This window comes from Rhamphochromis longiceps, linkage group LG8 (assembly GCF_057381845.1).
Source record: "Rhamphochromis longiceps isolate RC_006_pf linkage group LG8, R_longiceps_female_GT1.1, whole genome shotgun sequence".
NCBI classification, from domain to species: Eukaryota; Metazoa; Chordata; class Actinopteri; order Cichliformes; family Cichlidae; genus Rhamphochromis; species Rhamphochromis longiceps.
Window position 1 is genome coordinate 32,648,782 of NC_140564.1, and position 70,547 is coordinate 32,719,328.

At 41.4% G+C, this 70,547-nt stretch overlaps 6 protein-coding genes and 1 long non-coding RNA gene across 11 annotated transcripts in view; 3 read left to right on the plus strand and 4 right to left on the minus strand.

Moving 5' to 3' along the window:
- Positions 1-10,733: 10,733 nt before the first annotated feature.
- oxld1 (oxidoreductase-like domain containing 1) lies at positions 10,734-14,267 on the plus strand. 2 transcript variants are annotated; one of them, XM_085417117.1, is made up of 3 exons: positions 10,734-10,847; positions 11,001-11,370; positions 12,150-14,267. In XM_085417117.1, exons 2-3 carry the CDS (start codon positions 11,320-11,322, stop codon positions 12,495-12,497), a joined length of 399 nt encoding a protein of 132 aa, XP_085273243.1. In that variant the 5' UTR covers positions 10,734-10,847; positions 11,001-11,319; the 3' UTR covers positions 12,498-14,267. The 2 variants fall into 2 exon arrangements, with proteins under 2 accessions (XP_085273243.1, XP_085273245.1); XM_085417119.1 differs by having other exon boundaries at positions 10,739-10,847; positions 12,153-14,265.
- A 2,280-nt stretch (positions 14,268-16,547) lies between these two features.
- On the plus strand, positions 16,548-17,879 carry LOC146664097 (uncharacterized). The gene is made up of 2 exons (XR_014912935.1): positions 16,548-16,729; positions 17,361-17,879. It is a non-coding gene; the product is annotated as an uncharacterized LOC146664097 (long non-coding RNA).
- Positions 17,880-22,733: 4,854 nt separating this feature from the next.
- pde6gb (phosphodiesterase 6G, cGMP-specific, rod, gamma, paralog b) lies at positions 22,734-26,088 on the plus strand. Its single transcript, XM_085417178.1, has 4 exons — positions 22,734-22,814; positions 24,234-24,455; positions 24,551-24,591; positions 24,677-26,088. The coding sequence occupies exons 2-4, from the start codon at positions 24,310-24,312 to the stop codon at positions 24,751-24,753; spliced, it is 264 nt and encodes an 87-aa protein (XP_085273304.1). The 5' UTR covers positions 22,734-22,814; positions 24,234-24,309; the 3' UTR covers positions 24,754-26,088.
- A 2,355-nt stretch (positions 26,089-28,443) lies between these two features.
- LOC146664099 (uncharacterized) lies at positions 28,444-36,883 on the minus strand. Its single transcript, XM_085417160.1, has 2 exons — positions 36,495-36,883; positions 28,444-31,911 (listed from the first exon to the last, which is right to left on the minus strand). The coding sequence occupies exons 1-2, from the start codon at positions 36,652-36,654 to the stop codon at positions 30,449-30,451; spliced, it is 1,623 nt and encodes a 540-aa protein (XP_085273286.1). The 5' UTR covers positions 36,655-36,883; the 3' UTR covers positions 28,444-30,448.
- Positions 36,884-38,963: 2,080 nt separating this feature from the next.
- On the minus strand, positions 38,964-42,230 carry LOC146664100 (uncharacterized). Of its 2 annotated transcripts, none has more exons than XM_085417172.1 (2): positions 42,043-42,230; positions 38,964-40,817 (listed from the first exon to the last, which is right to left on the minus strand). In XM_085417172.1, exons 1-2 carry the CDS (start codon positions 42,161-42,163, stop codon positions 39,661-39,663), a joined length of 1,278 nt encoding a protein of 425 aa, XP_085273298.1. In that variant the 5' UTR covers positions 42,164-42,230; the 3' UTR covers positions 38,964-39,660. The 2 variants fall into 2 exon arrangements, with proteins under 2 accessions (XP_085273298.1, XP_085273297.1); XM_085417171.1 differs by having other exon boundaries at positions 38,964-40,820; positions 42,043-42,224.
- A 10,796-nt stretch (positions 42,231-53,026) lies between these two features.
- The window catches only part of LOC146664101 (uncharacterized), a 20,311-nt gene continuing 2,790 nt past the window's right edge, over positions 53,027-70,547 (minus strand). The window contains exons 2-5 of one of the 2 annotated variants that reach the window (XM_085417166.1): positions 70,373-70,547; positions 54,693-54,805; positions 54,496-54,607; positions 53,027-54,415 (exon numbers count right to left, since the gene is read on the minus strand). The exon at positions 70,373-70,547 is cut by the window's right edge and continues 404 nt beyond it. In XM_085417166.1, coding sequence (XP_085273292.1) covers positions 54,033-54,415; positions 54,496-54,607; positions 54,693-54,805; positions 70,373-70,547 — 783 coding nt within the window. In that variant the 3' untranslated portion in view covers positions 53,027-54,032. Of the gene's footprint in view, positions 54,416-54,495; positions 54,608-54,692; positions 54,806-66,996 lie in introns of those variants that run through there. The other variant, XM_085417165.1, reaches the window with a different exon arrangement.
- On the minus strand, positions 55,905-59,196 carry LOC146664102 (uncharacterized). 2 transcript variants are annotated; one of them, XM_085417146.1, is made up of 3 exons: positions 56,887-59,196; positions 56,686-56,771; positions 55,905-56,481 (listed from the first exon to the last, which is right to left on the minus strand). In XM_085417146.1, the coding sequence occupies exon 1, from the start codon at positions 58,975-58,977 to the stop codon at positions 57,175-57,177; it is 1,803 nt and encodes a 600-aa protein (XP_085273272.1). In that variant the 5' UTR covers positions 58,978-59,196; the 3' UTR covers positions 55,905-56,481; positions 56,686-56,771; positions 56,887-57,174. The 2 variants fall into 2 exon arrangements, with proteins under 2 accessions (XP_085273272.1, XP_085273271.1); XM_085417145.1 differs by having other exon boundaries at positions 56,686-59,196.

The window sequence follows — 70,547 nt, forward strand, 5'->3', positions numbered from 1 at the left end:
ACATGCAATTCAGACAGAGCATAAATACCACTTAAGGACTGGTTAAGAGCTAGTTCTTAACACCTGTGGAGCATCCAGGGGTGAGACCTGTTTTCAAGGATTACTTAAAGAGTAATGGAATCATTTACCCTCTCTCAACTCGACATGTTTGGTCTTTCCTTCTTTTATTAAAAAGTGGTGCATAAAACATAACAATATTCGACAATGTGAGAACATCTACGGCAGGAGTGAAACAGACTGTGAGCTACTGGCAGACCAGGGGCCCGTTCTTCGTACCTCGCTAAGTAAGTTAGCTGGATTAGATTGTTGACGATTTCGCGTGATCTTGGATCGTTCGGTTCCCCGAAGCTCATCCGGGACTTGCTGTCATAGCAACAGAGCCGTAAGCGTAAACCTGCTCGGGAGCAGGTTTACTTTATGTAAACAGGATTAGATCGCGGGCACGCAGGTATGTCCGCTTCATTTATACGAAAGCAACAGCGATATTCCACCACTGTTTCACCATAAATAAATAATATCAATGTAACTGAAGATAATGCAGCACTTGATCCTTTTATTGATTTCACACAGATACATACAGGTCATTTCCTAAAAAAGGGAAATGTACTATTAACATTCTATTACATGTATGTGATTATTACAGATGTAATTCATATTTCAGAGTAGTAATTGTAAATTACTTCGTGTAATCAAGATGAGAGACCACGGCTATAAAAGCGAAGGTGGATTTGGGAAGCCTGTCGCAGCCATGTCCTGTCCGTTTACGCGAGCAGCCCATTGCGGAAGGTGCAAGATTGATAAGGAGAGTCCTCAGAATTCAGCGTATATTGCGGGACAGACAGGATCCTTTAGCTCAGCGCGACAGTGTGCTCATAGAGAGATATCGATTTTCCCGTGAGGGTATTATTTAGGCCTACTTAACCAACTTGTTGACGAGGGGGTGCAGGACCACCACCTGTCTTTTTTTGCTCTGCCCTTTTCTTGGTTGCTGTTATAAACAAACAAACAGATTATTCCAGGGTCTCTTTCCAAGAGACGAAAAGCAATATAAGTGATAAATATTACCATTCTGTAGAATATTCTTATATTTCCCTTTTACTTGTTCCCATGTTCTAGTGGGTCCTGTTGTGGCGCTAATGTGAAAGGGGATATAATATAACATAATGTAATATAATATTGGATAATATAGTGTGATATGATAAATCTACCCTACCACCTACTGGTGTTGGCCAGAGGGGCCGATGGCGCGATATGGCAGCCTGGCTTCTGTCCCAGGGCAGCTGTGACAGCTACCAGTGTGTGAATGTGAGAGTGACTGAATAGTGGCATTGTAAAACGCTTTGGGTGCCTTGAAGAGCGCTATATAGATCCACTCCATTATTATTGTTATTATTAAATTACTTACGAGTTTAATTTGTCAGCAACTTTCTGCCAGCCCTCTCTCCTTGCTTTTGCAGCCTTTGCAGTGTTCCCTTGCGTTTTAATTAGACTCTGAAACTCCTAAAATCCCTCACTCAAGAGTTCTTGCTCTGCTGCCGAAAAATACCGAGCGCGCTCCTTCGACATTTTCGCCGACCAATCAAAGGGTTGCCGATCAATGTTTCTACTATCGATGCGTAGCCCCTGTTGGGCCACCCAGTGATCTCACATTACTTCATCCAGCTATACTAATCGTCAACAACAGGTGTGTTCGGGGAACCGGAATAGCGAGCTCAGAGTTAGCGCGATGATTTGATCTTGGATGTAGTAAGCGACGTACGAAGAACGGGCCCCAGGTATGTGAGAGACGGAGCAGTCTGTCCAATCAGTCAAACACAAACACAGCTTGTTACTGAGCCTGGAAATAAACTGAGGCAAACAAGAAACGACGCTGCAGCTGAGCCTTTATTATCCATAAATGCCACTTTATGGCATGGATGTGACGTACAGTAATGGACTGTGTACACAGTGTGAAAGGCAGCGTCATGAGGTGAGGCACACTTTCCAAGGGGTGCATTAGCAGATAACCAATTCAAACACCCTAACAAGCATTTACCAAAATTCAGTTTACCAGAGCTGATACTCGCACACAGGCAAAAGTTGCAGCACTAAGCATCTTTGGGATTTGTTTGAGTGAGCGTATTATTAAAAATGACAAACACGTATTTTAAAGGGAACTTATTCCACCTGGAGCAGGCCTGAAACATAAAGGCTTTTTTTACCAACCTTTGTAGACACAAAAGTTAATTAACAACTTCAAATACATAAAACTAAATTTAAAAAAAAAAATTAGACTGCAATAAAAGTTAAAGTTAATACATTTAAAAGGACAGCTTGATCAGAGTCTCCAGAGTCCATTATATGTAATATTAAGATGATGAAAATCAGTTTTAGGTGCAGTCTGATAAATTGCGTCAGCTAAACTGTCACTGGTAATAAAAGCAATGAGGCAATTCTCTGTCAACATTAAATAATGTCTGTAATGATGCAAAACACCAACCCTAAGGTCAGCTTCCTTCCAGACATAGTCAATATGTAACATAAAAGTAATTTTGACTTTGTCCTTCATTTGTTCCAGGAATGACTGATAGACTCGGCTCGGTGTACTTGGCAGCCAGACCCATACTCTGCCACTTCACAGCTCCAGTCAAAGCACCTCTGTCCCTTCAAAATATCTCCCACCGCTCTGCTGCCTTCCAGCCCCTCTCACTAAACCAAACCGAGCAGGACATCACCTGGTGGCCTCACGTCAGCGTTCAAATACACTGTTATGTTAACACTATAATAAAAAAAGATTAAACCAAGCCTGTCTTTCATGAGCATTTTCACTGCTGTTCCTATCGAGATAGTTACAAGAAAGGCATCTCTACCAGCTGAAACGTGCAGAGCTAATAGCCGTCTCCTTTAGCGACAGTGAACTGTGCTGGTGGCCCAAGTGTTAATATTTAAGGCACCTGGTTGGTCGGTGTTCCTGTGCTTCCCTGACAAACACTAAAAGAATTCAGTTTGCTTTTGCTCAACCATCACTGACCTTCATGTGACCTCAGCGGCAGCGAATGATTTACCAGCTGGCGCACCTGAGGTGAAAACAGAGTTATACCACAGTCTGGTTGGAAGTTCAGTCCAATCTGTCAGATTCAAAGAATGAGCATCGACACTATTTAAGTTCACCTGGGAAAGAAAACTACAGACTTTTCAAAGAAGCTTTTTTAGCATTTATATTGTGCTACAGTGGTGTATGTTCATATTAAACATGTATAACCCTGGTTACAAATGTTACAATAACACGATAGAAAAATAGAACAATAAAAAACAAAAAATTGGAGGTCATAATGAGTAAAATTCTTCTTCTAACTAATTCATAAAAGGCAGGATTCTGGATTTCCCTGATCAGACTGGCACTGAACTGACTGTGTGATGCTCTGGACCAGGACATGATGTCATGTCCTGATGTTAATTTCTTGTTTTACTAATGGATTTTGACTGTGATTTATAGGAAATCTAACTTAAAGGGTCAATGCACCAAAACAGTGATTTCTGATAACATTTGATTGCTCATAATAGAAAAATTAACTCACACCACTAATGTGGCTCTATTGGCTTTCACAGAACACACCAGTCTTATATTCTCTTAAAAGAAATAGATTGTAAAATACCGAAAGCTTTAAAAGGATTACGTATACATTTGTTTTACAGTGGCATAACTGCTACAAATGGTCAAAGTTTAAAATATTGAGGTCAGAGTATGAGCCAAAAGCCAAAATCTAAAGTTGGATACAGGGGATGAATGAAAGGGCTACACAAAGGCCCAGAATAAGATTAATAAGGTTTGGGGTTTTTTTACTTTTAGCTGCTGCAATTGTCCAAAAAGCATACAGTAAACACACTTTAAAGCACAGCAGTGTAATAAAATTAATGTGACCACGGCAGCTGACTCTTTTTGGAAAAAGCACTTGTTATATTGTAATACACAGTGTGCACAACCCTCTACCACACATATAAACTCCTCTTCCTCATGTATGCACTGCACATGTTCAAAGTTTTCAATAATGAAATTATACGATCACCCGGGTTGATGCAGCTGATGTGCACCTGCTGAAACTGTAGCAGCAAAAACAGCTCATTATGCTTGAGGTTTATCTTCTGACTGCATTTCTGAAAAGCTCTTTTCACCTGGAGGAGCTCCTTCCTCATTTGGGCTTAATTAGACACTTCCTCCGCCGCCTCGCTCTTGTTTACTTTGTTACTGCCTCGTCCTCTGAGGGAAAAACCCCTCATTGTGCTACAAAGTTCAGACAACATAAGTGCAGTGTGGTGTGTGTTTGTGTGGTGTGAGGGGATAAACAATATAAGCAAATGTGATTGTTTCAGCTGATTTACAGATTTCAAAGACAGTTTTTACAATCATATTTTCCATAGATCACCTTTTTTAAGTTACTGCCTAACATAACACACAGACACCTGATAGATGAGGTGTTTCAGGCATGTTCTACTGCAAGGAGTGCCCAGGGTAGATCCACAAGGCACTGGAGAAATGATGTCTCTGCCCTGTTGCCCTCATGGGATGAAGAGCAGCAGGAGGATGGATGGACTTGTCAACGCTAGTTTAGGTCTTTGAAACTCTAATATTTGGGAAAATGTTAAGCTTACATGCTTTTCTGATCTGCACAGAAGTAACCTCTAAAATAACTTAGAAACAATAATGTTGCCATGGATACAAGCTACCCAAGAAAAGACACTGGACTGGACTGTGTGCTGCAAACTAAGCCTTGCTTACATTTCAGATAACAGATGACCCTAAACTGCCTGTTACATGTTAGTAGTCATGACTGCAATTTGTACACTTCCATTCTGGATCCTGATTATCAGACATTTTCAGATAGTTTTGTCATAAATGAAAGATAATGTGCAATAAAGATGATGTAATCGGATTAGGTCAACAACCAGTTTGTGCTGTGATGTAGTTTTTTCCATCACCAACAGCAATAATTTACACTGATTTCTTATTCAAAAATACGCTTAAATGCAATTCAACACTTTATTTGTTTTCCTGGTAAACTGACTCGCACACACAAATATTTTTCTGCCACTTCTGGCCATTCACTGTTCACTTCCTTGTGATTTTATGGAAGCAGCGGCTCCACGAGTGAGTGAACAGTGTGGTCTTTGTGCGCTCAGGACAAAGCTGGTGCTGTGAGTCAGCCATCAGGACCTTGAGGAAGGACACCTGAGCACCAAAACACCTCCATGCTACCTGTTAGACTGAGCTCATCGTCGCGGACTCACAAAACAGCGGGAGTTATCAGTGCCACTCTTCCCTGTTTGCCCAGACTGTTAACACACCAGCAGCAAGAAACTGTTTCCTCAGTCATGCAGTGCTGCCCTATTAGAGGTGCATTACCAAATAAACCTATTCTGCACCACCAACCCGTAGGAGAGGAAAATATGCATGCCTCATATCTGAGGTCAGACAGCATGACAGAAATGATAATCAACACTTTGCTGCCAGTCTGAGTTTCAGAATCCAGAATCCAGCAGATGACAAAATCCAGGAGGAACCATAGAAGCAGGAACACAGAACAACCAGAAACATTACAGGCAGTGTTAACTAATGCACTGGCAAAGAAATGGGAAAACTTAAGCTTGTTATTCACACGGAGCTACAAAAGAAAGTGATCGCAGCTGTGGGGAACAACAGAGACGCCGAAGAAAACCAAACACAAGGCACAAAAGACAACTGACAAAATAATACAGGAAGTGAAACGTGATAACTCAACAGGAAAACACAGACACAAAAGAACCCAAAACAAAGGAGCTGGCATGGGAGAATGGAAGTGAACCGTAAACAAAAAGAAAAATACATAAAGATAAATATATCAAAAACTATGACCAGGAATGGAGGAAAAGAAAAACATGGAGCTAAAGACAGCGTAATCTAAGAAGATACCAGAAGATAATTACAGAAAACCAAACTAAAAGTTCATAAACTCAAGACATGTGCTTGTTTTGATCCCTTTACCTTCGTTTTGAGTCTCTTAGTTCTTGTTCTGAGACTCAACTTGTGCTGATTTTATTCTTCTTTGTGGGTTTTTGTGCTTTTTTATGGCTATTTTACGTCTCCTTGCTATCACTTAGAAGTTAGTCTGTGGTTGTTTTATGTCTTATCACATTTCTCGCACTTTTATCGTTGTTGTTGTGTGCCTGGAAAATATTTCCCACCGCGCGGGTGAATGTGCAACAAGTTGTTAGAAATACTCCCAGACCTTTTGTGCACCCAGGCTTTCACTGGGATTATCTGTGATAAAGCTAATCCTGCAGAAAGCCTGCAGCCACTGCAAAGCTGCGTGTTGTTTGTGTCAAAGCAGTTTCTAAAAAGTCAAAACGATGTCTAAAGTTTGAGGCTTTTATCCTTTAACCCTATTTAATTTCACTGAACACTTGTCAGCTGTTAAATTAAGAAACTCCCAATAAAATAAACCCAAACAAAAAATGTGCACACCAGTTTTACTGCTGGTTTGTTTTTTGGTCCTTTGGGCTCCTAATCCAAAAACTGAACGCACATTTTGCTTCTGTTTGGATATTAAACATCGAATCCCTGCTAATGAAAACGTCCTACACACAGAGAAACTTTGTTGTAGTAAAATAACTCAAGACTCATCTTTGCAGCACCTCAGGGAATTCCCAGAAAGCCCAGAGGAGTGCTGAGACTGCACTTTGGGGCCATGTGAAACTTTTCCTAAATCAAAAATAGGGGTGAGGCTGCTCCTGAGGAAAGAAGCTGGTGGAGCTCTTGGAGAAAACCGACCCCATGGCCTCCACTGCACTCAAATGCCTGGCATACTTGAAAGGTTCTCAAAGCTCCCTGATCATCTTAACCATGACTTTGCATTCCACAAATGAATCAAACTTTTGTTTAAGTTCATGTAAAAGCAACATTTTGTGTAATATTTATTAGTATTTGTTATCGTGTGTATACTCCTGTGCACAGACTGCATTCAGTCAACACAGTTTAAAAGGCTTTTGTGTTTAGTTTTGTGGCAGCACGTGTAGTGATTAGCAACCTGTGTGTGTCCCCCTGTTTCACCCCACAGTCCAAAGACATGCACGTTTAAACGGTGATGCTAATACAGCTGTGGGTGTGGATGTGTGGGTGTCTGACTCTGTGCACTGGCCCTGTAATTGACTGGTGACTGGATCTATTTTCAGTTGTTTTCCATGTCTTGGTGATTGTGTCTCTTTGTTTGTTTTGTATCGTTAATTTGTAACCTCTATTTTTATATATGTTGTCATTAAGGGATTGTTTTGTTTCTTTGTGGTTACTTTGTGTCACTATGGTGAGTCTGATAGTTTCAGATAGTTTCAATTTCAACAGTTTGAGTGTTTTACTTGTGTTTTTATATCACTGTGGGAACTGTGTCTGTCATTCTTTTGAGATTGTGTTTGTTTGTGGTCATTTGGGGTCTTTTTGTGATTGTTTTACACTTTTTGTCACCTTTTATGCCACTGTGGCCATAGTAACCGTCGCTGTTACTTTTTTGTGTCTTGGTGTTTCATTTGTCTCTTTTTGGTTGTTGTGTATCACTGTGGTAATCACGTGTGTCACTGTCTTTGTGATCGTTTTTGCCTCTTTGCTTATCTTTCTGCATTTCTATATTACAGTAGCAGCTGATCAGATGACCCCGTGTAATGTAAAAGGCATATTTCTATGTGCATTATGATGTGACTGCATTAATTAGTATCTTCTTTTATTTTGGGAAGATCACAAACTGTCGGGCACACTTCCTGATAACAAAACCTTTGTGGGGTGGACTCTTTTTATGAAAACCATAAAACCATTATGATAAAACTGAACCATTGAGCCTCTCCTCAGGATAAGTCACAGAGGGGACTTCTGCTGAGATAACATGCCCCACCACACACCTGGTATCTCATGCCAGGCTGAGCAGCTGCTGTGTTTCCACACACGTTACCATGGATGTGGACTGCAAACACTGAAGTCTGTGGGGACCTCACTCACACTACACACACACACACACAGACATGTCCTCCATGCATCAGGGAACTGATCAAACAGTTAAACCACGACCATGCAGAGAACAACGACATCAGAAGGTTTGTCTTCACGTGTGGAGACGTTTCACCGACCAAATCTGCTTTACTGTGGCTGTAAAGCTCTTTCAGGCCACTGAGCCATAATTCACCTAAATCTGGGTCACTGAAAATACTTTGTGGAGAAAGCATTTGAGCCTTTTAGTACAGTAACAAAAAAAGTCAGTCAGTAAGGCCAATAATCCAAACAAGAGGCAGGCGAAGGGCAGTGTCCATAAACGGGTCACTTCCACGCATGAGAAAATCTAACAGGAACTAAAAATGAGCAACAAACAGGAAAATCTTACAGAAGAATTGTGCTGGAAAACACAAAAACAGTTTAAAAGCTTGATATTTGCAGAGTGCCGCTCAGGTGGAATAAATACTGGAATGACAAATGAGCTAATGCTACAAAGGTGTGACACAAAAGGGCAGAGCACAGCACAAAGGCTGTAAGAGAGCTGAATGAAGTGTTTGACAAACAGAGATTTCAAAATATCGCCCTGGAAAGCAACCGAGGTGCTTAGTCTGTGTAGATTCTCAGTCATCCAGGTCATGGAAGTCTTAAGAGCTTGAGAAAAGAAAGCAACTGGACTTCGTTGAGCTTGTAAAGATGTTTTGCCTCGCATCCACAGTTCAATTCAAAACAAAAGGTGGAGAGTCCCAGGTAGTCCCCTAGTGAGGGTTGTCCCCTTTGAAGGTTGTCCTGAGGGTCACCTTGCCCCAGATGAGCCAATAGGTCACATGATAGGGTGTGGTAAAGTCCCACGGTGGTTTCACCCTTAACCCCCTGTGATGAAAATAACCCATCCCTTTTTTACACCTTGGCTCATATGAGTCATGTGATCAGCAGTAGGTCAGCGACCCCTCAGGACCACCGAGTCCAGGTGTTCTCTTTTTTCAAGCTCTTAAGACAACCGAGACACTTTGCTCCTGTCTTCAAGTAAAAGGATCATTTGACTTTATTCTTAAAGCATTTTGTTAAAAACAAATCAGTGTGGATCATCTCCACTTCATTCAGAATGAAAAATATACAATCAGTCTGAATCAAATACCAGACAAATCACCAACAGCTGTGACATAATGCAAAATGTAAGGATACATTTCAGAGGACTAGAGGTCCCACTACACGGTCCCAAAAAGGGTTTTACATCAAGAAAAATCTCATGTTTATCCATTTAAACATAAATGAAAATCTTTTTATCTACACATGAATCCCCTGGAGAAATTTTGGATACTGCATTGTTTTATGTCTTCCAGTATAGCCTAGCAGTTAACAGACGGCCAGCTACTGAGATCATTTTGTCTGTCTCAGGAGCAACTGAGGCAAAAATTTTTAGACTCCAGTTTCCAGTTACACACTTCTTATTTTTAGGAGTTTCTTCTTAATCAAATTTCTGTTTTTAGCCTGAGGATCTCAACCTCCTGATCCTTGATCTTAAACTCCACTAAAACACAAGGCCAAACGGAGATGTGAAGTTAAATGGAAAATCTCCCCCTCCTTTGTTTGTTTAAATGGGCCCGCTCTTAATCCATAGAAGGAAAGAGATAACTGTGTGTGGGTAAAGTGCACAGTGCATTGAATAGAAGCTGTCTGGCCTGATTGGCCACATGCTTTCTGGTCAGTTGGTTCAGTGTGTTTACCTTTGTATGTAAAAGTGGTGCACGGCAGTAAAAGCCAGTAAAGATGAACCAGTGTTACAGTGACTACTTCTAAACCTAATCTAAATCTAATCTCTTCTTATTGTCAGAAACAGCTGATTTGTTTTTTAAATAAAGGTAAGTATACCTGAAGTACTCATCGCAGAAACAAGCTCCTCTGTGACTGATTATTTTAATATATGTGACATTAATGTGTGTGATTTCACCACTGTAGCTGTTGAAGACAGTAACTTTTACTAGTTTTATTTCAGTGCATGTCCATAATAATGTTCCACCACTAAGGATAAATATATATATTAAAAATAATTATGTTCTGCAGCATTCAGAATTTCACCAAGATAAGAACTTTATTCATCCAAAAAGGAAACGCTATGTGTATCCACTATCCCTCCTCTGCTGATGTCGACCATCTCAGCCTCGCCTCTCTAGCTTTGTTTCCAAACTGCTCAACCTGACCTGTCCCTTTGATGTATCCATGTCTAATCTTATCCATTCTGGTCATCTTCAGCTCTGCTGCCCCCAGCTGTTGTTTGGTCAGTGCCACAAACCGTACACCATAGCAAGCCTCACTACTATCTTGTAAACCTTCACTTTCACTTTTGTTGCTATTGTTCTGTCATAACTCAATCACTCCATCCTGCCTGTACTGTCTTCTTCACCTCTCTTGCACACTGTTCACTCATCCACTTCCACCTGTCTCCTTCTCATTCACACATATGTATTCTGGCTTCTCTTTTCAAAGTATACCTCCACCTCTCCAGGCTCTCTTCCACCTGGTCCCTTCTCTCACTATAGATCACAGTGTCATCTACAAGTATCACAGTCCACGGAAATTCCTGCCTGATGTCATTTCTCAACCTGTCACCAATGCAAACAAGAAGAGACTCATAGCCAATCACTGATGTAATCTCACCCCCACCTTGAACCCATCTGTCATTCCTACCACACATCTTACCACTGTCCCTCTATATGTCCTGCCCCACCCTCACATACTTTTCTGCCACTCTTGAGTTGCTGTACCACGGCTTTCTCTGATTCACCAAAATGCAGTGAAGCTCCTGACCTTCTTTATACTTCTCCATCAACACTCTCAAGGCAAATATGGCATTTCTAGTGCGGTAAGTGATCAAACACTATAACTATAAAATGAATACTGTAGTATTAATAGTAATCATTCCGTCTAGTGAAGACAAATATTATTTTTGACTTTTAATGTGTGTCTTTAATATTTGTCTGGCTTTACTGCCGTTTCTGCTTTGTTTGTATTGTAGAATACTGACACCTGCTGGCCAGATGAGGGAAATATTTTTATGTCCCGCCCAAAAACCTAATCAATGCTTTCAATTGGTTTAAATTTTACAAAGCCCCCATTTAATTGGGTGATATGCTTTATATTGGCCAATCACCGCTGTTGTTTACAACCAGCCTCAAAAGGTCAGAGTTGAAAAATGGGAAGCAATGCAGCTTTAGCTGTCACAGCAGCTAACATGGTGGAAGTTGTAAACTCCAGGAAGGAACAGCTTAATTAAACATTCACTCTAGAAAATGAACCACACAGACGCATAACCGCCCGTCCTGCCCGACTCTGCGATGCTGTGTGCGGGTGTTAAAGCCGTGAGGTCGTCGGCGTCATTACGAAAGGTTGGTGGCTAAGCTAACGGTTCGTTTAACAGCTGATGATGTCCGTTGTGTTTTTAACACTGGAGTAACTTTACACGGTCACTCGTTTGGGTTGGGAAAGCCCCGGTGTCCCTCCCAGGAGAGCTGAAGGACGTTACTTGAGAAAGGGAGCTCTCCTTAGACTGCCGAACCGAGATAAGCGACACAAACTGGAGGGAGGCTGGAGAGAGGAATTCAGAGAGGCTGGAGGGATTTACAGACCAGGATCAAACCTTTGAACCCTGTAAAGAGCAGATAGGAAATGGAGAGCCTTGAGAATTCAGTCTACTATTATTATTATCATCATCCTTATTATTATTATTATATTATTATTATTGCATTATTATTGAGACCATACTAGGATCAAGAAGTTACAGCCCCGGGAACAAATGTTTGGTCCTGCTTGCATCGTCAGGCTTTTTTCCCTTTCTTCAGTAATTATACTCATATATGAAAGTGTACTTACTGTACATGTACACAGAATAGCTTGATTTTAACTTACTGAATCCACCACCATGCACAGTTTCACTAAAATCTTTACAGTGTCTTATAGAAAATGGACGATGGGGCTTTTATAACCCTATTTCTAATTTAAGTATCTTTACATACACACACCTGAAATATGAAGAGATTATTAATGCTTAATATTTATAGTATTATTATTATTATCATTAGTATTTAAGAGACTAAAATGTAAAGACAGATTGATGTGTCCTCACCATGTTTCACATGATTTTCACTGGTCCTCTCACTGTCCTCAGCAGTTATGGACGAGTCATCTTCACAGCGGGATTGTTCACCACCTCCCTGCAGGACCAGATTCGCCTGCTGCTCCTCCTGTTCTGACGGACTGTTCTGAGCCCGCCGACACAGAGCAAAAGCGTGACTCCATCTCCACTTGGACCCCCGCCCAGGGTCCCCCGCCGCCTCCTACGCACTGCTGCATGAGTGGCTGTCATAACTGCGTGTGGATCGAACACGCAGAGCAGCTGCTGGAGTACTACAACGATGGAAGCGAGCGGGCGCTCGCTGCTATTGAGGAGAACGTCCTCGATGAGAACCTTAAAACTTACCTGAAGATGGAGATCAGACTCTTAAAAAAGACGTGACCGTCGCAGCCAGTGGCATTGACCGCAGTGCTGCCAGAAACCCTTCACAGGCTGAGATTTTACAGCACACAGTGTACCTCCACATTTTCACCCCTCCTTCATCCTGTGGGGCCCACAGTATATGTCTCATTTTAGAAAGCTGGCAGACGTTAACAGATAAGACTTTGGGTCTTTGGTGGTCATTGTTATGTTGCACTTATCTAATATTTGCTTCTAAAAAGCAAGGGGGGAAGAGTCGCCATCTGGCAGGTTGCTGGAAATCATAAATATTCAGAATAAAAATACTCTTTGATTTTTACTGGAATCTGTTCAGACCTGCTTTGGCCTTTATTTCATTTAGACAGTGCAGATCTGTCAGGATGTCAAGAAATCTCAACCATGAAAGAAAAAACACAAACACTTACATTTGCAGAAGCTTATTAGGATTATCAAACTACTTCATTTGAAAATGAAAGCAACTCATTGTAAAAGAGTTGAGTCAGGAAGTCTTTCTCCAAACTTCGAGTGTTTTTAAGTTATCTAAGGTTACAGCTTCCTCTGAGGCTCCACAGTGTGCAGAGAACAGATGCCAGTCGGACCCTTTTAGATCTTGACATGTTTGTTTTTTTCTTAAGGAAGTAGTTCATGAAAGTCACAGTGTGAAATGTTCTTTTTCTGTTAGAACCTTGTTTGTTGGTCCAGTTCAGATGTTACTGATGGGGGCGTTCTGTTGCAAAACTACAGAATCATGAACCTGGACTACAAACAGGTCCTCTTAGATTTCTTTGCTGGTCGTGCAGGCTGACCAAAGACAATCCAGTGAAAATAGCACTTTATTACCAAATATTTGTAATAGGAAATGTTATTCTCTCTGCTGTCTACTCATACTCAGCGCAAGATTTTCTTATGTGGGTCATATGAGTTGTTGGAAGGTATTATTTCTTTTAATAAAGTGTGTCTTCTGTTAAAGGAGGTGATGAAGTATTAAAGCACATTTCCTTAGTATTTGGAGAATTCAGTGAGGTCTGATTATTGAGGTCTCACTCAGATAAAAAGCTGCCACAACTTTAGTTTCCAACAGTTAAAGTTGTGCACAGACACAGCCAGTGGTCTGCTTATAAAGCATAACATTGCATCATAACACAGTCCAACGATTCTCTACATGAAAGACCATCGTTACTGTGAATAAACATAAAACAAACTAGTCCAGTGAAGAAATAAATAGCTCGAGCTTTCAGGGTCTGGAACTGCAGCTTTTTGAAGGTGTGATGAGTTTTTGTCCCTTTCTAGTGGATGTTTGCAAGTAATAGTTATAATGTGCACAGCATCATGAGCTGACAAGAGGAGCAATGCTTTAAACTTGAGGGATGTCTGAATTGTTGTCACGTGCTGTTTGGCGTTTGATTGGTTTGCATTGTGTCTTTGCAGCATTTGCACATTTGAAGCATCCGAACAACACTTTGCCTCTCTGTATTTGACTTTATTTAAATCATATTAGAAATTAGTTTTAATCCAATGCTTGTTAAATAAATATTTTTTATTTACTGTCAGATTCAGAGTGCTTTATTTTTATGCCGAGAATTGGTGCACACAAGCACACGTGCAAGTTCAAGCCTGAAAAACTTTAATAGCCTCTGTAGCCACTAGGAGGAGCTACATATGCATAAAACTGTCTGCTGTACTGCAAAAATGATATGTATGACGACCTAACTTGTTTATTTCATCATCATATATTTTTATCCAACCAGCTCCAAGTGTTGTTTATATTCTGATGTGATTATAGTCCGAATATTTAATAAACACAAAATCTTTGTGGCTTCAGGAAATTAAACTTTGTTCTTAATTGATATTTACAGTAAGTATGTAAAACACTGCATTGTTCTCATGATGTTAATGAGATTTAGATCCCTTCTTAGGTAATAATGACTGGTTGTGTCAGAGAAGAAGCCGATCACGTTCGGTCCTGCCACCTTGATGACGTCTTTAGTTAGCCTTCTCCCAGTCCCTCTGGACCAGTATCTGAGGTGACCCTGATCTGACTGAGTCAGCATTAGTCCTGATTACTCAAGGTTCAGTGCTGCAGCCAGCCATACAGCGTGCAGAGTTATGCTTTGATCTAGGTTATGCAGCGGATTAAGAATGAGACGTTTCACTGATCATATGTAGAGCAATGACTCTGACGTGATGGAAAACGTTCAAGACAGATTATTGGCTGATGCCAAGGCTGCAACATGCCACTTTGCATCATCGCAGTGGGGAACGTTCTGTGAACAGTAAGCTGCGAGAAGTCACGAGTTAGCGCTAAACAGTTTTCTTGTTTCAGTTTCTTTCAAACTGGCATAAAATTGGACCTTTCTGTAGTTTAATAAACGCAGACTGCCTGTAGCTCAAGAACTCATCGAGAATGATTTACGCACCAAACGTAGTCAGATTCACGGGTGTGGGTGGAAAACATTCTAGTTAAACTTGTCAGTCATAAAACTGATAACTTGAAAGAATTAAATGTTAACTGCAGATGACTTCAAATCAATGTTCCCTCTAAGCTGCGCGCGCGCGCAATTGCGCATTGCTGGCACAGTCTCTGCGCACAGAAAATCTGCGCTGCGCACAAAAAAGTCTAACCTGAATTGAAATTAAAATTAAAACTTTAACAATTCTGTTTTGCAGTGTGAGTCAGTAAGTGACTGGCTGCTCCCGTATGGGATTAGAACGATGCCACCTTATCCCATAGTCCAGCCAATGATGCGATTCACATTCATATATAATCAACGTGGTTGCCAGGCTATGACAGCGTCCTTATGTGCCGACATCGGTGTTTTAGCTAGCAAAGCGGCTGATGTGGAGTGAAGCCACGTTAATGACAACGTGTACAAACACTGGAGATGTGAGCAGGACAGACGGAACAACTGACGGGAAAAGTGTGGACTTTATACCAGTTTTTAAATTGTGTTGATCGGCCACGTAAAACCAGAGTTATGATAAAAATATCTGCAATGTTTGGTTTTCTTCCTGAATACTGTCGTTGTTCATATTTACTGTGCGAAGAAACGGTAAAAACGGCGATTAATAGGGCTTCGGAGTTGACGTCACGCCGCAATGCATTGTGGGAGCGCGGCGGCATTTTCGGGGTCTACGAATCAAATCAAACACACTGTGTTGGAACGACGATTACAAGATGCTTAAAAGCAGCTTAAAAGAGAATGGACTGTATCCGGTTGTTCAGTGATGACGCGACGAATCCTACTTCCGGGTCTAAAGTAGTCTGCGTTTAATATGGCTTTTATGTTGTTAACATGTTTAATGCTATGTCTTTTCTTCTATTTGATCTCAAAAAGCTCCTAAAACAGTCAGTGATCCCTGTTGACCTCCCTCGGCTTTTATTACCGCTAATCATTTATTTAAGCTCAGTTTTTAAAACCTTAGGATGTAACTACAGCCCAGCCCATGCAGCAGTATATGAATGACTAACTTTGTATTGTAGATGAATTATCTCAGTTGTTCTCCTGGCTGAAGTTTGGTCCTTTTACAGCATCCTGCCATGCGATTACATTTGTTTCTGACCACCGAGAAAACTCACGTTAACTTTTATCGAGTGGAAAAAAAGTTAGCTTGTTTATATTATGCTAACATAGCTATGTCGCTAGCGGTCACGTAGCACATCATTATATACCAGCTAGCCAAACTTCAGTAACCCTACAAACGTCACTGCTGTTTAGTTTTCTGTCTTCATTTATGCTGGAAGTGATAAGAAAGCTATATGTTTTAATTTGTTTCCAAAACCCCGCAGTCAGGACATGCTATATTGTATTTAGATAGAAGCTAGCGAGCTAACTCCCTGCTAACTTCTAACTCCGTTAAATGTCATAAATTCCGTTTTCATGGATGCCTGGATGTTAAACTCAATTGTTACACCTGGTAGAGCAGAACGCTGATCATTTTATTAAAGATGAAAGACTTTAGACAGTTTTTCAACTCTCAGTAATGCCACAGTGATCGTTTGATATATGGACCTGCAGCGGAGTTTAGACCCAGACACGGCTAGTGACGTCAGACTGAACAACCGGATAGAGACCGATTGCGTCCAGAGGCGAAGCGGCGGTACTTGCAGAAAATAGCGTGCATTGGAAATGTGGACCCGTATGAAATACGGCCGTGGAGTAGAAACCCTGAAGACCAACCGCTATTGACGTAGCCTGATATATTTCATACCTTATCTGTGGAGTCAGCGCGTACAAGTCGTCATTCAATCAAAGGTAAGTCAGCTCGAGTACAGCGAGTGAAATGCGTTTGATTTCCCTGCAAACATTCAGATTACTGCAGCATAAATTCATTCATGAGGGGAAATTACAGTGAGAACATGTGGAGACTGTTAGGTGGATAACATAGTGAGTTCAGTGCATTGATGAGACACTGTCCTGAAGGATTTAGTTATTCTCTATGGTTAAAGAAATTGCAATGATTTATTAATGTTTATTATAAATAATTCTAATTATACATCTTGCTTCCATATTTGTATCTTGTGTCACTAAAAATACATTTTATTTTAGTTTTATACTTTGATTAATGACCTGCAGAATCTCCTTAACATATTAAGTGATTCATAATTGTCACTTTATGCTTTCTCCATCTCTAAAGTGATGACATCCTTGCATTACATACTTTAGGTTCATTTTCTGCAGGCAGGTTTCTGACAGAGAACAGACAGATTTAGACTATAACATGCAGCGTTCTATAGATGGACACATAAAGAAATGAAAAATCACATGTATGTGCTAACTTTCTTGACACTTTGTTACATTTATGATAAAGTAGATTAAACACATTTGTGTCGGCCTTGGCTCATAGTTCTTGTCTTTAAATGAACTTTGTCTGTGTGTGTTTCAGGTGCTGCACTCTAAGACTGAATGAACCAGCATTGCAGCCATGGGTCACTGTGAGCATCACAGGGAAGGTTGAAGCCGCCCGCTGCACCTGTATGGCCGGAGTCGCAGAGACCTGCACCCACGTCGCTGCTCTTCTGTCTAAAGTAGACGGAACAGTGTTGATCCGTGGCACAAGGACTGTTACAGATGAACCTGCATACTGGGTTTTGCCTGGTAATAATACCAAGATACACCCAGAGGTTGGCCATAAGATAGACGACTTCTCTTCAGCTGCCCAAAAAAATGCTCTTGATCAAAACATACACAGACCATCTGTAGTGACAGGTAAAAGGAGCCGTCCTCAAAAAAGAAAAACCCCACCTGCTACTGTGGAGGAGTTGTCACTGCTATAATGCCATCATGTTTTATCTAGGGGTCTAGATGTATGCCTGTAGTGCACTGCTGTGTAAATAATTTGCATTTACTGAATATGTACTGACTGAGTCCCACTGTTCAAAAGTTGAATAAAGAAACTAAATTATTTTGCCTTTTTTTTTTTATTAAAACCACTTTATAGAACATCACATCAGTAACAGTGTAGAATCCATGTCATTTACAGTTTACAAATGACAAAATGTTTACACCAAATCATGAGTGTTTACATGATATCACCCACTACTAACATTACTTTATTTACTGTATCTTTTGAAAAAATAACAGCACAAGACTTAAGAACATTTAACAGGAGCAGGTTTCATTCTTCTCTGGTTTTATTATCACACTGTTCACCAAACGCAGCAAACCTTCACCATCTTATCCAGAAGGGTCACCTCTTCACCCTCACATGGAAGAAGTAATCTGATTGGCATGGTGGTTTGTTTGAAGCAGGTCCCTCGTGTAGCGCTGGAACCCAGTCATGATGTTTCATCCATTTCATCGGCTGGTTTGCTGCAATAATGCCAAATAATTAGCAACTCTATAAATAGACGGTAGTTCTGCAAAATCACTCAGTAGGATGTTTGTTCTAATTTGCTATGAGCTCAGAGCGCATCGAAAATGAAACTAATAGGCTATAAAGAGAGATATGAACATATTTAGAACTTACCGGAATGAAAATGTCCGGAGCACCAACAGATATTTGGAGATGGAAGAGAACTGCACGTCAGCTCATCTCACAGCTGCTATCCAGGCTAGACGCCTTCGTTTGGTAACATCGATACACGAGCTGCCTCATGTCGCTTCCAGGTTGGGAAAGCATAAAAAGACAATCCAACCTTATTCCCGTGCCGGTCGTAAGATCGAACATTGCAGCCGAGCACACAGCAAGTACGAACCATGGCTATGCTATCGCTCCTAGCTTAGACCCCCAAAATGGTGAATCGGGCCAAAATCCTTTCCACGCCCACCCCCGTGACATCACGCTCCGAAGCCCTATAAGGAAAACCTCTCCGCCTGTGAGCAAACCCCCCCCCCCCCCCCCCCAGCCTGCTTTTCTATTGGTGGAAAAATGTACCATGTCGACCAATCAAAAATTGATATGGCAACATGGCATTTAGGTAGGGGGAAGTTTTAGGAGTGACGGACATGTGAGAGATTCGCAACGTTTAGCGCAAATAGTGTGTAGTTAGTGTGTAGTGTAGTCAGTAGTGTTGTTGTGTGTCAGAACAATGAGGCGACTGCTGAGTGTTACAGGTGTTACAGCAGTGACACATCTGCTGCTGTCAGGCCTGCAGGTATCAGGCTGTTGTTCTCCTTCATCTCATAGTGGACAGAAATTATTTTTTGGAGCGGCACAAATAATTTGTGTGGCATCAAATTTGATGCTGAACAGCTGATTGTTCTGTAAATAGTTTGAAATGTTTATTTAAAAAACGCCTTGGCTTTGCAAAACTCAGTTACTTTTTTGAAGAAGTAACTATATAATTAATTGCCCAACATTGGTCATTATATACTGTATTTTCCAGACAGAGAGTTACAGACTCTCTCCCAGACCACAGACAGTCTGTGGTCTGGGAGAGAGTATTATAATACAAGTCAGAGCTTTATTAAGAAAGAAAGAAAGTTGTGTTTTCAAAATTGGAGTTGAAGTTATTTTTCCTTCCAATAGTGTTAACATGCTACACAGGTCATGAACAAGGTTTTTAAAATTTTTCATTGTAAGTGGGCTAAAGCAGTTAATTAAAAGTCGTCTAACATAAATGTAAATGCTGTAATGTAACTTGGATGGATTGGATGCTGGCGTGACCACAGTGCACACGTCTGCTGTCGCTCACAGTGGTCCAAGGGACGCTCAGGGAGTTTGTGTGTTCGCTCAGACACATGAAAAATTAGAGGGAACATTGTTTTAAATGTATAAAACTGTGTCGTCTACAAAGAAAAGAAAGAAATGTGCCAAGAACAGGGCCCCGCCGAACTCCATCAACAATCACTTTTCTTAAAGGATCCTAAAATCAAGCTAATATTGAAACAAAGAGGAAGGATTATCTGAGTCATTGTGATTCTTTTTTCATTAATTTTTACATTTAGATTTGTTTTTTCTTTAAAGCCACAAAAAGATATGAATCAAGGAGTTTGAGACCAGAACAGGGTCTAGAGAACGTGGCCAGTACTTCTTCCACATTAGTGTCTTCAAATCTAGAGTTGAAGTAAAATCCTTCTCCTCACATGCAACATCTGATCCCATCACATGTTAAAAATCGTATAGCCCTTTTATCCCAACAGAGCACTTCCCTCTCAGAGTGCAGGATTACTTGTGGCTCCAGGTGTTTTTAAAAGTAGAACAGGAGGCAGAGCTTTCAGCTTTCAGGCTCCACTTCTTTGGAACCAGCTCCCAGTTTGGGTTCAGTCAGACACCCTCTTTACTTTTAAGATTAGGGTTTAAACTTTCCTTTTTGATAAAACTTCTAGGGCTGGACCATTTGACCCTGAACCATCCTTTAGCTTAGGCTGCTGAGGGATTTCCCATGATGTACTTCTGAATCTGTTTCTTCTCAATTTGCCTCTTTTCACTCCAGATATACATGTATATACCCTGACTCCACGTATTAACATTTGTCTTCTCTCTCTTGTAGTTTGTTATTTGTCCTGTTTACTTGCTCTCATTTTTTCTTTTGTCTTTTTCTTATTGTTTATTAAATTTTCACTTAAACTTACATGCAATGTTTTGCAGGTTTTGTTTAAAGCTGAAGGTCAAATGAGTGAAGAATTTCTCTAACAGTGCTTTGTGATGGATGGTTCCAGTTCAATTATTTAAAAGAAAACCGAGCTGCTGTTTGGGATGTCTCCACATGTTCAGTGTGTCTCTAGCATGTAGATAGGAGCTGCTGATGTTGGCTTAGTCCCCTGTTTAATGGAGAGTACTCCCACTGCAGGGTGTTACAGTGATACACACAGACAATGTAAAATATTTCTGTGGGTTGGAGGATTGGAGGGTTTCACCTTAAGCAGATGGAGAGATTGCATAACAAAGATGGAGTGGGACTGTGGGGCTTTCAGGAAGCTTCCAGCTTCATCTATAATCTGTTTGAACATATTATAAGCTGTGTGATCTCATCCTGCATCCTACTGACTCAAATCACTAATTTAATCAGCATTAGGATTTCTAAAGACATTTCTGGAAAACTTCATTACAAATACTATAAAATACATAAAGATAATGTTTATATGGCAAACTGCATTTATCACAGAGCATCTTTCTTCCATAATCTATCATTTCCAAAGTGATTCTGGAAGAAATCCTCAGATCCTACTGATGCTTAGAGCGCAGCATCAACCATTTATTTACAGATGAAATGTGTTTAATTAGCTCATTAAACAAAACTGTGAGGCTGTTAGACAAACGCTGCTCTAAAAATAACTTCAACTAAGAAACTATGCAAATAATACATTTAAGTTGAAACTAGTTTTTAAAAATCCTAGTATTAATTTACAAGAAAAGAAAATTAAGTAATTTACTCTAATGATACAAATGCCTTTATCATTTTAAGCCATTTAGTGAGGTGCAAGCAAAAATCCTGCATCGGGACTGCAACAATTTTCCTAATTTGATCAATTTGCTGATATTCTGTCCTATTAACTGCTATTTTTCTCCAGCTATATAAGGGACACTTTTCTTATTTAACCTAATCCAAAATCCCAAACAGCATCCATCGTTGCACACTGTTTGGCTCTGGTGGAAAAGGGAAAGCAGCTGGTTTTCACTCATTACTTGATCAGGTTTAAGCAACGAAAGTTTAGGAGGTGCAGGAGGAGACTGTGGCCTGGGTTTAAATCATGGACGTAGCCACAGTAACGTGACCCATCGCCAGCTTTAATAGCATCACAGGGTTTTGGGAACCAGGTGTTACTATAGAGGGACATGCTAAGTTGTCAGCTACATTTGCCTGCTGTCTTAAAATATACAGGAGCAGTACACTGTTCCTAAGTAACAGGCTAATAAAATACTAGAAAATCACTGACCAAAACTGAAGGACGAACTTCAAAACATATTATTTATTAGATAATGACCACAGAAATGCTCAGAAAGAGAAAGGCCATAGCTGACTGCTACCACCGAATGTGTTAATCAACGTGGCCTCATGTATGAGTTTAAGGCTTAACAAAATCAATCAGGTGAGTTACAAAAAGAGAGAAACTATTCATAGAGGCCAAAGCTTTGTAGCAGGCTGTAAACATGTTTACTTCTGCTTTAAATTTGCAAATGGAAACTAAAGGAACTACATTTCTGTATTATCTTCATTTTTCTAACATGATCCTTAAAGGAAAGCATTAAAACGCTAACAGCGATGTTTTTTACAACAGGCAGTCTTATGCATGTCTTTCTGAAAGCATCAGTATTTATGTCCCGGGGGTGGCACAGGGCTGATTTACACATATTGTGAAAAAGAACTTGGCGAGTGTAGATCAGAGGTCATCAATAATTTTAGTTCGTTTATGTTGTGTACAAGAATATCAGCTTTAGAAACCGCAGCTGCAGATAAATATAGTGCATTGAAAAAGTGCAAAATATCAATAAAATCAATAAAAAACAGATCATTTTTCCCAGTATGTTATCTTTTTTAAAATATTTCTGTAGTGTAGTTTCTGTAAAATACTCAAATTCAATGTATGGTTACAAAATATGAGAAAACATCTGTAAGACAATAATAATATCAACAATTGTATAATTTCACAGTGAAATTTCTCACTGAAATGTTGGAAGTTGACTGTAAATGTACACAGTTATGCTCCACCACTGTTCACAATGTGCACGTTTGCACCTATGTACACATTACAGTTTAACCTAAACCTCAAACATGTGAACTGTTGACAGTCAAGAAGGGAGGCGGTGCCTCTGTAATCTGTGTCGGCTATAAGAGGGACCACAAACCCCAACTGGCCCTCACAGCAAGCCTAGCATAGAAGTCCACTCATCTGCTAAACGGATCGGCGCTGCGCTCACACCCACTCGTCTGGCTGTTCTTCACCCAAGCAGCCGGTGAGTAGACCATCATCACCGATCAGTGCTGATATTCAGACACCGTCGGTGGGAAACTTTGTTGCTCTTCTGCAGCTCTGTGTGTCTCAGTGAAGAACATGGGTGTTAACATTTTTTCCTTTATTAGGAGAAAATAATCCAGATAAAAGAGTTTAGAGCTCCAGAAATCGTCCCGCTTGGATATAAAAAGTAAACAGCGATTTATGGTGTCGTTTGTAATGTGATTAAACATGACAGAGTAAATTAGTGCAGATGTTTCTGACCTCTGTTAATCAACAATTCTGCAATCTATAGACCGACGCTGTTTAACACTCAGTTATCAGTTATTTTTATAGTGTATCTAAAAACTGCCTACAGTGCAAACTTACTCCAAACCTGGATATAACAACTTGTTGTTTCATGTACAAGTTCTTGCTTCATTTATTTATCTGACAGATACATTTATCAGCAACCTGGACAGAAAAAATATTTTAAAATGATCTCACAACAAGCACGTTCACTTCGGTTTGGCCTGTTTAAAGCTGTCAAAAAAGTTTCATTTTAAAACTGTGGCTCAAACAAAAGCAGATCTCTGAGTGTGTATATGTGAGTATATTTAACCCACACATACTCTTTTCTTTGCTTTCTTTCTTTAATTTACTTTCTATATCTTAATATTTTTTTTTAATTGTCTAAAAATATTTACTTTTTTTTTGGTTTAGTTTTTTTGTTTGTTTTGCCAGTTTTATTGTTTAAATACACAGGGTGTTTCTCCGGGCAAAATTCAGAATAGAAATTACAGTTGAAACACAAACATTTCCATTAAAGCCTCCTCAGACAGGCTGTGATGGCAACTTTGACCAAACTGGCAAAAACTAAAACTCAGGACGTTTGTTTGTTTGTTTGTTTTTGTTTTAGTTAGCATCGTGCGTTAGCTGTAATAACCTTGGTATAACCACATTAATGGTTAAGACCTGTTCAGGCTTGTCTGTGTCATTGGGACATGGTGAGCGGATTTAATGGTTTAGACCTTCAGTGCACAGCTCAGCGTTTCTGCAGTGGTGTCCTTGCTTTAACAAGATTACAAGTTCACAATCAGCTCAAAACAGAGAAGGAGAGCGCACTTATTAACTTGAGCCAGGGATTATGGGTAATTGGGTCATCCCAGCAGGACAAGCTGCAATGTGGTCCACCACATTCAGGTGCTGGGAAAAATGAGAGTGTAAGTCCTGGCAGGTGCTCATCAGATCAGTAATAGGATTATAGATGGTAATGTCAAACAGAGGTGACAGGAGCTGCCTGCTATCTGAGACAGGGTTAGAGAGTTTCAGATCATTCGCTGCTTGACACTAAAAGGATTTGCAGATAATAACCTAGTGAGAGTTTCTCTTTATTTCTGTGCTTTTAATTGCTTTTTTCCCTTTGTTTCCAAAAATAAAGACTTCACCACCAAGACTTCAGAGAGGTGTCTAACGCTAACAGCCTGCACGCACATCCTCATACATAACTGCTCAAAATGAATCTTGAGCCACCCAAAGCTGAGATCAAGTCGGCCACCCGTGTCAGCGGAGGCCCCGCCACCCCACGCAAGGGACCCCCCAAGTTCAAGCAGAGGCAGACTCGTCAGTTCAAGAGCAAGCCTCCAAAGAAGGGAATCCAGGGGTATGCTGTGAATACTTTTCTTCTTCGGGGTCTTGTTAAAAACCAAATAAATCAAATTAAGTGATTTGTAATTATTGCAATGTTCTTCTTTGCAGATTTGGAGATGATATCCCTGGGATGGAGGGCTTAGGCACAGGTAAGTGTATGCTACGGCTGAAACCATTGGCTTCAGTGCTCTGCAGGGACCTAAACAAGTTCACATCTGTGCTGTCTTTTTGCAGACATCACTGTCATTTGCCCATGGGAGGCCTTCAATCACCTGGAGCTGCATGAGCTGGCCCAGTATGGTATCATCTGAGCCTTCCCACATCTCCCTGCAATCCCCTGAGGATTACAGACCACCTTCATGCACTTCAAACCATCTGCCTCAGGATCCATCTCCTATCTTTATGTGGAACTACTGAACCATTATGAACTGTAACCAACACAAAAAAATGGAAAAAGAGAAAAAAAGCCACACAAAAAAACCTCTTTCTCTTTTCTAACTCTGGATTCTTTCTGTGATTCTGCAGCTCACACACATCTGCTTATGTTTAGGATCTGTTCGTTTTAAATTCTCACCACTTCTCGCAGTAGACCTGCACCGTCGCCCGGCCGCTCTCCTCCTATCTTTCACTATCTCTGTCTCTCTCCTTCCTTTTTCTTCTTTCCTGTTGTCCTCGCGGACAAAAAACAAAACGAAACTTATGCAAGCAAGGCAGCCTCAATTTGAGTTTAAGTGACAGACCCGTGAAGTGGGTGGGTTCCCATTTCATGTGCTTCGGCGCCTCTCTCGCCATCTCAGAGGCTTTTTCCATCGATGCCGAACCTATAAAATTCTAAACCTGAATTCTGTAGAGAGCAGACACCAGTTGCTATTGCTGAGCGTAACATTTCGATGGGATAAGCGTTAATCAGATATCCCTCTTTTCCCTCTGTTTTGACCTTTAACTGCACCCATCTTCACCAGGATTGCACAAATCTTCACCCTCATGGTATCTGGAAGTCTTCTGTTAGTTGATGCATGTGAAGAACAACCTCTCACCTTATTTTCACAACACAAACTAAGAAATAAACCACTTTAGTCTCACCTTAGCAGATTTTAAATGTTGAGGAAACCAGTTTCTTCCCTTCGACTACCAGGAGTGTGCGTGTCTCCATCATTTTTCACACTTTTGTTCTGTTAACATTATCCCTATTTGTATATCTCCCATATACATCAGTGTATATGAATCTATGTATTGCATATTTAATACTTGTTTATTTCTAACACTTGCACACAACACTACTGTGCCCTGTGTGTGTGTTTGTGTATTTGTGTTTTTAAGCTCATTATTTTTAGTCTCATGTAGAGTAGGTTGTACATTTTTCCTCACTGTCCATTATTCGGTCTTGTGTTTATTTTATTTCAACTCTACAGTCCTCTCTATCACTGTCATCTTTTTGGCCCATACCCCAAACTTGTGTCTTTCAAAACATTAATCTAATCAGGACAATGCTGACAAGCTTTGATGTAAAGCTGGTGGATGCACTGTAGTAGTGAAAAAGATGGTGGAGGGATGAGTGGGATGGATGTTTCAGTACAGATCTGAAGAGATGGGTAGTGGAGCGTTGTCCTCTCTACAGGACGAGGGATAAAAATAAAGCATAAAAAGAGGAAAATAAAAAACAGTGTGTTATTTTTTCTATTCAGATTCTTTTGTGGTTACACTACACTAAAGCACATTTAAGTATTACTGTATTACCTGTATTCACATGTATCAATTTATATTTATGGTAGTGCAGATACAAGTAATAATTCTGCACATGCAGGACTGAGATGTGGACTTGAAAATATTTGAATCGACTGCTATAAATTTACTGGTAACAGGACTAAATGCACATTAAATCACAAAAAGCCATCCTGAGAATCCGAAATCCACATGAATATGAAGTCCAGAGGAGCAGAAAGACAAAAACAGACCCTTTTTATATAAAGCCCGGCATACAGATAAAATGCTGTGAAGCGACACTATTTACACAGAGTGGACACGGGTGAAAAGATGAGGATTGTGCTGGCAGTTACAAACAAAGAAGTGGAGAGAGGGGAAGAGAAAACTAACAGATCTGAGGTTACTGACAGGAAACTCTGGGAAAACATTAACATGATGCTAACATAAAAGGAAGAATGTCAATAAAAACAGTGACCCAGTTAACAAGAAGCCAGAACCCCAACATCCACTTTATATTTTACTTTATTGGTCAGCCTATTATTGTTATTATGTAGTGAATATACTTTACGTTTTAGAGGTTATTAGTGTATTTATTGGAAGAAAATGACGGCTAATGTAATTTCAATTGATATTTTTGTAATGTCGGCTATTTTTGGTTCACTTGGATATAGTAAAACATTAAAAGTACTTGGGAGTATTCAAGTACACTTAAAGTGTCTTGTAGTATACTCGATTATCCTTCTTGTGCTTTAATACAGCACTGGATAACTAATTCTTTGGTGACACTGTGAGTAAAAAGAATAATTAGTTTGTACAGTGGTCCCTCGTTTATCGCGGGAGTTGCGTTCTAAAAATAACCCGCGATAGGTGAAAACCATAAAGTAGTCAGCTTTATTTTTGAGACCATTCAGCATTAATGAATCAATGGTACAGTAGTGGAGGAAGCAAAAAGAATGATTCGGGTAAAGTTTGACTTATGTGACTGTTTTGTTTCGCTTAATGTGCCTTATAATCCGGAAAATACGGTAACTTCTACCTTCCTTTAGCATGTCCAGAAGTCCACCTTTTTATGCGATGTTTGGCATCATCATCTGCCTTTGACGGTGCAAAATGTTTTGTCGACATTGTTATGTTTGTTGGGGAGAAAACTTACAAACATACACTACAGCACAGAGCCACACTGCTAGCGATCGAAGATGTATGTAAATTTGACAAGCTGAACGCATTCTGTACTGGACTGGAGACATAGCACGAGATTGATTGACAATGGTCTACAGCCAATCAGGGCGCAGAAAACGATACGCTGTTTTTAAAAAAAAAGAGCATGCAAAATTGCACCAAAAAAAATCAGCAAAAACAGCGATTCTGCGAAAGGTGAACCGCGAGAGGGACCACTGCGATGCGCTTCTATCTCTTCCAGGTATTGGTTGGGTGGTGCTGCTTCGATTTAGGATGCTCGACATTGCATACACACTGATGTCCTGACAACCATTCACACTAAACTTTCTTTACTTTATTTAATTTGACAATTTAACAGCAACCTGAGACTGTGTGGCCTAAACTCAATGTAGAACCCCATTAAGAAGCTAACGTAGTGGGCTCTCTTCTTGAGGCCTTACTATGTGGATATTTCAGAAGGAAAGATAATGTAATGCTTTGTAATGGCAGATGCTTTGTCCTGGGCACAGCTCATTTGGTGACAGTGGGAGGAAGAACTTCGTTTGAACAGGAAGAGCCCTCTGATACAGCCTGGTTCAGGGAAGGGGAGTTATAACTGCTCCTGAAGGTTATTCTTGTTTCATGTTTGGAGTAGAATAAAGGGCCATGCTCCAACTGATGTTTAACCAGTATTTTACTTCTCTTCACCAGCAAACACTGCGAAAAACCATGCATGCGCACCACAAAGCGCCATACTCAGATCCACCAGTAGGTGGCGACAACACAACATAGGAACCAGCTTAAACATCCAAATTTGAAAATTACAATCACCTTATAAACACATTCCAGTGCGACAGCTACAGGAGTCATCTGCTGTAAATGGCATGGGTGTGATAAGTAGGAGAAAAAACGTTTATACCACAAGTAATCTGATTAAATTAAATTCATTTTTCTAATCACTGTCAGGCTGAGCGGCACTGATTACTGTTGAGCAGACACTTGGATAGTGATAACATTTCTTTATCCATGTTGATTTAACTGTTCTTACATTGTTTGACATGATATTCGCCTTAGCTTATGCAAATAATACACATAAAACACGAGTCTGTTCAAAGAATGGTGTTTTATTTTATTCACAGTTTTAGTGTGATTTGTTTCTTTTTTTTAACCTGAATGAGGTCACTATCTGTATTTGTCAGGGAAATGTACAGTATTGCAATATTTGCTTAAGAACCTGGGATTACATGAAAACAGTACAAAGACAAGTTATCAAATGTTAAGAAATTTTATTTGTGGACCTCAAGTCTTCAGTCCATCAAGTCAAAGGAAATTAGAAACACAGTTGTCTTATACAAAATATTTATCTGGCAAATTTACCTTTAGAGCCATCATGAGTGGTTACATTGCATAGTAAAAAATAAATCTGGGAGCAATAATAAAAATCATAATACTGGTAAATAACAAAATGTGTATAAGGCTAAAGGAAGGAGTATTATACATTTTGATCAACACTGAAAGTACACTTTTTCTCGATATAACACTTTATTTTTAGCAGTCGAGCTACACTTTCCTGCTGTTATTTGTTCTCCGTCCAGCCTATTCTTATGTGCTTTCCTGTTATTAAAAGTAATAGTATTATTATTATATTTGATCTATATATTAACTAAATATGTAGTCCATCTATTGTGTAAGGAGCTTGAGAAAAAAAGCCTCTGGACTTCTTTAAGTTGCTTGAAGACGTTTCACCTCTCGTCCGAGAAGCTTCTTCAGTTCTAAGGTCAAATACCTTTGACCTTATAACTGAGGAAGCTTCTCGCAACTTAAAGAAGTCGAGACGCTTTTCTTTCCAAGGTCTTTAGAATATGATGACCTAGATGACTGAGAACCTTCACAGACAGTACATCCATCCTTTTTCTTAACCACTTATCAAATCGAATGTGACAAGGGGCTGAACCCAGCATTAATCTTATTTGTGTTACTAAATGGACTGCTCAAAAACATGAATTGACTACTATGAAGATGTCAATGGGAAAAAATCATAATGGCTATCTAATACTGATATGGACTGGAGTAATGAGATAGAATGAAAGGCTGCCTCATTGTTTGAGGAAATGAAAATTATCTTAAGGGGCTTAATTCAAAGACACCTCAAAAATTAAAGTGAAAAAAAGATGCTACAGACTGGTCCATTTTGCCAAGGGCACCAGGGCACCAGTGTGGACCTGCCAATTCTGGTATTCGATGGCAACTGCCAATCAGGCACCACGGTGAGCATAGGGCCCAAGAGGACTTCAGGCTACCCTGATGAAGTCTGTTTCTGATGGTTTGTTTAGAGACATTCACACCAGTGTCCTGCTGAAGATCATTTTTTAGCTCTGGCAGTGCTCATCCTGTCCCTCCTTACACAAAGGAGCAGAAACCAGTCCTGCTGGTGGTTTAAGGATTTCCTACAGCCCTGTCCAGCTCTCCCAGAGTAACTGCCTGTCTCCTGGAATCTCAAACCTTATGACAATGGCAAGTATTGATGTGCCATCCTGGAGGAGTTGGACTACCTATGTAACCTCTGTAGGGTCCAGGAATCATCTGCTAAGTGTAGTGACACTGACCCTTACCAAATCCCAAAATAGTGAAAAAAAAATGAGATAAAAGGAGGGGAAAAAGTCATTCCTGTTTTGGGGGTTGTCTCATCATCGCCCTCCTGGTGCACCTGTTGTTAATTTCATTAACACTGACTAATAACCCCCTCTGCTACTTGACTGACCGGGTTAATATCCCAGTGGTTTAACTGACTTGATTCTATACTCTTAATAAAAAGTATTTCTTTAACTTTTTGCGCAATGCATTCTTAACTTGTAAAAGTTGCTTCACTCTACCATCACACGTGACTGGGGAGAATTTACTTCTTTCCATGGATGTTAACATTTTGTTAGCATCATCATTTACCTCGTCATTCTCTAGGATATTTCTCCCTTATGCATTTTTGTTTAAGCTTCAGAAGAGAGACAGTGGAATACAGTAGACCTGTCTGAGAGGTATCAACCTACACTCTCAGTTATCACGGCGCCATGAAGGAAATCCACTGCTCTGATCTGCACCAACACACTTTACAAATATTTTGGACAAAACCCTGTTACTTTACAGTTTCTATCGTGTGTGGACCCTCATGTGTCTTTTCAGGGTTCCCTGTCGTGAAAATGTTACGCCGCAGACATTACAGCCAAATGGTTTCTCTCCTGTGTGAACTGTCATGTGTGCTTTAAGGTGTGTCTTTCGCTTAAATTGTTTTCCGCAGTCATCACAACTAAACGGCTTTTCTCCTGTGTGGAGTCTAAGGTGTCTCTGCAGACATCCCTTTTGGCTAAATCTTTTACCACACTTATCACAACCAAATGGTTTCTCTCCTGTGTGGACTCTCATATGCGCTGTGAGATCACTATGTAGTCTAAACTTTTTATCACATCTACTGCAACCAAATGGTTTCTCTCCTGTGTGCACTGTCATATGCGCCTTCAGAATTCCCTGTTGGCTAAAACTTTTACCGCATTCATCACAGTGAAATGGTTTCTCTCCTGTGTGAATTGTCATGTGCGCCTTTAGAATTTTCTGATGACTGAATCTTTTACCACAGTCGTCACAGGTAAATGGTTTCTCCCCAGTGTGAGCTGCCATATGTATTTTGAGAGTGCATTGGTGTCTAAATCTTTTGCCACAATTATCACAACCAAAAGGTTTCTCTCCCGTGTGAATTCTCATGTGGATCTTAAGATGTGTTTTCTGGTTAAAGCGCTGTCCACAAAAATCACAACAGAAGGGTTTCTCTCCCGTGTGAATTCTCATGTGAGTGTTTAGATGTGTTTTTTGGTTGAACCTTTGTCCACAAACGTCACAGCCAAATGGTTTCTCTCCGGTGCGTACTGCCACTGATGAATCATCATTTTGTGATACTGTAAAGCATTCCTTTTTAGCCAAACCAGAGGAAGACATTCTTCCCCTCTCTCCCTGAAGTGACTGTTTGCAAAGAAAAGTTTTATTACATTCAGATACTTTAGAACTGTCTTGTCCTTTGTCACTATTTACAACTAATTCAGGTGTCCTGGTTTCCTTCCAGTCACTGTCACTGTCTTCAGTGTCAGGTCCAGAGTCTGATAAAGGCTCCTGCCAATAATAGTCATCATCATCATCCTTAATACTGACTTCAGTCTCAGATAAGCTGGAAGCCTTTTCATCACCATTTGGATGTACATAAATATCTTGATCTGGACTTCTAGCTGATTCCGGTCCTCCACAGTCATCACCATCAGTTTCCATTTTTATTCCTTTAGCTGGGGGGGCATTTAAAGCCTCTGCTTCTCTGTTGCATTTAGTTTTTCTTTGAGAAGTTTGTGAATACTCGGATTTCTCGTCACTGTCTTCATGTTTCACACTGACAGTATGGCCTGGAAACCTGGAGATATCCGCCACCTGCACCCCATTTAGCTGCTCTCCCACCTGACTGGTCCAGAGCTCCTCCTGCTCCTCTTTTATTTGGATGACCTCTGGGTCTTGCGGATCTGAGGTGGGGCTCCATTCAGGGGGAACCTCTTTAATTGCCAACAGTTGTGAGATATCTGCATGGAAAAATAACACAGACATGAGCATTATGAACAAAAAACTACAGCTGCAAAGGGAGAGATGCCAAACTGTGTTTCATTGTTCTGGTAACAGTGACAATAAAGATCTATCTATCTATCTATCTATCTATACTAGAGGTAATTAAAGTAAAACTGGTAAAAATGGTAGTGATAACGAGGTAAATGGAATGAAATTAATAACTAAAAAAACGTAGTTATAGTTATAAAGTTAATAACCAAGTCACACAGGAAGCTCATGTGTGACTGTGACGGTACATGACTGATATCTGATTTGACACTACTACCAGAACCACAAAAGAATGTGGCTGTTTTCTAATTTTACAATCCATCTGGAAAAGAATAAGAAAAAATTGTTATTATAGCTATACAGAAGAAGAATTGCTTACTTAGTGCTAGGCAATTCCACGCATGCTATGACACTTCTGATTTTACTACACAAGCAAATAGAAAAAGGAGAGTTTAACTGGTTTATCAGTAATAAAAAGAATAACTGCTCACTTGAAGCACTGAGAAGCACACTGAGAGGTGATCTGTATCAACCTCATACATTGGTCAAATCATATGATGCAGAAAAAAAATGCAATGAAATGATAATCATAATCCATTAATAACTTTTTAAGCATGGCAAAAATCCCACAAAGGCTGGTGAGGTGCAGACATTTTTAGCACTAATAATTGCAGATTCAAATGAGCTACATCCAAGAATAGTAAAGAGTAGGGATGGGTATCGTTTAGGTTTTATCCGATACCGGTGCCAAATCGGTACTTTTGAAACGGTGCCCAAACCGGTGCTTAAAGAATGGAGAACACAAAATTGGTCCAAAAACCTCTCATGTTCAGCTGTTTTTTGTAAAAATATAACAATGTTAGCCTTTTCTGCAGCTATGGGGCATATATGGTATCACTCTTGGCTGGAAGCAGTGCTTAAACAATGGAAAAAAACACAAACTTTGTCCTAAACCTCTCATGTTTAACTGTTTTCCACTTTTTCTTTGGTCATTTTAGCCTTTTTAGCCAGGGTGAAGGGAGTATCTGCCATCAAACAAGAGGACAGCCGCATGTAGCTATGATGATGTTTGCTAGTTCACCTTACATGCATTAATGTAATAACGTGGTTAGCCTACTCAACGTAAATTAGCTACTCACGCAGAGAAGAACGGCTGCTGCCACCATCATCCGTCATCATTTCTGCTACACTGGCAGGCTAGGGGCCAGGACTCTCCTCTTCGTGTTTTTGGGGGATGTTGCATAACAGGCAACCCACCCGCAGTAGATGTGCTCGGTGTGAGGTCTCGCAGCAAGCTATCAAATACGGCGCATTTCTGGGCTTTTAAAAAAAACGCTATGCGTCGCCAGGTGTTTCATCGGATTTGAGGTGTTACCTCCTTTGACAGTATCACAGTATCAGCTTAAAGCACTTGTTGCAGGCTGCTGAGTTTGCATATTTTGCTATGAAGTACAGCCAGACTTTTGACCGCTTCGCCTTGGACATTTTTAATCTGTAGCTCTGCTCTAACAGAACGTACGTACCTGGCCCCGCCTACTATCCTCGGAAACGTAAAATGATTGGCTAGAATCTAAAGTGTATCACAGCTCAGGAAAATAAAGCACCGAAATGTGCGCTGCTTTTCGGTCTGGTTACTACCATTTATGTCAGAACCGGTGCCATCATGGCACCGGACACCGGTACCCATCCATTACAGGCCCGTGGCACTGACCTCCCACATCATGAAGACCCTGGAAAGGCTCATCCTGGACCAGCTGCGACCCATAGTAAGACCACATCTGGATCCCCTTCAGTTCGCTTATCAGCCTCGTCTCGGAACAGAGGACGCCATCATCTACCTGCTCAATCGTGTCTACACCCATCTGGACCAGCCGGCGAGCACTGTGAGGGTCATGTTTTTTGACTTTTCCAGTGCTTTCAACACCATCAGGCCGACCCTCCTGGGTGATAAGTTAGCAGCGATGCAGGTGGATGCTTCTCTGGTGTCCTGGATTGTTGATTACCTGACAGGAAGACCACAATATGTACGTCTCCCACAGTGTGTGTCTGACAAGGTGATCAGCAACACAGGGGCACCACAGGGGACTGTCCTCTCCCCCTTCCTCTTCACCCTCTACACCACAGACTTCAGCCACTGCACAGAGACCTGCCATCTTCAGAAGTTTTCTGATGACTCTGCGGTGGTTGGATGCATCAGCAGGGATGATGAGACAGAGTACCGGGCTGTGGTCGACTCCTTTGTCACGTGGTGTGAGCAGAATCATCTGCAGCTCAACGTGGCAAAGACCAAGGAACTGATCGTGGACTTCAGGAAGACCAGGAAACACTTGACCCCTGTTTCAATCCAGGGGGTCAGTGTTGACATTGTGGAGGACTATAAATACCTTGGAGTACACATTGACAATAAACTGGACTGGGCTAAAAACACCACAGCACTTTACAGGAAGGGCCAGAGTCGTCTCTATTTTTTGAGGCGACTGAGGTCCTTCAACATCTGCCAGAAAATGCTGAGGATTTTCTATGAGTCTGTTGTGGCCAGTGCGATCCTCTATGCTGTTGCATGCTGGGGGAGCAGGCTGAGGGTCGCAGATGCCAACAGACTTAATAAACTGATCCGTAAGGCCAGCAATGTTGTGGGGATGGAGCTGGACTCCCTCAAGGTGGTGTCGGAGAGGCGGATGCTGTCCAAGATAAAGACAATGTTGGATAACACCTCCCACCCACTCCATGACATGTTGGTCAGTCACAGGAGCACGTTCAGTGAGAGACTGAGATTACCGAAAAGCACCACTGAACGACACAGGAAATCATTCCTGCCTGTGGCCATCTCCCTGTACAACGCATCCACTTAACACACTGTTTGCTGCTACAGCTACACATGTTTCTTTTCCAAATATTTATTTATAAGTGACTTATGTATGTATGTATGTATATATATGTATATATTGTACTATTCTTAGTTAGTGTATTGTCTGTCTTGTCTTAATGTTGGTTTAAAATGGAGCACTGTAACAAAAAATAATTTCCCCCAGGGATCAATAAAGTATTCTGATTCTGATTCTGATCCCTAGTAAAGAGGGGTGGAGAATGAAAAAAAGAGAGCAGAGACTCTCAGCAGTTAACAATCTATTAAAGATCATTAGGATCCCACATGAGGAATTGGAAAGTGTGGCTAGGAAGACGAATGTCTGCAATGCCCCGGTGGATGGATGAATGCCCTGCAGTGTGTGAGCTGCTGATGTTTTACAGACTTTGGCTTGTTTTCAGGTGATTACCAATGTCTGTTTTGGTGTGGATTAATTTCTAAATAAAGGCCCATGCAAGAAGAAATAATTTGAATTATAATACTAGTACTACAATATACTGTGAAACCACCAGGGTCCTAAAAGTGCAGTGGCACAACTTTTAGGTCACACCACCTAAAATTGAAAAAATAAAACAAAACAAACAAACAAACAAAAACAGTCAGCAGAAAACAGGAAATAAAAACTGGATTTTGTTCTGAGTGTTCACTCTTGAGTAATCCATCCACTCCAGCCTTCTCTCTCTCTGCCAGTTTTTTGTCTCTACAGCACTTCCAATATATTTCTGCTTTAACCTTTTGTTATGTTTTTTTTTTTTGTTGTTGTTTTTTTTTTGAAGAACATGGTTTTGGTTAAAGATGTCTTTTGCAAATAAAAAAATAACAGTCTCTTATTTGTTCAGAAGTATATTTATGCTGCACACAAATATTTAAGATATGAAGCCACCTTTAGTAGAGCCTTTATGGACGCTTAGAAGCAGACTGAATTTAGTCCGAGATTAAAGAGCTGCAGTTAGTCTAAAAACATTCTTGCCTACAATATAAACACCAGGCCTGATTTATTTCTAGAAATATTGATCAATCATGAAATGTGAAGACTAACAAAACATATTTACAGATTCAAAGTCCTCACAGTCATACACCTGACACATCAGTGATACTAAGTTCTGATGTCTTCACCTTTGCTCCACAGAAAATGTCCTGTTGTATGGAGGTTAAACTATAAATGGAACATAAATAAGAGACTGCAGGTTTTTGATGTAAACATTCATAATCTATCGTGTCATACAGGGGCACACTTAAACAATTAAAGGCAGTATAATCTCAGTAGAACAAGTACATAAGTTCATACTTGTGAAATTCTTATATTTGTACTACACGCCTTATCACATATTAAAGGCACACTGACAGTTTGCAGTCAGGCATCCATTATGTTAGAGTCTCTTTGAACTTTTAATTAAGTAAAAACATATCCCAAACTTTGGCTTGCACTGAGGCTGAACTACAAAATAACCCTGTTGTGTACCCACTGTAAACCGTCCGGGTGCTGCTCTGTACTGTTGCCGTTCAGTTCCGTCTTTTACAGCGTTTAAAAAAAAGGAAAAATAAAGTGGAAAAACTGTTTTTGGTATTTGTGAACATATTCCGCTTTACAGAAGCTTTTTATGTGAATCTTCTTCTTTACTAAGCCCTAACGTCCGCCTTTTCACCAGTAGAAACACTCCACATTAAATCTGTGATGATCCTTACCATCTGTCTGCTTTACATCCAGCTGCTGATGGACTCCCAGCGGTTTACTGTCCGGGTTGTCTTTAAAACGAACACTTTCAGTGTCGTGCTGCTGACAATATTCCTCTTCGTTCATAGTGTCCGCATTTGTTCTGTTCTTTAAAATAAACTGGAGGCTCATTTGAGATGAACCAGGCCTGCGCAGGACCGATCACCTCCGCTCACAGTTAAAGAAGCGCTGGCTTCATTTTCTGTCCTGCTTCTACATCCGTGGATGTATTATATAAGAGCGGGATGCAGATTCCAACAGGGAATCCACTCTCCTGAATCCTTTTGTTAAACGATTTGTTGCCGTCTCCGCTGGTTTTTGAGCAGGCATCGGCACGGACACCTTTATTCTCCGTCACCATAGTAACTACAGGCCTTGCAGCAGCAGCAGTAAACAGTTACACCACACAAACGTACATGTCAAAGGCAAATATTAAAAGATAAATATATGTTTTAAATATATCATATTACTAGAAAAATAAGTATTGTAAAAAAAATTATATATTAAATAAATAATAAATAAACAAAATAAATTCTAATATTATAAATACTGTAAAATAATAGTTAAATTCATTTTTTATTGTGTTTTTTAGTTGTATTAATTTTTAAGTTAAAAAAGATCACAAATGTTAAATGTTTAGCTATGAACAAATTACATATTTACAATCATGTTGTTTGCAGCATTTGTGAAATTTTTCAGTTTTTATAGACACGTTCAAAATTTTAGTCACTCAATACAAAAATGTTATTCCTGGTAGAAGTTTGAATTAACAGGATTAAAAGGAAGTCGCTTGATTGCATTTGTGAACGTCTTCAGGAACGGACAGATCGTTTTATTTTTAGCAATGATACAGCTATTAAAGCTTCGGGGTTTTAATTAAGAGTTTAAAATAATATATTAAAATAGGCCCTATCTAAGGTATTTATTTCCCATTTATTCTTTCCAATCTTGCCATTTATTTTTATTAGTTCTAATTAGTAGCCCAACTAATGAGGATTTACATACTTTTAACTCAACAGCTGAAACAACTTGGGCATCTGTGATCCAAACAGTTCTTACTCTTTCCATTCATCCCTTACAGTAAAATCAGGCCGATGTGATATTTCTGTCACTAATTTTAATTTGTGTGCTGTATCAGTCTCCATTATTTCCATAAACATTATCCACTGATTAACACTGATCAAAACGTGACTTCTTTTTTTATTAATCCGACTAATCAGTTCTTTTCTCCATATATGTTTTATTGGAAGCCACAACCTCCCCTGTTGTTCAGGCAGATGTCGCCCTCTGCTGGCCTGCTAAAAGAAAAGCACTAGTACTACTCGTACCAATTCAAATGTATCCTACCATGAATAAGAGGGGTGTGGCTGTCCTCTGACGTTTTCCGTTTTTGAATTAATTTATCATCCAAAAGCAGAGAAAGAAAAATAGTGTATATGCTGTTCTTTACATAAAATATCTCATTTGAAAATCTGAGAAACTCTTACTTCACTGTTTGCTGTAAAGGTAACGGTCCTTATTTCTCCATTCACCATGTACACACACAGTGGCTGGAAACAACACCTTTTCTGTCACTTCCTTTTATTTCTGGTTTTATTTACCAAAAGATTTCACAACAGTACAAAATAGACACATCTATATTTATGATATTTATCCTCATTGTTTTCAGAAAGGCATCTTCTGATATACGGCACATTGGTAGCTACAGTTTGGTGGACTAAGAGGACGTCTATTTAACTTAGGAATTGTTCAAAATCAATATTTTACTGGGTAGGCCTTGCAAATTCCATGCATCTATTTTTTCTCCCTTTACCCATGTCAGGGTCATGGGGGTAGCAGCCTTAGCAGTGATGCTCAGACCTCCTCCAGTTCATCTGGGGGACACCGAGGTGTTCCCAAGCCAGCTGGGAGAGTCCCTCAGCTGGCATCCTCCAGTGGGATGTGCCTGAAGCGCTCACCTAGGAGGCATCCCAGTCAGATGGTGAACCACCTCACTGACTCCTCGCAGAAATTAGTTCCTTTTCTGGATATATTTTTTTATCATTGTACTTATTTTCATTGAAAATAAATACTGCCATTCATGAGAAAAGAAGATAAATTGCTTTCATTTACATATCTTAATGGCTCCTCAGCAAAGATTTCCTCCACACAGTGAAATGAAATTTCCAAATTAATTTCAGTCAGATGTTATTTCTAATCAGTTGCATTCCACTCAAGCTTCAAATACAATGAAGCTGATAAAAGCAAGGTATGTGCTTGACTTTGACAATTAAATATCAAATATTGTACCTGAGCACATTTGACCTCCACAGCCCAGCTTGGTTGACTAAACACAAACCCAACCAACCCAAGGAGGGGCATACTCACTGAGAGCACATCCTGAGCACTCTGAAGTACTTTTCGGTGTAAAAACAGACACACAAAGACTTGTTTTTTTCTTTCTTAATTCCTTATTTATTGCACGCAGGCAAGTAAAAGACTTCAAATATATATATAAAATAAATCAATGTAAGACAATTAATTGTTGCATTCAGTGTTTCTTCATATTTCAACAAATTCAACTGAGAAGGATTTTCATCCGAGTATTAAAAACAATACTTAGAATTACATTTATGTTAAGTTGTCCAGTTTTGAGCCTCTGAAAATAGGGCACAAGTATAAAATGGTGATGATTCTTGAACGTTTTTTTGTAAAACCTCTTGAATTAAAGGTGAAAGTCAACCTCCAATCGCATATCGATTGATTTAAAATCCACTGTGCTGGAGTACAAAGACATCTTCTACTATCCAAATATTTATGGACACAGCTGTACATGACTCCAGACGGTACAAAGGGCTTTCATTTACTTTTGTAAAGCAAATCTCTGATTTATACATGTACTTTCTCATGAAAGCAACATTAACAGAAGCTTGATTCAGATTTACTGCCAAAACACTTTTTAAACAACACTCCATTAACTGCAGTTTCTGCAAAGCAACTTCTTAAAAGCTGACTTGACAATTCAATACATTTGTAGGACTCATCAAAATCAGATTGAAGGCATTTAAAAAACTTAAAATATTTAAAAACTCTGTGTGGTCCTTACCAAGGCACTTGGGTAATGTATCATTCACAATGAACCCTGAAATAATGCAGCTTCTAACACTTGTGAAGCGTCATGTGAGCCTTAAATCGTGTCTTTCGATTGAAGGTTTTTCCACAAACATCACAGCCAAACGGTCTCTCTCCTGTGTGGATCGTAACGTGACTCTTCAGATACTCCTGCCGGTAGAACCGTTTTCCACAAAAATCGCACCCGAACGGTTTTTCTCCAGTGTGCCGTCTGGTGTGCTCATCAAAATGCTTCTTCTGGCTGAAGCTGCTGGCACAGAAGTTACACTGATAAGGTTTCTCTCCAGTGTGGATTCTGATGTGTGCCTTGAGATGAGTCTGTTGGCTAAATTGCTTTCCACAAAACTTACACCCAAACGGTTTTTCCCCTGTGTGAGTTCTCATGTGTGTCCTCAGAACACCCTGCTGTCTATACTTTTTACCGCAGACGTCGCAGCTGAATGGTTTCTCCCCCGTGTGCACTCTCAGGTGACTCCGCAAGTTCCCCTCCTGTGCAAACCTCTCACCACAGACGTCACAACCAAAGGGTCTTTCTCCCGTGTGGGTCCTCATGTGTGTTTTAACATGCATTTTGCGAGTGAACTTTTTACCACAAATATCACAGCTGAACGGCTTCTTTTGTGGGTAGAGTCTTATGTAAGGCTGCTGCGTAAACCTTTCAGTGTTAACACTGTTAGGAAAGTGAGGCACAGGCGTCTCCTTCTGATCTCCATCGCTGGTTTTTGTTTCAGGTCCAGGAGAGGATAAAGGTTCCTGCCAATCATCATCGCCGTCACTGATGTCAGTTTCAGAAGAATCAGAAGCGTTTCCATTTGCTTTCAGCTCTGCACAAATCTTTAGATTTGGGTTTCCAGCTGGTTCTGCTCCTGGATAGTCCTCTCCATCAGTTTCTGCTTTTATCCGATTAGTCTCTCTGTTGTAGTCATGTTGGTTCTGGTGGAGATCTGAAGTCTGAGTTTTCTCATCATCATCATTTTCAGTCTTCACAGTGGCAACAGCGAATGAGAACCTGGTGTTATCAGCTTCCTCCGACCCGTTAAGCTGCTCTCCCCCCACACTGGTCAGGAGTTCTTCCTGTTCCTCCTTTATTTGGAGGATCTCCTGGTGCTGATGGTCCACACCGAAGCTCCAGTCAAAGGGAATTTCTTCTTTAATCACCAAAACCTTCTGGACATCAGGTGGCACTACTGAAACACACAGACATGGACAGTTGTGTAATTAACTGAACTATTTTAAAGGAAACTAACTTTTTGCTCCTCAATTTAAAAGGACATTCTTTTTTTTTCTGCTACTCCTTTATTTCCCGAAGGGTCTCCACAGTGGAGTTTGCAGTTTATCTGGGTTTGGTAAAAGTACTAAGAGCACACTAGTTGGTGCTCTAAGGTTTGTCTCCTTCCAGCCTCAAGATGGGGATCTTTCACATGACAGCCAAACCACTACATCATGAAGCCATGGGTGCATGAGACACACATGGTGGAAATTAAGCTATTAAGAAACATGCAGTTTTCCAAATACTGGAATAAATATTAGAGGCAGTGGATGCTGCTTATAACCAAAAGTATAAATGTTTCAAAAATGTATTTCGGGAAAGTAAGAGAGAACATCATCATCAGCAAACTGATAACAGTATTGCAGTTTTCCTATTAAGAAGTAATAATTAGGCTGGAAGCATGTGGTTAGCTGTTGTGGTATGACTTACATTTCTACAGCTCAACAAGTAAATATTTAGAGCTAATCCTTCCGTCAGCCAAGATGTTCAAATCAAATCAAAAACATAACACACAGCTACGTTTAGCTTTGGACTAAAATATCACATCTGTAAAGGTAAATCATGGTTTGGAGTAAAGCTATTAATTGTGTTTTGTTCTCAGATTTAAAACGTCCACATAAATAGACATAGAATTTGGAGCTGCATATAGAGATGTTGAAAAAAGTCAGCTTATGGGATACAGGGTTTGTCTCTGCAGTGGGATGTGGTTTGTGGCTCAGCTGCAGAGGAGGGCTGGAGCAGTGGGTTCAGGGGACAGAGCCAGGGAAGGCTGGCTGGCACAGCTGTTATCCATCACACTAACCACGCCTGCCCCAGTTCAGCATTATTATTTAAGTAATTAAAGCACAAACGCTGCCTTGAACTACACTTGTGTGCACCCTTTAAACAGTCCGGGTGCAACACCGAACCCCCCACTGACTTTCGCTCTTTTTAATCCGTAAATGTCATTAATAACTATTAACAACAACTATCATTACCAAAGTCGCTTGACTGCATTTGTGAACGTCTTCAGGTTAAGAAATAAAAGGAAGCTCCGTTCCTACGTGAACAGTTCATCGACCCCCTAAAACGAGCTACCAGCCGCTAAGCAGCCGTTTCCTGTCCGATAAACTCTCCACGTTAAATCTGATTATTCTCACCAGCAGTTTGGTTTACACCTTCTTTGTCCTGTTGAAGGACTGCGTGGAATTTCATTTCCGGGTTTTTCTCAGAAAGAAGACTTTCGTGGTTCTGTTGTTGAAGATATTCCACTGTGTTCATGGTGCCCGCTGCGTATTTGATCCTTTTTTCCAAAAGAAACTTGGAACGAGCGACGCATGCGCAGATTATCTCGCAGTTCAGTCCGTGCAGTCACGCCACTGGCTTCCCTTCATTGGCTTCCTGTTAAATCCAGAATTCAAAATCCTGCTCCTCACATACAAGCAATGTTCCCTCTAAGTCCCCTCTAGTTAGTGTGTAGTTAGTGTGTAGTGTAGTCAATAGTTTTATTGTGTGTGTCAGAACAATGAGGCGACTACTGAATGCTACAGGTGTTACAGGAGTGACACATCTCCTGTTGTCAGGCCTGCAGGTATCAGGCTGTTGTTCTCCTTTATCTCATAGTGGACAGAAATTATTTTTTGGAGTGGCACAAATAATTTGTGTGGCATCAGATTTGATGCAGAACAGCTGATTGTTCTGTAAATAGTTTGAAATGTTTATTTAAAAAAACGCCTTGGCTGCATTTTTAGGTAAACAGCTGCAAAAAATGTTGTTTGCATAAATCAGTTACTTTTTTGAAGAAGTAACTATATAATTAATTGCCCAACATTGGTCATTATTTACTGTATTTTGCAGACAGAGAGTTACAGACTCTCTCCCAGACCACAGACTCATAATATAAGTCAGAGCTTTATAGAAAAAAAAGAAAAAAATAAATAAAGTTGTGTTTTCAAAATTGGAGTTCATGTTATTTTTCCTTCCAATAGTGTTAACATGCTACACAGGTCATGAACAAGGTTTTGTTTTTTTTTTAAATTTCATTGTAAGTGGGCTAAAGCAGTTAATTAAAAATAGTCTAACATAAATGCTGTAATTTGATTATTTTAATAAACCATGTAACTTGGATGGATTCGATGCTGGCGTGACCACAGTGCACACGTCTGCTGTTGCTCACAGTGGTCCAAGGGACGCTCAGGGAGTTTGTGTGTTCGCTCAGACATGTGAAAAATTAGCTGGCTTATCTTAATGACCTTGTAGTACCATATCACCCCATTAGAGGACTTCACTCTCACACTGCAGGTTTACTGTGTTCCTAGAGTATTTAAAAGTAGAATGAGAGGCAGAGCCTTCAGTTTTCAAACTCCATGGATGACGTCAGTGCGCACACTGTGTCTGAGGAGGATGTGCGGAAGTGCTTCAGGAAGGTGAACGCGCGCAAAGCTACTGGTCCGGACGGGATTCCCGGCCGCGTCCTCAAGTAATGTGCGGCTCAGCTGGCTGGAGTGTTCACGCACATCTTCAACCTTTCCCTCTCTCTGTCTGTAGTCCCAGCCTGCTTCAAAATGGCCACCGTCGTCCCTGTACCCAAATCCTCCACCATCTCCTCATTGAACGACTGGCGACCTGTAGCCCTGACCCCCATCGTAAGCAAATGCTTCGAGAAGCTGGTCAGGGACTTCATCTGCTCTGCACTACCCGACTCACTGGACCCTCTACAGTTTGCATACCGCCACAACAGGTCCACTGATGATGCCATAGCCCTGACACTACACACTGCCCTGTCACACCTGGAGAAGAGAGACACGTATGTGAGGATGCTGTTTGTAGATTACAGCTCAGCATTCAATACCATCGTTCCCTCGAAGCTGGACAGGAAACTGCAGGATCTAGGACTGAGCAGCTCCCTCTGCAGCTGGATCCTTAGCTTCCTGTCTGACAGACGCCAGGTGGTCAGACTGGGCAGCATCACCTCATCCCCCATCACACTGAACACTGGTGCTCCACAGGGGTGTGTACTGAGCCCTCTCCTGTACTCACTCTACACCTACGACTGCACAGCCACTAACAGCTCCAACATCATTGTGAAGTTTGCGGACGACACTACAGTGGTGGGTCTTATCACCAACGGTGATGAGATGGCTTACAGGGAGGAGGTCAGCGCCCTGACCCACTGGTGTCAAGACAACCATCTCACCCTCAACGTCGCAAAGACAAAGGAGTTGATAGTGGACTTCCGGAGGTGCAGAGAAGTACACACCCCCATCACCATCAACGGCGCTGCTGTGGAGAGAGTGAGCAGCTTCCGGTTCCTTGGAGTACATCTGGCTGAGGATCTTACGTGGTCAGTACACACAAACAAAACAGTGAAGAAGGCGCAGCAGCGCCTCTTCTTTCTCAGGAGACTGAAAAGATTCGGCATGAGCCCCCGCATCCTCAGGACCTTCTATCACTGTGCCATTGAGAGCATCCTCACTGGATGCATCACCACCTGGTATGGCAACAGCACCGCCTACAACTGCAAAGCTCTCCAGCGAGTAGTGCGGTGCTCTGAACGGATAATTGGAGGTGAGCTTCCCTCCCTCCAAGACATCTACAGGAAGTGCTGCCTGAGGAAAGTGGGGAGGATCATCAAGGACTCCAGTCACCCCAGCCATAAACTGTTCAGACTGCTTCCATCAGGAAGGAGGTTCTGCAGCATCCGGTCCCGTACCAGCAGACTGAGAGACAGCTTCTTCCATCAGGCCATCAGACTGCTGAACACGTCATAGACACCTCAGCTTCACTACTGGAACTTCAACATTATGCACTCCACACTGTATATAAATGCCACTTGTTTTGCACATATTCAACTCTGTATATTTTATATATTTTATTATTATTATTATTATTATTTTTTTTTTTTTTTTTTTTACTATTTAATTTGTAAAAATGTGTATACACACACACACACACACACACACACACACACACACACACACACACACACGTAGGAAAATATTTAGTATACACATCCAGAAATGCATACACTATTATATATTGTACATATATTTATTAGTTTCAGGTTGGCCATTCTTGTATTTTGCTCGTTTGTGTTGTTGTGTTTGCACATCTCTGTTGCTTGTGGGGCTCGCACACAAGAATTTCACTCGCATGTGCTGTGCCAGTGTGCCTGCACATGTGATGTGACAATAAAAGTGATTTGATTTGATTTGATTTGATCCATCTCTTCCCATCTCAAACACAGAAAACATGCAAGTTTACACGAAGTCTTACAGACTCGTGACGCACATACACGCCATTTCTGTGTTTCAGAAATGTTCTGAGAGGTGTCAGTGGCTTAAGTTCATCTGGACTCGACTATTTCAACAGTCTTTCTTCAGGTGTGAGTCTGTCACTGTTCACTCAACTATAGATGGTTCAAAAAACACAGTTATTATCTGGAACATGGAAGCAAGACCACATATCTCCTGCACTGGCTGCCAATCAGCTTCAGAAATTATTTTACTGATTCTTTTAAGGGTTGCACAGTTTAGCACTTTCTTACCTGTCTGATCTTTTCACTAGATCACCAAGGTCTGCAGATGCTGTGCATTAAAATACTGTGACTGCTGACTTTAACTAATTTAATGTATGTACATGTAAATCTTCTGTGTATTTGTGGTGTGTAAAGATTGTAAACAGTGGTGCGTAAAATGTACTTGATTGATATACATTAAAATGATACCACATTTTCCTTAATGATTAAATAAACCCATTTCAGCTACTCAGATTTGTTGCTTCCTGTTGACTGAGGGTGAAGGATCATTGTTGAGTGTGTGAAACAAACTGCCTTTCACATCAGGACAACATTGGACACTTTTAAAATCTTCCTAAATGTCTTTTACTCGTCTAACTGTGGACGGTTTGGTTAACGGGTGCTGTTTCTTTTAATGTGCTTGAAAGTAAACTTGACTTGGCAACAAAGGAAAACCAGCAGCTGAGGTCAGGACCCAAAACCCCATCTGCACCTGAATGTAGAAACACATCAGAGCACAACAACTGGACCATTATGGCCTGATAAACTTTCACTCATGTGCCTTTAATGTCTCCCACTGCTGTTGGGTGCGTCAGAATTTAACACAAAGGCAAAATGAGAGAATCAACGACTCTCAACGATCCAATCAGATGATTAACTGCCGCCCTGCACCAGCTGTAGAGCCTTTGAGATCTGAGTTGAAAGGCTTCAGAAACTCAAGTCCAGTTGCCTCATTTCAGCACAGTGTAGACCCAAATTCTCAAAATTATTTAACAGATTAATTCAATTATGTTTTTAGAAGCTCTAATCAGCACATGTCAAGTCAAGTCAAGTTTATTTATAAAGCACATTTAAAAACAACCAAGGCTGACCAAAGTGTTGTACAATAAAATACAAATATAAAATACAATAAAACACAAGTACATAAAACACCTCACTGATAAAACAATAAGTTAAAACAGTAAGTTAAACCTTGCTAAAAGCCAATGAGAAGAGGTGAGTTTTAAGAGCAGTTTTAAAAGTTCCTAGGCTTGTGGAGAATCTGATGTGAGGAGGTAAACTGTTCCACAGTCTGGGTGCAGCCACAGCAAAAGCCCTCTCTCCCCTAGTCTTTAATCTGTACCTGGGAACATCTAAAAGCTTAAGGTCTGCTGACCTCAAAGATCACCTGGGGCGGTAAATGCTAAGAAGCTCTGCCAGGTAAGGAGGTGCAGTACCGTTAAGAACCTTAAAAACCAGCAGTAAAATTTTAAAATCAATCCTAAAAGCAACTGGAAGCCAGTGGAGAGAGCAGAGGACCGGAGTGATGTGGTCTCTCTTTTTGGAACCGGTCAGCATGCGAGCAGCAGCGTTCTGCACCAGTTGGAGGCGATGCAGACAGGAACGATCTAAACCAGCATAAAGGGAGTTACAGTAGTCCAGCCGTGATGTAATAAAAGCATGGACCACCCTTTCTAGATCGTTCCTGCACAGGTAGGACTTGACTTTAGCTAAAATCCGTAGATGATAAAAAAGATCCCTTGACTACGGAGCTGATTTGTTTATCAAATTTAAAAGTAATGTCAAAAGTAACACCGAGGCTCTTAATGGAGGAACCCCTAACTTTGGAAGTTAGGGGTCCCATAAAATCAAAGGAAAGGTTGGGGTCTTTAGGAAGCCCAAACACAATGACTTCAGTTTTACTTTCATTTAGATGTAGGAAGTTAAGAGCCATCCAAGTCTTAATGTCAGACAAACAGGAGAATAACGGCTGCAAAGAGTCCTTACAGTCTAACCTCAGAGGGAGGTGGATCTGAATGTCATCAGCAAAGGTGTAGAAGGACACATTAAATTTGCGCAGCACATCGCCCAGAGGGAGCAAATACAGAGTAAACACCAGGGGGCCTAGAATGGATAACAGTATGGATAACAGTATGTTGTGATCGACAGTGTCGAAGGCTGCTGTCAGGTCTAAGGTTACTAGGACAGCAGCACAACCAGAGTCTACAGTTAAAAGCAAATTAAAAACTCTCAATAAGGAGAGGTTAAAAACCTGAGAAGTCACCAGAAGGTCTGCAGATGCTGTGCATTAAAATACTGCAAATCTTCTGTGTATTTGTGGTGTGTAAAGATTGTAAACAGTGGTGCGTAAAATGTACTTGATTGATATACATTAAAATGATACCACATTTTCCTTAATGATTAAATAAACCCATTTCAGCTACTCAGATTTGTTGCTTCCTGTTGACTGAGGGTGAAGGATCATTTGTTGAGTGTGTGAAACAAACTGCCTTTCACATCAGGACAACATTGGACACTTTTAAAATCTTCCTAAATGTCTTTTACTCGTCTAACTGTGGACGGTTTGGTTAACGGGTGCTGTTTCTTTTAATGTGCTTGAAAGTAAACTTGACTTGGCAACAAAGGAAAACCAGCAGCTGAGGTCAGGACCCAAAACCCCATCTGCACCTGAATGTAGAAACACATCAGAGCACAACAACTGGACCATTATGGCCTGATAAACTTTCACTCATGTGCCTTTAATGTCTCCCACTGCTGTTGGGTGCGTCAGAATTTAACACAAAGGCAAAATGAGAGAATCAACGACTCTCAACGATCCAATCAGATGATTAACTGCCGCCCTGCACCAGCTGTAGAGCCTTTGAGATCTGAGTTGAAAGGCTTCAGAAACTCAAGTCCAGTTGCCTCATTTCAGCACAGTGTAGACCCAAATTCTCAAAATTATTTAACAGATTAATTCAATTATGCTTTTAGAAGCTCTAATCAGCACATGTGACATCAGGCACCACAAGAGGTTGGTGGTTTTTAAGGTTGACCTGTCGATCAACAGACGATGGTGAGTTTTCATTCATTCTGTTGTCTAAAACAACTTCCTGCTCACATTAACACGTAGCTGAGGAAATGAAATATTGCTTTTGTGTAAATGATTTAATCACATTAGTACTTGGACTAGTTATAGTGGACAGGAAATATTTACATTCAATGTAATGTCCAGTTACGTTCAACCCCCTGCAGATTTGGAAACTAGGACACTGATACAAATGGATTCAACAGCATCTTTAGCAGAAGAACCTTTGTTCCAGTGATTACATTAACATTTAAGTGTTCACCTTCAGTTCACGGCTGTGGTGTGAAAGACGAGTGAAAGAAGTAACGACAGTTATGCTGGAGTAACTGTTATTGTTCCAGGAAGCTGGACCCTGCCCCTCTTATCAGATACCTGCAGGGCATCCCAGACGACTCGGAGCATTTCACACCTTGACCCAACAAACCCAAAAGGGTGAATGGGTGGGTCAACGACTCTGAGGCATCAGGAGAGGTTAAAAACCTGAGAAGTCACCAGAAGTCAGTCTGAACCGCAGGACGAGAGGAAAGATGTCTTCAACCATGGGTAAGTCCTGGCTGCCTGCTTTTTAGCACTTAGATGTTCGCTAAACTAAGTCATTCTTATTACAAATGTACAAAGTGATTCTTTTAATTCTATCACTGCTTTCATCATCATCTATTCCTGACCTAACCTAACCTTTCTTCCAAAAAACTTACCAAGTTCAGAAATAACCTTAACATTTATATTGTTCTGAAGGCTTCTTTTTAAAACAAAGTAGAAACATTTTATTTTTAATAGTTGCTGAGATGAAGTGATGCAAACCATCAGCATACACGTGATCTTGTCCTGTATCTTGGTGTTTACCAAAGAAACATCATGCAGGCGGCTTTGCTAATGACAGAAACGTCCAGTTTGAAGCTCCAGTCAGTGTACGAAACGATAACTAACGGCGAGAACTCATTTTCCTAATGAGTAAAGAAACTTTGATTGTGTTTCAGGGCCACACGGAAGAATTTAATTTTGTTTCTCATTGCATTGTTGCTCATACATTTGTGATGCTTGTACCTTTCAGATATTCAGCAGCTGTTACCAATCAAAGAAGAACCAGATGACTGGAGCCCTGATATGGAGCAGCAAGTCTCACAGCTCCTCAGCATAAAGAAGGAAGAGGAGGAGGAAGCTGACATCACTGATTTCCCGCTCGCTGCTGCTGCGGTGAAGAGTGAAAATGAAGAGAAAGTGCACTCACTGTTTCATCATGTTAAAAATGAATACAAGGACGAGGAGGAGACTCAGACCTGCAGCTCAGGTAACAAACAAATTAAATTGAACTATGAAACTGCACCAACATTTTTTCTCTGTGAGGAATCAGGTTTTATATTTTGTCTGCTTCTGTTGTGGCTTTGTTAGTTTCACTTCAGTAATGTTATTAAAATATGGAGGGTATTTTTAGGGCGAGATTTAAGAACAAGTGATGAAATCCATTGAATACAGTCACCTCACTAATTTGATTTGTTTTATTTTAGTTTCTCTTCGTTTTAATTTAGTTGGCTGTGATTCGATTGGATGATGTAACTCTGTGAGATGGGCTTTAGGTTAGAGTCCATTCTGCAGGATACTGGAAACCAGTGTCCCCATACACCCAGCATTTTGGCTTTTTTAAAATATGCTCGTCATCCATCTGTGTGTACCTTGCAGGTGTCCATCATCTGTTTGATATTAAAGAAGAGGTTTCCCATGAACGGAGCCCGATTGAAGACTCGGACTTCTTCCAGGAACGCTGCATTGGCCAGGATGGACTGCAGGAGGATGACACACGTGCAACAGCTCCCAGAACCTTTCCGATGCCAATATTCAGTGTTGCGTCCCGCAATGCATTGCAACGCCTCAAATTTGAACAGAGAGAAAAAATCAAATTCTGCGTGAAAACCAAGATATCTGTGAAGAAAACCTTCCAAATGCTTCAGGAAGTTTACGGCAGCAAAGCAATGAGCCGATCAAGATGCAAGGATTGGTATTTGCGTTTCAAAAATGGCAGAACATCCGTCGATGATGAAATCAGGTCAGGGCGACCCAGCACGAGCACAACTCCCAAGCACATCCGAGAAATCGATCAACTTGTGCGCCAGGATTTCCGGATCTCTCTGAGGGAGATTTCTGCCATTCTCAACGTGTCATTCGGAACGGTCCAGGCGATCCTGACGTCCACTTTGAACCTGCACCAAGTGGCTAACAAGCTTGTGCCCAGGCTACTCACTCCCGAGCTGAAGCAGTATCGTTTACGAGCCTGCGAGGATCTCCGTCAACAGACGCGAGATGACCCAACGTTCATGTCCCGGATCATAACTGGCGATGAAAGCTGGGTGTACGGCTGCAAGCCTGGAAAAGCAAGGAGGGTGAATCCGACAAGGAGCCAGTTCAAGGTCAAGCTCATCGTCTTCTTTGACATTCACGGGGTGGTGCATCGGGAAGTTGTTCCCGACGGTCAGGCGGTTGATGCTCCGTTCTACCTCAGTGTTATGACGCGTCTCAGGAAGAACATCGAGGCCAAACGACCTGAACTGTGGCAGAAAGGCGACTGGCTGCTCCATCACGACGACACACCCGCCCACGATGCACTGAAAGAGTGCCATTATTTCTGCTACACCGACACAAATCTCATTCTTCACCCACAGCACTCACCAGATTTGGCCCCCTGCGACTTCTTCCTCTTCCCCAAAATCAACGCCAAGTTGAGGGGACATTTTTTTGACACAGTGGAAGAGCTCCAGCATGCGTCACTGATAGTACTGGATTCACTGGGAGAAGAGGACTTCCGCAGAGCTTTCAGAGCGTGGCAGCAGCGCTGGGTGTGGTGTGCTGCTGTGCAAGGCAACCGCTTTGCAGCTGATGGTGGCCAGATTTGAATTGAATACATATTTTTGTATATTTGTTTCATATTTTTTGTATTTTTATTTTTTTTTGCATTAGCATGCATTTTTACTGATGTTTGATCTTGTTACATATAACTTTTTTTATTGTTTAAGTAGAGTGAAAATGGTAGGTGGTACATTGCCGTTGTAAATATGTTAGCATGTGCATATTTACAATTGGATCACTTTATAAAATGTAAATAACAACAGAGCAACAACAAAAAAGAGAAGGATGGGTCTTATTGTCATGATCAGAGCGATCCAATATTAATTCTCCAGATCCTCTGAATCTTTTGATGATAGGTGGTGTTGATGTTTAGATTGGCAAAGTCTTCAGTTTTACATTGATAGTTATTCTGAAACTGTTCCACAACTTTTAGATGTTTCTTGTTGTTTTTTGCAGACTGGTGAACCTTTACTTGAGAAATGTTTTTTTATTCCAGTCATGTTGTTGACCTGTTGCTGTAATTAGTCATGAAAAACTTCCTCCAGCTGTTTATTTTGAGTCCCTCTCGCAGCCTTTTTGAGATGTGCTGCTGCCATAAAAGCCAAACTGAGCGAATGTTTTTCATCTCAGGTCAAACATTTGATGTATTTTGTTGGGTTCTTTTGTGAATAAAAATATGGATTTGTGAGATTTGGAAGTCACTGCATTCAGTCTTTATTTTACACAGCATAGTTTTTAGTTTGTAGTTTGCTGGGCACTGGGAACGTAATAGAATATAATAGAGGCACAGAGACCAGAAACTACCGCTGACCACGAAACACTGACGATGCAGGAAGAATAAAGAGAGGATAACTTACAAAACTGAGCGATTAAACACAAAGCAAAACTCAGTATTCCCAGGGATCCACAGCATACTGGAATTTAAAAGGGAACAAATAAACATGAGCCTAAAAATACAATAAACAGAAAAGTGTAAACCTTGAACACTGGAGACGCAGGAAAAACCCCAAAGAAGCTCAAATTCAAACATATAACCAAAAATGTCTAAACTCCAGAGCACAGTGAAACCCAGAGACCTGGTTTGCACCGACTAGCAGACATTTTTTCCCATCATTCTCCACTGCTGACTCAGTGTCTGTCCTCCACATGCCCAAGACAACATCCACACATCATTCTTTACTTTGGCATGAAGCAGCTCACAGGCCTCGCTCGGCCTAGCAAATAAATGAACCCATCTCAGATTACAGCAGACCTAAAGTCAGATAATCTACAAACAAGCTGTTATAAAAAATTTTATTAACCTTCACGCTGTGATAAAAAGGCAATAAAAAGTAAATGTGCACGTGAACTCCAGACAAACAGCATCAGGGGGAAAGAATAAACAAAGGAAGTGAACACACAGAGAGAAAACACAAGGAGCTAAACTTCAAAATAAAACAGGAAGCAAACAGAAATGGAGACCAGGGCCCTGTTTCAGGAAGCCGGTTTAGAAAACTCAGAGTGAAAAACGATACGCAGGGTTGAGTAACCCCGAACTGTCCAACTCAGAATATTCGGTTTCAGAAAGGCTGATAACAAGTAGTTCAGTCAACGCGGAGTTGCTTTAACCCCAAGTGAAGCGCGCGGACGAGGATACATAAAGCCCTGATCAGTGGAGCACAGATTAAGCGAGTCACCATGGAGACGGAGGGAAAGAAGGCGCGGTCAATGTATTTTACAGCGCTTGAGGCCGAAATTCTGATGGCAGCATATGCCGATAACATGCAAATTCCGCGGAAAAAAGTAACACAGCGACAGCTGCAAAAGAAAGGGAGCATGCATGGCAAAACATAGCCGACAGAGTCAATGCGTGAGTGTTAATTTAAACATTGATCTAGGGATTTCCACCCATTTAACACGTTATTTTATCATATGTTATTTTATTTGTTATTTTATACATTTTATTTTGTGACGTGATGTGAGCGCAGGTGCAACCCAACAGGCCCCAAACGTTCCTGGCAGCAAGTAAAAATGAAATATAAAAATATAGTCCAAACAGGTAAGGTGTAATTGTATTATGAGCCATAGTGCTTGGTCTGTTTGTCCCATGTAAATCAATTGCAGTTAGAGGCTACATTAATTTTCTTTCTGTAAGCACTTATTGAAATTATCTGAGCACATTACAAGTACATATTTGCTTACTCTGTATGCTCAAATGTGACCCGTTATAGCCAACAGAAAAAAAGCGGAGGCCCGAAAAACAGGTGGGGGTCCTCCACCACCACCACTCACAGAGGCTGAGCAGTTGGCCCTCAGCCAAAACAGTGGGCGCCCTGTGGCCGAAGGCATCTCTGCGGGGACATCCTCTGAGTCAATAACCCCGCAAGACACAAGTGCCTACATAAGGGGTAAATCCAAAATAATACATGATGTGCATACATCCTTTCTTCACAGTCACCTTTGCAGTGCTACTCATTCATTTGATAAACTCTTTACCATAATGGATTATTTTGTAGTGAAGTTATTTTCCTACTGATTTTGCCTTCCCTCAGTCTTGGTTGTCTTTGAGAGCATAATGACAATGAAGTGTAAGGTGCTTGGTATGTTTGTTAATTGCCATTTGGTCCCTTGTAAGTTATAAGTGACCTGTATAAACCTCATATTCTATCAGTTGATGGTGGTGGTGTACTGCATCTGGTGCAGCCTCCTGTTGAGCCAGACCAACATGCAGTTGTGAGTAATACTCCACAGATTATATGAGTTTACAGTAGAACAGCAATGTTGTCTATTTCTTTACTACAGGAAAATAATGAAGAAACATTGACAGCTGTTACAGAGGAGGAAGCAACAGAGACACTTTATGAGGTTTACATCTTTTAATACTTTGTGTACAGGAAATACAGGCGACCAATAAAGCCAGTTGAACAAAAAATCTGTTTATTCTTCTTTCAACATGTTGAGGTGATGGGTCAAAAGAAATGATTGTGACATATGGTGTCTCTGACTGCTCTTCCATCTTGTATGTCCATGGGAGGGTCAGGATGTTCATGGTTTGGATCACTGCTGATGTTTGGTTCAGAAGGACAGTGTTCTCCTCTAATTGTGGCAATGTTGTGAAGAATCACACATGCCACAATAATGTCACATGCCCTTTCTGGGGTGACCCTGAGTCTTTGCAGGCACTGGAACCGGGCCTTAAGCATTCCGATAGTCATTTCAACTCTGGCTCTTGTCCTGCAATTAGCCAGATTATATCGCTGCTGTGGGCCCGGTTCAGGGTCAGGGTAAGGGGTAAGCAAATAGGGTAAACATGGATACCCCCTATCACCAAGCAAGTAGCCAGTGAACTCTCCTAAGACAGAAGGATACACTTCAGTTCAAATGTCCCTGAAGCAATTGGTCTTTATATATTTTAAAGTATTTTCAACTCACCATGTCCAAATTTTGTGCTCAGTGTACATTCACGGAATATTTGTGAGTCATGGACAGAGCCTGGCCACTTGGCTTCCACATTTGTGATAATGTTGGCAGCATCACATATGATCTTCACAGTGCAGAGAACACAAATTAGCATCCATTACTATGATGAAATAATTTGTTAGTTTGAAATGCTACAGGGAACTATGTACCTGTACATTAATGCTGTGGAAAGACTTCCTGTTCACATAGTCTCCTTCATTTACTGAAGGAGCAATGATTGGAATGTGAGTGCCATCTGTACAGCCAATCACGCCTGGGAACCCTGAAAATAAATGTAAAATTTAAGTAGTAGTTCAAGTATCACCACATCATGAATTAAGTTTTGGTCATCCTGATACCTGCAATTTTGTGGCATCCCTCTTTGATAAATCTTGTGGGTCTATGACCGGGGAACACCACAAACGTGTACAGGAGACGTTTCAGTGCAACTGTAACATTCCTGACTGCCCGACAGACGGTAGCCTTGGAAACGTGCTCAGCTTCACCAATATTATACAGAAAGCTCCCGTTTGCAAAAAACCGAAGTGCGATACAAATAATATGTAATGAACTGTGAGCATGTCCGCGATGTCACATGCGTAATATATGGCCTGAGGATGTTATCCAAATAAATTATAGATTGTGCTGACAAACGGTAACGTTCGCACAGACAATCATCAGGAAATGATAAAATGTCCAAACGCGCTCTGATCACTCTCTCCCGGCAGAGAGCTCTGCGGAGAATTTGGGCTTCACGATCTACTGGCTCTTCAAGGAAGGGACACGCCATGTCTGACACTTCCTACTGTCAGGTTTCCGACAAAGGGGCGGAGACAGTCAGGGTTAGTTGTAGTAAACCTGCTAGGGGGCAGGTTAGCTTCACGGCGTGTGTCGTCATAGTGACTCACTGAGGCTTCATCTGAACTCGCTTTGTGAAACCGAAAACCCAGAGTTTTCGTTAACTCAGGGTATACTTACTCAGTTTTTCCACTAAACCGGCTTCCTGAAACAGGGCCCAGGAATAATCTCACATAAATACAAATAAACACAAACACATGAGAACAGAGGAAAAACTACAAAAACACAAATGAGCAGAAAAACTAACAACAGCCAAAGACGATTATAAAAACCGAGACAATTAACATCTACTGTTCAAAGCAAGCAAAGTGTAACACTTATGTGCGTGTCTCAAATACTCCCAGATCAAAACAAGAGTATGTCACCCAAATTTGACACCAAAGAGCTCAAAGATTTGGACCAGTAGGTTCGGCTACGTACAGGAGAGGCGAAATGAATGAGACTCAGACAATCGCGAGTTTTGAAAAATAGCCGGAATTGTATTTTTCTTTTTCAATTAGAAATAACAGGACATTATGACAAACACATAAAACACTTACAAATGAAATTATTCCCTTTCGGTACCGGTACTCTCTTAATAATACCTTTTGGCAAAATCACAGTGATCACTCGATGAAAACAAAAAAAAAAGAAATCTTACCTGGGTGCACCCTTTCTAGAGGTACAGTTCACATCTAACAATGAACCACAATGTCAATCATCAGCATATAAATGTTAACACTTATTTGCATTTTCACAGACTTCGTTTACAAATAGCAACAGTTAATCAGCTGGAGGGTTATTTCCGACCGCTCACACTCACTTTTGTCCACATTCATGGAATGTACAGAGTCCGTAAAACGTGTCCTTAAAACAACCCGCCCGTGAGTCCAGGGGGATGTGTGTGAAAAAGGGGGACTACGAGTACAAAATGGCGTGGTGTGTCTCTGTTTTGTTGCATCTGGCCTACCACACTCTGATGTGCAGGACAGAACAAAGTCATTTGGTCCTTCAACGGGGTTGGCTCGCCATCAATTTCAGGATCCGTTGGAATGCACCAGGAAGATACAAACCAAAGAAACAAAAAAACAAAACCAAACAAAAGGAAAAAAAAAACCTGACCTGTCAACGACAGTGTCATGGGACATATTGAGTTCCTCATAAAAATCACAATTCACACATTCACTTCAACTGCTGGGTTTCAGTAAATTGAACAAAGTTTCCTACAGAACATTCCTAAACAATTATCATTAAACACTGGAACATTTTACTTGCAAGGCATTCATGAAACACATAAATAATGAACAAGTAAAACACTTTGCTCACCGATCTCAGAATTAGAAAGACGGAGCAGCGCGAGATGGCGCACGACCGATGAAATGGCGTCGTCTCTAACTCCCGACCTTTCTCGACTAAGCAATGTAAAAAGAACCAGCTAATTACTCGTCTTAGCAATATACATACAGTAAAACAATCTTTCGTAAACGGCGAGTGCTAGCTCTCCGTCCATATTACTCTTTTTCATACCTCGTCTCAGTAAATCGCTGTGTCTCGTTTCCTCACTAGCTTGCTCATGGAAGGTTCGCGAGCGGAAGAGAGAAAAGAAAAATCTGTGTCCTCCTAGGCAGGGGCGGCAGGCGGAGCCTGTACCACGTTTCAGCAGCTCATTGGCCTAGAGTAGCACGTGTCTAAACCAGAACAGTTAACTCCTTAACTGCTGCACCTATGGTTTATTCATTACAAATGAAGTGTGCTGCTTAGATTAATGATTCTTTTATTCTGGTGTATTCTAGTTAAGCCATACTCAAATATGGGTTACACCCTCCCCACTTGATGGTATGCACGTCCCTGTGCGTCCAAATGGTTAGACTGCATAGAGCTTGAAATGGCTTCGTTTAGGCTATTAAATACTGCATTAACAACATACAGTAAGGGGTTACCTAAGGTAGAATACTGCAACCTTTCTGGTGTCTGACGTGACCTTTGAGACCGACGAAGAACGTCATGTTCTTCCCGAGAGCTGTTCTGTGAACCAAATGAACTGGGCTGCTCAGTTATGACTCTTTCTTGGTCATTAGGACGCTCTAGCATCGTCTCATCCACTTCGGGCAGGACTTGCTCACTAGGTTGCTGGGTCCTTTCCACAGGATTTTCAACTTGAACGTTGATTTCCCGCAAACTAGGCTCAGGTAAGTCCACATGTTCGGGTAAGTTCTCAGTTGCAGTTTCAGGTAAGTTCACAACTTCCGTTTCCTCAGTTTCCTCGGATTGTCTGTCACATTCGGTGGGGTTGTCACGTTCGGTGGGGTTGTCACGTTCGGCGGGGTTGTCGCGTTCGGCGGGGTTGTCGCGTTCGGCGGGGTTGTCGCGTTCGGCGGGGTTGTCACGTTCGGCTTCATCATAAGCTGGAAATTGTCTTTGCACACTTTCAGTGCGGGGCACAACGAGAGTTGGCTTGACAGAGCTGGTAATGGAGATTGGTATCCAGGTAGGTACTGGTAAATACTCGGAGTCGAGGTCGTCGTCGTCTTCCTGAACAACAGTTTGCCTTGTGTTCCGCCGAGCCTGGGGCTTTTTGGGACTGTTTTCAGTTGACTCTGTGACCGGTATGAAGCTACAAGGAAGGAGCAGGTCTCTGTGCAATGTTCGGACTGGTCTTTCTTTCGCTTCCGGTTTGACCGTATAGACTGGTAGTTCGCCTGCTCTTCTCAGAACTACGTACACATCATCTTCCCATCTGTCTGCCAACTTATGCTTTCCCCTCAGTTTAACATTACGCACGAGAACCCTGTCACCCACGTTGAGAGTTGAGTCAACCACTTGCTTGTCAAAGCGAGTTTTATTGCGCTCAGCATTCTTTTGTGCGTTTGAGGTTGCGATCTTAAAACTCTCCTCCAACCTATGTTTTAGATCACTGACGTACTGGGAGTGTGACTTCTTCTGAGCATTCACAGGCAACCCAAATACTAGATCAATGGGAAGCCTTGGTTGTCTCCCAAACATCAGCACATAAGGCGAATAGCCCGTCACATCATTCTTGGTACAATTATATGCATGTACTAGAGGTTTTACATACTCTTTCCAATGCAACTTCTCATTGTCATTCAAGGTACCAAGCATTTGGAGAAGTGTTCTGTTGAACCTCTCAACTGGATTGGCTCTGGGGTGGTATGGCGTTGTGTGTATCTTTTTCATGCCAATAATTTCGCAGAGTTGTTTTATTGTCTTCGATTCGAAATCGGGGCCTTGATCACTTAAAAGTCTCTCTGGGACACCATAATGAACAATGAAGTTCTCCCAGAGGGCCTTTGCAACAGTGCGCGCTCGTTGGTTGGGTGTAGGGACAGCTACTGCGAACTTAGTGAAGTGATCAGTCATAACTAATACATCCTTAGTGTTAGACTGATCTGGCTCAATAGATAGATAATCTATACAGACCAGTTCAAGGGGCCTGCTTGTCTTGATGTTCATGAGGGGAGCTGCCCTCTCTGGCCTACACTTCCGGCGAACACACCGTTCACACGTGTTGATCATTTTTTCAACTGACGTCTGCATTTTTGGCCAGTAAAACCGAGTTCTGACCAGGTCAATAGTGCGGTCAGTTCCTAGGTGGCCCATGTTACTGTGGAGGTGTTGGAAGACTACTGACCTCAACTCCTCGGGTAACACGAGTTGAAAGGAGATGTCTGGACCGGTTTGCCTCTTTCGGTAAAGAACTCCATTCTGCAGTTCAAGACGACAGAGCTCACGCAGCAACAAGGGAAGCTCAGGTAGTTCTGCTCTAAGACTGGGAGGTGGGGTCTGACCAGTTTCTAACAGAGTGACTATAGCATCGAGAGCTGGGTCTAGCCTCTGTCTCTGTCTGAGCTCATCCTCTGCCATAGGCGGGGGAAGAGGAGAACCATTCAACAGCTCCCCTGCAAAGCTATCAGGGACAGCTGTAGCATGTAAGGCTAAGGACTCAACTAAAGCCAAACCTGGGCAAGTGAATGACCCTGAATCCAGGCCTGCAGAATTAACTGAATGCCTTTCGCAGATGGCCTGTACAACCTCCCTAGAAACCATTTCTTTGTCATCGCCACTGAGGTGAGTGAGGGCGAATTGCCGGATCCTTTCACTTTCCTTCTGTGAGACAGGATCATCACCTGGGCTACCATGGGGACGACGAGACAGTGCATCCGCGTCTACGTTTTGTTTGCCAGCCCTGTACTGGAGTTGGAATGAAAAAGTAGACAAGGCTGAGAGCCAACGGTAACTCGTTGCATCCAGCTTTGCTGATGTTAGGATGTACGTTAACGGATTACTGTCTGTCACTACTGTGAATTCTGTACCATATAGGTAGTCTGAGAACTTTTCGGTGACAGCCCACTTAAGGGCCAAGAACTCCAGCTTGTGGGCTGGATATCTCATCTCACTTCTTGAAAGTCCTCTGCTAGCAAAGGCTATGGCCCTCAACTGTCCATCCTGGAGTTGGTACAGAGCGGCACCAAGGCCAATGGTACTAGCATCCGTATGGAGGATATATGGGAGTCTGGGGTCGGCAAAGCCCAACACTGGGGCTGAGGTTAGCCTACCAATGACTTGTTCAAAAGCCTCTTGACACTTTTGAGTCCACCTGTCACCAAATAGCTCTTTCGGGCTATGGTACATGGAGCTTTGTTGCTTCGTGGGTCTTTTCTTTCCTTTTCTCAATGGTGGGTAACCAGCGGTTAACTCATTCAACGGCCTTACAATATTAGAAAAACCCTGGATGAATCGCCGGTAGTACCCAGCAAAGCCCAAAAATGACCTTAACTCTTTAAGGTTGGTGGGGACGGGCCAACTCGTGAGGGCTTTGATCTTCTCTGCATCAGTCTCGACTCCACGCTCTGACACCACGTGGCCGAGATACTTAACAGAGGTTTGGAAAAATTTACACTTCTCGGGTGCTAATTTTAACCCAAACTCTTTCAGCCGCAACAGGACCTTCTTCAGGCGTTGCTCGTGTTCTTCAAGAGATGATGAAAAGATGATGAGGTCATCAATAAAGACAAGGACCTCCTTAAGATTCATCGGACCCATACACCGCTCCATGAGCCTTTGAAAAGTGGAGGGTGCGTTGGTGATCCCTTGGGGCATCCTATTGAATTCCCAAAATCCTAAGGGACATACGAAGGCTGTTTTCTGCTTGTCTGACTCTGACATCTCAATCTGATAATATCCCGACTTGAGATCTAGGACCGAGAACCATTTCGACCCTGCTAGAGCGGAAAAAGCCTCTTCCAGATTCGGGAGTGCATATGCATCTTTGATGGTTTGGAGGTTTAACCTCCGATAGTCAATGCACAAGCGAACTGAACCATCTTTCTTTTTGACTACTACGATTGGGGAAGCGAATGGTGATTCAGATTCCCGTATCACTCCCACGTCGAGCAGTTCCCGCAGGTGCTTCCTCACGGCCTCCACATCGTGTGGATGTATTGGTCGGGGTCTGGACTTGAATGGGGTTTCATCACTAAGCTTGATGTGATGTTGCACCTTCTCTGTGTGTCCAAAATCCAATGCATGCTGTGAAAACACTCCAGGCATTGAATTTAGCAACTTTGTGACACGATTTCTCCATTCATCAGGTAGGTCATTTCCAAAGTCGAAACTGATTTCTTCAGGTTGAGAAGAATTTCCTGAGTGGTCTGAAGAGTTTGACATCTTCTCTGTCTGTTCTTTACATATGACTCTGGTCACAGCATTAATGTCAGCTAGCACACGGCCTGACGGGACAACAATGTCGTGATCGGTTTCATTTTTCACTACAACCGGCAGCTTACAAGGCCGCTTGGCTGGCAGGTTGACAAGACCAGTTAACACAAGCAAACCACTGGGCAAGGGAAAATCTGATGACGATTCGACAACTGCACATTTCTCATTAATGGAGTTGGGAATGTACACCGAAGCTTCTAAAACTGCCGTCTGCCCTGCCGCCACCACAGCTTGCTCTTTACCCGTTAACTTTGCACACCCAAGGCTGCAATTGCTAGCGGCTTTTCGACGTACTCCAAGGATTTTGAGGAGCGCTCTGAAACCATGGGGGACGGGCTGAAAGTTCGCACTGGACTCATGGAAGTCAGCATAAAGGGCATCTAAGGTATTTGTACCTATCAAGATCTGTTCTCGCGCCTCGGCTCGCAGAGGGGGGATAACTAATGCTAGGGTATTAACACTAATATCCGAACCCACAAAGTTCTTGAGAAAGGTGATTGAGAGTTCTACATAACCTAGGTAAGGGACGGATTGGCCGTTTGCACACTCTACATCCAGGAGATCGCCCAACGGGTTTATAGGCAAGTCTGAGAGATGCTTCTCATAAAAACTCTGAGGCACGGTTGTCACTTGTGACCCTGTATCAAGAAGACAGTTCGTTTCTCTGCCAGCGATAATGACAGTAGCAGAAGTTTTGGTTCCGACCAAACCCTTTGGAAGGTGTATAGACGGCGCTTTTGACTGAACTTCCCTTGAAAAGGCACGTTGAGGCTTGGGACGAGAATTGTCTCCGGCAGCCCCCACTTGTCCCACACTGGAGGCTGGGATTAGTTTAAAGGCGGCTCATCACTGGCCCTAGTTGATGCTTCCCAACTAGATTGCCTTTCTCTCAGCTGTTTTCGCTTCATGGCCACTAAGGATGGATTTGGTTCGCTTTCACATGATGAGGCAATATGACCGTCCTCACCACAGTGAAAGCAATACCAAGGACGCGGCTTTGCATTGGCTTTTGCAAAGTTCTGTGCGGTCGAAGCCTTCCTTTTCGTGGGGTAGACTTCGACTTTGGCATTAACTGTGTGGCACTCTGACTTTGAGTGCTTGGGCTGATTCTGCTTTTGGCTTTCTATTTTCCAACTGTTAAGTTGTGCACTCAAATCAGCAATTTGTTTCTTTAACACATTGAGGTTGGACTCACAGCTACTTGCTGTTTGTACATTTGACATGGCCCGGTGCTTTGGATTGCTAGGGCCAGGTTTGCTCTGACCAAGATGTTGTCTCATACGATGGACTTTTGAGGCTTGCTTGTCCTCTTCCGTGCGTAGGAGCAAGAGTAGCTCAGAGAACGAAGGTGGGCTCTCTTTTCTTTGTCCTAGCTGGAGGTCGCTGATGAGACTGTCCTCCCAACAGCCACGAAGGAATTGCTTTAACAATTGCTTGTCAAAATCCGACACATTGACACCTCCTCGTCGCATTGCTTTGGTCAAACAGACATGTAACCTTTGCAAATAGGCTGATGGTCTTTCTCCTTCATTCTGAAGTGTGTTCATGAATCGCGCATAGAGCTCATCGCCATCTTCGACGGCTCCAAACGCAGAATCGAGTACTCTCAGGTACTCAGAGGGTCTAGCATTTGGACCTAAATGCTTAGTGACGTCTGTGGCAGGCGACAGAAGACTGTCAAGGATCCTCTGTGTGCAGTTCAAGTCAGAAACGGCTGGATCACTCATGAGGACTTCAACACTTGTGCGCCAGGTGTCGTAATCAGCTTCACTGTTAGGGCGAGGAATGCGCCCAGAGAAAGCTCTAATCCTACTCGGCATGGGCGAGTGTGAAGAAACTTCACTACTGCGCACCACATGTTCAACTACCACCCGCCGGACATTGGGCGGGTTAAGCTCAAGTGTGGGATGGAACTGGGTCGGTGAGTCAGGATCGATCAGGTTTTGATTTAAGGTTGGAATCGAATCCGTAGACTGTGAAAAATCAGCAGCAGGTTGACTGGGGGAATGGTCACCCTGTGCATGCAAACTTGTCTCGCCTCTGTCAACAGGGGGAGAAACTGTAGGCTGAGGAGATAGGGGGGGCACGTTTAAGTTAGCCAGTCCCTCTTTGAGCATGTTTTCTAGTGAATGGCCACTAAGATTGGCCATTTCAGACAGTTGTCTCATGTATGCTCTTGTGACATTCCTCGCATTCGCTGCATACGCCTCAGTTAAACTCCTAATTTCAAACGTGACTTCAGGCTGAGCAGAGCTTTGAATAGTCTGCGGCAAAAGAGGATTCAAAGTATCCATTGCACTGGCATGATTGAACTCAGCTATCATCTGCCTGTGAAACTCAGAATGCGGATCATCTATACGGATGTGTCGGTTAACTGAACCGTGTTTCCCCAGGTAAATAGCTACTTCTTCATCGAGGTCGCTGTTAGTAAGCCCTTTTATGATTACTGCGTTTGGGATTTTAATTGCCTCTTTAAGTACTACGTCCATTTTGTCAAACTAGGTTTTGATTGTTTCTTATCGTTGTAATACTTAATAAGATGAGTCTCATGCAGTTTCACAATAACTCCTGGCTGCTGGCTCGCCAACTTGTAACACTTATGTGCGTGTCTCAAATACTCCCAGATCAAAACAAGAGTATGTCACCCAAATTTGACACCAAAGAGCTCAAAGATTTGGACCAGTAGGTTCGGCTACGTACAGGAGAGGCGAAATGAATGAGACTCAGACAATCGCGAGTTTTGAAAAATAGCCGGAATTGTATTTTTCTTTTTCAATTAGAAATAACAGGACATTATGACAAACACATAAAACACTTACAAATGAAATTATTCCCTTTCGGTACCGGTACTCTCTTAATAATACCTTTTGGCAAAATCACAGTGATCACTCGATGAAAACAAAAAAAAAAGAAATCTTACCTGGGTGCACCCTTTCTAGAGGTACAGTTCACATCTAACAATGAACCACAATGTCAATCATCAGCATATAAATGTTAACACTTATTTGCATTTTCACAGACTTCGTTTACAAATAGCAACAGTTAATCAGCTGGAGGGTTATTTCCGACCGCTCACACTCACTTTTGTCCACATTCATGGAATGTACAGAGTCCGTAAAACGTGTCCTTAAAACAACCCGCCCGTGAGTCCAGGGGGATGTGTGTGAAAAAGGGGGACTACGAGTACAAAATGGCGTGGTGTGTCTCTGTTTTGTTGCATCTGGCCTACCACACTCTGATGTGCAGGACAGAACAAAGTCATTTGGTCCTTCAACGGGGTTGGCTCGCCATCAATTTCAGGATCCGTTGGAATGCACCAGGAAGATACAAACCAAAGAAACAAAAAAACAAAACCAAACAAAAGGAAAAAAAAAACCTGACCTGTCAACGACAGTGTCATGGGACATATTGAGTTCCTCATAAAAATCACAATTCACACATTCACTTCAACTGCTGGGTTTCAGTAAATTGAACAAAGTTTCCTACAGAACATTCCTAAACAATTATCATTAAACACTGGAACATTTTACTTGCAAGGCATTCATGAAACACATAAATAATGAACAAGTAAAACACTTTGCTCACCGATCTCAGAATTAGAAAGACGGAGCAGCGCGAGATGGCGCACGACCGATGAAATGGCGTCGTCTCTAACTCCCGACCTTTCTCGACTAAGCAATGTAAAAAGAACCAGCTAATTACTCGTCTTAGCAATATACATACAGTAAAACAATCTTTCGTAAACGGCGAGTGCTAGCTCTCCGTCCATATTACTCTTTTTCATACCTCGTCTCAGTAAATCGCTGTGTCTCGTTTCCTCACTAGCTTGCTCATGGAAGGTTCGCGAGCGGAAGAGAGAAAAGAAAAATCTGTGTCCTCCTAGGCAGGGGCGGCAGGCGGAGCCTGTACCACGTTTCAGCAGCTCATTGGCCTAGAGTAGCACGTGTCTAAACCAGAACAGTTAACTCCTTAACTGCTGCACCTATGGTTTATTCATTACAAATGAAGTGTGCTGCTTAGATTAATGATTCTTTTATTCTGGTGTATTCTAGTTAAGCCATACTCAAATATGGGTTACAAAAGCCTTTAAGTAATCTACACCATTTATTACTTTTCCTCGGTTTTCTGGCATCACGCCTGAAGTCGAGGTTCGAATGAACTTAAAACATCTGAGTTTCGTAATGTGTTCTCAGCTTGTTATAATTCTAGACAAAGGGGAGTAGCAATTTTAAAACATAAAAATATTAATTTCACAGTACTCGATACAGTTATATTTCCAGAGGGCAGATTCTTAATCATTAAACTATCTATACTTGATAAAACGCTATGTATTGCAAGTGTATATGGTCCAAATGTTGATGATCCCTCATTCTTTCACGGTTTTTTCAGTGCACTCTCTGAACACTTAGATGGCACACTTGTTCTTGGAGGCGACCTCAACCTGGGACTAAATGAAGACATGGATAGGCTCAACACAGCAGGAACTCAGCGTAATTGGCAGTCCACAAATATAATCAAACAGTATATGAGCGACTTTGGTCTTTGCGATGCATGGCGCTCCCTTCACCCCACCAGTAAGGAATATACTTTTTTCTCACATGTTCATCACTCCTACTGTCGTCTGGATTATTTTTTTTATTATTTATTTCTGCAAATATTAATCTCCTGCTAAAACCAGGCAAAGACCCTGTATATCCCTCAAGCTATCGTCCAATATCCCTTATAAATGTAGACCTTAAAATAATCTGCAAAGCTCTCTCAAAGAGACTGGAGAAAATAACCCCCCTCTTAATTCATCCTGACCAAACTGGTTTCATAAAAGGTAGGCACTCATCAACAAATACACGTAGATTACTTAATTTGATAGACTACTCATACAGTAAAAACCTTGAAACTACAATATTTTCTTTAGACACAGAAAAAGCATTTGACAGAGTTAACTGGAAATTTCTGTTAACAACTTTACACAAATTTGGTTTTGGATCCTCTTTCATTAACTGGTTAAAAATATTTTATAATTCCCCAACAGCTTGTGTCAGAACAAATGACCAGACATCCTCCAGCTTCTCTCTCCTGAGGGGCACCAGGCAGGGATGCCCACTCTCCCCTTCACTGTTTGCAATTTTTATTGAACCACTAGCAGCAGCAATTAGACAGAATTCAGTAATTAAGGGCATAAAATGCAAGAACATGGAACATAAAATCAGCCTTTATGCGGATGATGTGTTACTCTTTCTCCAAAACTCACAAACCAATATCTCTGGGGTGATTGAATTGATAAACTCTTTTTTTAAGAATATCAGATTACTCAATTAACTGGTCAAAATCTACAGTCCTCCCGATTAATTGCTCTAAATATAAAATATTTAGGTATTAATGTTTCTCCCAAGCTTGCAGATCTAACTAAATTAAACCATATCCCACTTTTAAAGAAGGTAGAAGGTGATCTGACTAGATGGAAATGTTTACCCATGGGAAGGGTTGCTGCTATAAAAATGATGGTCTTACCAAAAATAAATTATTTATTCTCAATGATCCCAACTAAACCGCCACAAGATTGGTTCAGATCTCTAAATTCGTATATGTGCAAATTCCTTTGGAAAAACAAACCCCCACGTATAAGCTTAAAAACACTACAAAAGACCAAGGATAAAGGAGGACTAGAACTACCTAACTTTCAGCACTACTTTTTAGCCAACAGGCTTCAGTTTATCTCAGGATGGCTAAAACACACCCTCTTAGATGAACCTTGGCTAGATGTAGAACAAGCACTCTGCAATAATCTAGAGATCTCAGACCTACCATTTATCAGCTCAAACATCCAACGACATGAATGCTTTAAAAGCATCAACATCAGCTCTTCTCTGACAGCATGGTGGGAGTTTCTAAAATTGACGGTGTCTTCATTAATCCCATGCAAACGTACACCTATCTGGAACAACCCTGACATATTACAAAACAATAATATGATAAACTTTCCAGATTGGAGTGGTAAAGGAATCAAATACTTAGAACATATACTAGAAGGAACAGAATTTATTTCATTTGACGGACTAGTTAAACAATATGGGATCAACAAGAAAAGATTTTTAGAATATCAACAAATTAAATCCATAGTAAAAAAGAAATTTAAACCGGGTCAAGTTGAACTACAAACACCACCAAGTGTGGTTCAATTTCTTACTCTTAAACCCCCCAAATTACTATCCAAAATATACAGAATGCTTTCTAAAACGGATGAATCAATATCACTTCCTATTGCAAAATGGGAAGCGGATTTATCAGTTAACTTAGACCAAAACTTCTGGTCTCAGATTTGCTTAAAAACCTTTCATCTAATTAGAAATCCCAGTCTTCAATTAATTCAATACAAAATATTACATAGAGTGCACTATACAGGTCATCGGATGTTCAAGATGGGCTTTACGTCTACCAACAACTGCTCACACTGCCAAACCAATTCACCGGACAATTATATCCACGCTCTTTGGTTCTGTCCACCAGTTCAGAAGTTTTGGCGCGAGATATGTGAAGACTTATCGAAGTGTCTGAAATGTAACATTCCAACTTCCCCCTTAGTGTGTTTGTTGGGCAGCTTAGATAATGTCACTTCAGAAAAGAATATCGCCCATATGGTTTTCACTGCCCTATGCATAGCCAAGAAAACAGTCCTCATGAACTGGAAAAATAAAAATAATCTTAATTCTAACCAATATAGAAATTATCTATTAGATTACATTAGTCTTGATATTAAGATATGTAGGCTGTTACATCTTGCAGGAGCTCTCCTCTCTTCAGGAACTCACTCTGCAGGAGGGGGAGATACAGGAGAGGTGGAGGAAGATTTCAGCCTGGGCGTCTATTGGGGTCACTTGCCCCTCCCTTCCTTCTCTCCCCATCTCCAGCTGCCTCCCTCTTCCCGCTCCACCACAACCACCCACACATGCAGGGCCTTGGAGTAGGGGTATGTCACCAGGGTGCAGGGGAGGCATCCCCCCCCCGTCCCCTTCTGGCTGCCTGTGCCTCAATTTTATCCCACAACTTAGACATTCACATTACTCACACTCTCATAACACATACATATAGGATCTTGGGAGTGTGCCGCTACACAGAATCCAAAAGACCATCAGGGTGTACACCCCACCCCTGGCGTCGTTGCCCACCTCTCAAGGTTAAATACACGTAGACATTGAGGGCCAGCAGGAGGGGCTGTGCGCTTACCTGCTGCTCTCTGGCAGGTAGCTCCAAGCCCTCCTGGGTTTTAAATGCACCTTAGAACACACATGCATCAACACTACATATGAGTAGGCGGAGGAAGGTTTGGAGTCTTCTCACACCCCCGTTCTCTGCAGCCTGTTGGAGCAGGGGGGCTAGGAGGAGGAGTCAATTTTCCGATTCAAATCAATTTTAGCCAGAATCTCAGGTTAACGCTCACAAAACTATTTCAACAACCGCCAAACAGCTAAAAAAGTAAATGTGAGCAGGTAAACGGATTCTGCACAAAGATGCATCGTTCACTCGATGGCATGTACACAGACACACCATCGAGGCTGAAATTCAAGTGTCACTCGCCAACCAAAATTCAAAAGCAAAAGAAGATCAAAACTACGCTTCACGTTTGATAAACATAGTCATGAATTCCCTCTTACTTTTGCTGTTTTGCTTCTACCATGATACAAATCACACTTCCTGCACAGCTCTTTCTCTCTCAGTGTACTTCAAGAACAGCTTCCCATCTAAAATCTTTGTTTTCTGCATTATTTGCTTGCTTATTAAGCACCAGTCTACTGTTGTGTACAATGCTGCCAGGCGGTAAGGGTTTTTTTTTAAGGACCTCCGACATGACAGTCTAATTTCTGCTGTTCAGTACTGAAGACATTTAAACTTTTGCTAAATTGCAAAACGCTGTGTCTCTAATTAAACCTCTGTAACTTTGCTCTGCTTCAGTTCAGCAGCATCAGGTAATGTAGTAGTTGTTGATTCATGGTTTTCTTCAGTTTTTGATCCACTGCAGAATATTTTTAAGGTTATCTGCTATAAAAAGCTAGGCCAGGAAAATCTCCTTTGTGTTTTTCTGTGTTTCATTGTCAGTTACTTTGACACAAAGGCATCTGCTCTGAGGCTTACACCTCTGATGAAGTCTCACAAGCGTCAGTACTGATAAATGATCAGAATTATAATATTTCTGACACTCTGACTCAAAATTGAAGTGAATCGAATCGAGGATTGTAGAAATCATCGATACCCAGCTCCAATTGTATATATGTGACTTAAGACTTAAGCAGTGTATTAACTTAACTGTTCACAAGAATATTGATTTTATACCTGAAGTCTCTGATTTAAGCAGGCAGGTAGTGCTCAATTGGTTGATTTTATATGAAAGAAGGATGAGATAACATGTCAAACACCACCTTTTCACCTAAGCCTGGGCTAACGAAGAAGCTCAATGTTATGATATCAGTTACTTTTACATATCTACACCCCGCCACCTCCAAACAGGAGTTTTGGTTTTCTCGAGCCAGCTAACCAGCCCCTCATAAAGAACTCTCCTCGGTGTGAACTTTCATGTGTTTCTTAAGAAGTACGCTTTGGTTAAATTTCCGTTCACACTTATTGCAACCAAATGGTTTCTCTCCAGTGTGGATTCTCATATGTGTTTTGACGTTACACTGATGTCTAAATTTTTTACCACAAACATCACAACCGAATGGTTTCTCTCCTGTGTGAATTATTCCATGTTTACTAAGCGACTTCTTTTCATTAAATGTTTTACCACAAATATCACAGTGGAACGGTCTCTCTCCTGAGTGGACTATCATATGCCTCTTAAGCCCACATTGAGCTCTGTAGGTTTTTCCACAAAGCTGACAGCCAAACGGTTTCTCTCCTGTGTGGCATTTCATGTGCTGCCTAAGATCATCCTTTACATTAAATCTTTTATCACAAACATTGCAATTAAATGATTTCTCCCCTTTGTGGCGTCTGGTGTGTCTTTTGAGACTGCACTGTTGTTTAAATCTTCTACCACAAATGTCACAACTAAAAGGCTTCTCTCCTGTGTGAACTCTCATGTGTCTTTTAAGATTAAAGCGATGTCTGAATCTGTGTTCACAGTCATTGCAGACGTATCGTTTCTCTGCTTTGCCTACGCTCATCTTTGAATCTGCTTTCTGCTTCACCCTGGAGCATTTCTTATTAAGCAGATGGCTGGAAGGTGTTCTTCCTGAATGACTTGTCACGTGACTCTGAAGAGACTGCTTGGAGAGAAAGTCTTTACCGCACTCGGAGCAGCTGAAGGATGTTTTAGCAGGATTTGAATCCGACTCCTTCTGATTACTGTCTCTGTCTTTAGTTTTAGGTCGACAATTGGACAAAGGTTCCTGCCATTCATCATCATCATCAGTAGCATCATCATCACTGTTGTTACCATCAACACTGACTTCTGCCTCAAA

What these genes read in the sequence shown, in the direction of transcription:
- oxld1 (XM_085417117.1), top strand. Translation starts at nt 11,320, where the DNA reads ATGCTGTGTGCGGGTGTTAAAGCCGTGAGGTCGTCGGCGTCATTACGA. An exon ending in CGTCGGCGTCATTACGAAAG is followed by an intron (nt 11,371 to 12,149) that starts GTTGGTGGCTAA and finishes CACTGTCCTCAG; the next exon opens with CAGTTATGGACGAGTCATCT.
- pde6gb (XM_085417178.1), top strand. Translation starts at nt 24,310, where the DNA reads ATGAATCTTGAGCCACCCAAAGCTGAGATCAAGTCGGCCACCCGTGTC. An exon ending in CCAAAGAAGGGAATCCAGGG is followed by an intron (nt 24,456 to 24,550) that starts GTATGCTGTGAA and finishes TCTTCTTTGCAG; the next exon opens with ATTTGGAGATGATATCCCTG. An exon ending in GATGGAGGGCTTAGGCACAG is followed by an intron (nt 24,592 to 24,676) that starts GTAAGTGTATGC and finishes GTCTTTTTGCAG; the next exon opens with ACATCACTGTCATTTGCCCA.
- LOC146664099 (XM_085417160.1), bottom strand. Translation starts at nt 36,654, where the DNA reads ATGAGCCTCCAGTTTATTTTAAAGAACAGAACAAATGCGGACACTATG. An exon ending in GGATGTAAAGCAGACAGATG is followed by an intron (nt 31,912 to 36,494) that starts GTAAGGATCATC and finishes TTTTCCATGCAG; the next exon opens with ATATCTCACAACTGTTGGCA.
- LOC146664100 (XM_085417171.1), bottom strand. Translation starts at nt 42,163, where the DNA reads ATGAACACAGTGGAATATCTTCAACAACAGAACCACGAAAGTCTTCTT. An exon ending in AGGTGTAAACCAAACTGCTG is followed by an intron (nt 40,821 to 42,042) that starts GTGAGAATAATC and finishes TGTGTGTTTCAG; the next exon opens with TAGTGCCACCTGATGTCCAG.
- LOC146664102 (XM_085417146.1), bottom strand. Translation starts at nt 58,977, where the DNA reads ATGGGCCACCTAGGAACTGACCGCACTATTGACCTGGTCAGAACTCGG.